The 72089-nt window shown below is 37.2% G+C and overlaps 3 protein-coding genes across 4 annotated transcripts in view; 1 reads left to right on the forward strand and 2 right to left on the reverse strand.

Annotated features, from left to right (window-relative positions):
- Positions 1-6091, forward strand: part of LOC122316652 (ER membrane protein complex subunit 10) — an 8400-nt gene extending 2309 nt beyond the window's left edge. Inside the window, exons 2-8 of the mRNA XM_043133337.1 lie at positions 2530-2592; positions 2686-2781; positions 3370-3417; positions 4378-4449; positions 5202-5260; positions 5555-5645; positions 5739-6091. Coding sequence (XP_042989271.1) covers positions 2530-2592; positions 2686-2781; positions 3370-3417; positions 4378-4449; positions 5202-5260; positions 5555-5645; positions 5739-5885 — 576 coding nt within the window. The 3' untranslated portion in view covers positions 5886-6091. The remainder of the gene's footprint in view (positions 1-2529; positions 2593-2685; positions 2782-3369; positions 3418-4377; positions 4450-5201; positions 5261-5554; positions 5646-5738) is intronic.
- A 3765-nt stretch (positions 6092-9856) lies between these two features.
- On the reverse strand, positions 9857-18304 carry LOC122316015 (calreticulin-3-like). Of its 2 annotated transcripts, XM_043132431.1 has the most exons (14): positions 18110-18304; positions 17184-17291; positions 16517-16709; positions 14375-14633; positions 14063-14119; positions 13914-13961; positions 13648-13734; positions 13499-13556; positions 13338-13405; positions 13132-13224; positions 12992-13048; positions 12800-12895; positions 12253-12285; positions 9857-10217 (listed from the first exon to the last, which is right to left on the reverse strand). In XM_043132431.1, the coding sequence occupies exons 1-14, from the start codon at positions 18249-18251 to the stop codon at positions 10206-10208; spliced, it is 1311 nt and encodes a 436-aa protein (XP_042988365.1). In that variant the 5' UTR covers positions 18252-18304; the 3' UTR covers positions 9857-10205. The 2 variants fall into 2 exon arrangements, with proteins under 2 accessions (XP_042988365.1, XP_042988366.1); XM_043132432.1 differs by lacking the exon at positions 12253-12285.
- A 39576-nt stretch (positions 18305-57880) lies between these two features.
- LOC122317469 (acyl carrier protein 2, mitochondrial-like) lies at positions 57881-64849 on the reverse strand. Its single transcript, XM_043134578.1, has 2 exons — positions 64559-64849; positions 57881-58350 (listed from the first exon to the last, which is right to left on the reverse strand). The coding sequence occupies exons 1-2, from the start codon at positions 64769-64771 to the stop codon at positions 58174-58176; spliced, it is 390 nt and encodes a 129-aa protein (XP_042990512.1). The 5' UTR covers positions 64772-64849; the 3' UTR covers positions 57881-58173.
- Positions 64850-72089: the final 7240 nt, after the last annotated feature.

The following is a 72089-nucleotide window of genomic DNA, read 5'->3' on the forward strand; positions in this document are numbered from 1 at the left end:
AGTAATGTTGAGGAGTTTCCAAAACATCAAAGCAACATTTAAACCATCGATAATTAAAAGATGAAAGCAGAATTTGGCGGTCATACTTTTCATTAGGAGGAAGAACATTTCTACCGGAAAAAAAAAAAAAAAAATTAGGAGGAAGAACATTTTTGTTTTGTTTGTTTTGGTGTTGCCAGGGTAAAAAGTTATAAGGATTTTTTTTGTCCTATCTTTTATGTTTGGATGATTCTTGTCATTGTCACCCTTTAAAAAACCATGTTAAGTCACTTCCATCAAAATGTACTCTCTAGTGCTATCAATTAGATATTATCATGATTAGTGTGGGGTGAAAACACATTGAAATGCTATGATTATAGTTTCGTTTTTGCTTTGAGATTCACTCTTTTTCTTTGGACTATATCTATAAACTTTAATGGAATCAATTTGCATGTTTTTTTAGTATCTTTTTCACCTTCTAGATAGGTGTACCTCCTGTACACTCCCTGGTTACTAGAGTAGCTGCTTTGCGCTTATAAGTAAAGATTTATTACTTATATAAATTAGATGGAAGACAGTTTGTGATCTAGTGGCACATGGGGGATTGGGAGTGTGTAACTTGAGAACTTTTAATAAAGCTCTACTGGGCAAATGGCTATGGAGATATCATTTGGAAGGGGGATCATTGTGGAAGGAAGTTATTGATGCTAGACTTGGAGCTGCTTGGGGTGGTTGGTGCTTCAACGAAGTGAGAGGGGGGCATGGAGTGGGATTATGGAAGTTTATAAGGAGGGGGTGGTCATGCTTTGAAAAACATATTCGTTTTGTAGCAGGAGAGTGCAATCGTATCAGTTTTTGGCGGGATGTGTGGTGTGGAGAGCATGCCTTGGAAAGAGCCTTTCCGGTTCTCTATCATATTGCTACTAATAGGGAGGCTTCAGTAGCGGATATGCAACTACTCTCTCATGGTTCTCATCAGTGGAATATTCTTTTTAATAGGGATTTCCACGATTGGGAAGTATCTATTGTTGCAGATTTTTTCAACCTCTTATTCTCCATGGGGTCTCCTTTGACACAATGTGATCAATTGAAGTGGAGGTCTAATAACCACAATAAATGTACTGTTAGGGGGTACTATCAAATTTTGACGACACAAGATCATCCTTAGTTCCCTTGGAAGAACATTTGGAGGACCTTTGTGCTTTCCAAAGTTGCATTCTTTGTATGGAACGCTGCTCTTGGGAAGATCTTAACCACAGAAAATATGAGGAAGAGGGGTTGTGTAGTTATGGATTGGTGTTATTTATGTAAAAAAAATGGAGAATTTGTGGATCACCTCTTATTGCATTGTGAGGTAACAAGTGAGTTGTGAGATGAGATCTTTCACAGGGTTGAAGTTGCTTGGGTTATGCCTGCGAGGGTGGTGGATTTGTTGGGTTGTTGGAGGGAGATGCAAGGTTGTCATCAAGTGGCAGTTGTGTGGAAGATGATCCCATTGTGTATCATATGGTGTATTTGGTTGGAAAGGAATGCGCGCTGCTTTGAGAACAAGGAACGCACTACGGTGGAGCTAAAGAACTTTTTTCTACATACTTTAATGCTTTGGTTTTTTGCTATTGTACTAAATGGGGACAACGTTCATGATTTCTTGTCTTTAATTTATCGCTCTTAGAATGTATTTAGTTGTTTGATGTATACTTCCTATGTACGCGGGCTGTGCCTATTTCATTTAGATGAATAATATTTATCTCTTACTTATAAAAAAAAAAAAAGAAGAAGATTCTAACCATCGAAGAAAGGTTTTTCTTTGAGATTGCAATACAAATCTGGTTATTCACCAGTTGTTTTTTATCTGGCACTCTTCTTAGTCCTTTGAGTTTTTTCAACAATAAGAGAAGTTCAAGAAGATGTGGTTTTAAATCTAGTATGTTATTACTTTGCACGGTTTCGTAGATACTGAAAACGCCTACCCCACCTAAGAGAACCAGGTAAGTTCAAATGTGGATTAGGTAAGTGGAGACTCTTAACATTCAACAATACTCTAGAAGTGCAGTAGATACAGCTATGTCACTTTCCTTCCTAGATTTTATCATATCCTTTTTCTTTTTTTTGATTGGCACCGGGTGTCGAGGAACAACATCTTAACTAATGCCGGGGGTGCACAAGTCCTCGGCAAGGAGTTTCCTGCAAGTGCACCTCGGCTAATGCAAGGGGAAAATCCCTTAGTTTGATGGCCTCTAGAGATTATTTGCATCCAAGGTGATTTGAACCTTAGACCTAAGGGAGCATACCTCCAAACCCAAGGCCTTTACTACTTGAGCCAACCCCTAGGGGTTTCCTAGATTTTATCATATCTACAACCAGTCGAATATGTTGATTGTTTGAAATTAAAAACTTATTGGTTTCTGAGTGAATTTTCTCTGCAATTAAGTGCACAATTCGGCATGAATAAATTCTCTATTCTCACATGCTGTGTGGCCCTTAATTTTTCGTTGTTATGGGGAAATATAAATGCACTGCTGGACTGATTTGGAGTTTTAACTGTTATAGACACTAACAAAGCTGCGCTTTTCAAGAAATGCTTTTACAGACTTGGAGAAGGAGAAGTTTCAAGTAACCCTTTTCCCTATACCTCTGCTCCCTTGATTTGATTCTTTGCAACTTACAATTCAACAATAAGCTGAGATGTTGTTACTCTTCTTGCAGAATCTACTGAAAGGAGATGACTTTTATAAGATAAGGCTGCCATCCAATGTGTTGAGTCCTCCTGGGAGGGAACATATTATTTCCTCGGTGAAAGCAGTAAGTAGTTCTTTACATAAGGATGCCATGACCCATATAGTTCTTTACATAAGGATTATCCTTCTATTTCATTACATAAGGATCATGCCACAACTCATATTGTTAGTGCTTCTATATCTTGTGTCCAGTGTCTGAGTTGTGCTGTTTAGAATATATTTTTTTTTAATTAAATTTCGGAGCTCTCAGAAATATTTAGTGAATCAGGTTGCCAAAATTTGAAAAGAAATGATTTTAATAAAGGAAACGAATTTAAAATGCCTGCCGGTTGAATTTTTTGTTCATGCTATTATTTAAAATAATGTTTTATCTATATTTACTTAATTATTTTGCCTAAAAGAAACTTGGCAAAAAACAAAAATGTTTTCTAAAAGGAATAACTAGTGTCAAGAAGTTTTCAAATTTTTTGGTGCCCATTTTTCATTCTCGAGTACAAATCTTTATCTGCAATCGAAAATGTAATATATTTTTCTTATGCAAGTCAAGAAAGTTCAATTAATGTCTCAAACCTCTACTTTTTTGTCCTACCAATATCTGTTTATAGTGCTATGAGAGTGAGATACACTAACTCCCCATTTGTGTTAAATGCAGAGATGTCTTCCACGAGAAGGATTGGATGAACATTTTGTTATACACATGGTAATCTCAGTTTTGAGGCCGTGCTAAATTTGTGCTTGCCGCCTATCAATAGAAAAAAGTACTATCTTATTGCTTGCGGCTTGTACTATATAACATGTAATTTCATGCTCGAGTTATTGTTAGCTATCATCTGCTCTATATTGGTGTTGTTAATTGATAAGATTATTCCAGTCTGTTATAGATGTCAACTGCTATGATGGTAGCCAATGCAACAGACTGGAGGAAATTTCCCATGCTTGGCATAAAAATGATTAGTATCAGTAGCAGTGTCAATGATTCTATACTACTTAGTGATTCCACTTGTTTATGTCCCACAATCATAGTCTGTATCTTGCAATGGTAGGAATGTATTTGAAACTATTGAGTACTATGACTCTATTTAGATCTATTTCCTCCTTGTTTCATTTGCCTTGGAAATAAAATGTGTTAAATACTAGCCAATGAAGGCTACCAGTTGGGCTCTGCATTCCAAGTATATGACATTTTGATACCCCTCTCCTCTTTATTTCTTGATCTTTTTTGTTTCTCACATTATGGCCGTGCATAACTAAGGGGATGTTTACTTTTTCTTTGGCCGTCGAACTTATTTCTCATACAAAGTTTGTGTTCTTACCCCCTTTATCGGTTCTTCCACCATCTTTCCTTTTGGCCCGGTTGCTAGTCAATAATTTTTGGAATGGGGCTGGCACAGATGCTTTAAAATGTCTACTAGTTATGGTATGATCATAATTTGACATCCAACCACTGATCATCAGACCATATGATGGACATTTTTCTTATAAGTTCTCAACAGAGCTAGTAGCATTCATGACTTTCTTGAATCATTTTCTAGTTCCTAGAATATTATTAGGTGTTTTCTTTTGTATACTTCCTGTGTACTTGGGCAACTCCAATTTTTATGCTTCAATAAAATTTTATTTAACCTATTAAAGAAAAACCTTTTTTTTTCCTTAAATGCAGGAAGGTGGAAATATCTTAGCCGTTAATTATGGTACCCCCGGGGCATGCTCACATCCCCGTCAACTGAAACTTGTAAGTCGGAATTGATTTTTGTTTGTTGGTGTTTTTACATGATGAACTAAAGCTAGAGTAAGAAAATATTGATTCTTTGCTTTTTTTTTTAATAAATTCTTGTTGTATTGCTTTTGCTTTTATCTCTTGTTTCCTGTAACGCTTATATTTCACTTCTGTTAATTCCAGAACCACAAGTATTTGCAAGAAATTCCTTTGTCTTTTTGGAAACTCTTAGAATGTTTAGAATTTGATGTAAAAGAAATAGTCAACCAGTATTTTAGTACCTGGAACACTAATAGTTGGCTTCAGATTTTGCTTCAGTCCCTTGATAGCACCAATAAAACTTGATATGGAGGAAATAGTTAACTGGCATATTAGGCCCTGGAAGATGATAATTGGTTTCAGATTAAAAAAAGAGATTTTGCTTGAATTGCTTGATATCACCAATAATGGTTAAATTGAATGAAACCCTAACCTTGGATATTTTTCTGTGGAGTATTTGCATACATGTGCTAGTCTTTATACACACATTAGTGCAGTTATTTTAGGTTGAAATGCTACGTTAGCCATCTTTGCGGTGGCAAAATTCTAATTTATTGGGAGATTGGCAAGGCCCTCTTTCAATGACCAGATTTAGAAAATCTGGAGCATGCTCGTTATAAAGAGATATTTAGGATTGATGGGATTAAAAGGAGAGAATGCAGAGAATGTCATCATATTGTTGCAAAAATCATGAACGTTTTTCATCCTTTTTGTCATCTCCATTTCAGCCTGCAAAGTGGTCTTTCAATTCGCACACGGTTTTGAAGAACAGTGAGCAGGCACCAAGGTAACTGTTCTTGGCATTATTACTCTTTGTTTTCCTCATTGTAGGATTAGTTTTGTTTTTCTGGCATGGTATGTTTGCTTCAATTAACTCTTCAAGATGATAATTAGGTGACATCATTATAATCTGTTTTTTCTTAGTTCGTCTGGTCAATTTCTATTTGATTAGGTGATATCAAGGTACTCATCAATTGGTCTAATTTGTTGAGTGCAGGCATTGCTTTGTGATTGAGCTAATCTTCATTTATCTTTTTATATGGTTTGTAAATTATGGTAATATCTGTAATTTGTTGTGTAGAGCTCCTATATTTTCTGAAGATTTACTTGGTGGGGAGACTGGAGAAGGTGAAGCTTTACAGCCACCAGAGCGGTCCTTCTGGGCTAAATATGTGAGTAACAAAGAATGAACTGTTTTCTTTACCTTTTCCCCATGAAGTTCCTTTTAATATAATAATTTGTGCCATTGGATCTGTGTCTATCAGTGGATGTACCTGATCCCTCTTGGACTGATTGTCATGAACGCAATAACCCAAGCAATGAATATGGCAGAGGAGCCAGCTGGTGGCCAACCGTTGCAGCAAGGGACTGCAGTTCAGCGTGGGCCAACTGCTGCTGCCCGGAGAAGATGATGGGTTTGCTTGCCTCTATCCTCTCAGTAACTTATGCAAAATCATCTAGGATAAAGGGAGAGATAAGATAGATTGACCTTTGCTTTGAAACTGTAACACCTTTTTTAAATTATATCGGTATCCTGCTACTGTTCCAATCCAGAAGCACCTGCAAGAAAACGTATTCTGAAGCATTTAGCAAGGCAAAGCCATGACCATTTCCCCAATTGCATTTGAATTCCCTGGCGATTAGATGCAACTTTGAAACACTGTTAAAAGTGAGCATCCAGCATCTCTCTCCCCTTTCAGCTCTTTTAATTGGTATTCTTGGATGAGAACTAAAAGCACTTTGCTCTGGGGTATATTGGCGGGTAGAATTACCTTTCTTGGTACCCACAACACAAATGTGGTTTAACCGAGTCCTATGGAAACCTAGTGGGACAGTTACCATTGATATTACTCTTGTTACCCGACAGCATATGAAAAAAAAAAAAAGTAGCATTGTTGGATTGCTTCTGTAGGTCTTACTCTCGTCTGCAGAAAACAACAATGTTAAAAGTTTTTGAATTATTGAATGAGGTTATCATTATCAAAGTCTCATAGTGAAAATTGGTTATATTTTGCTGTTATCGCCCCCAAAAGTGAAGCTTGTAATAACCCGCCTGTTTTCCAAATTGTTTTTAAGAAGGGAATGATGTGATATATGATCAATCATGCAATTTAGTGCCCAAATCCAATAGATTTCAAAGCTGTTATCTTCACCCAACATGTGGAGGTGGACGAGTAAAAGCAAAACTTTATTAATAGAAAAAGCTATAGTTCAAGTACACATGGATTATACATAAAATGCGCCTAATTACCACTAGACACTAGTGATACAAGCAAAATATGAAAATTGTCTTCACTACAAATAATAGCCCAAGTCCAAGAAAATAGTGTGTTAAAAAAGAGTCTTCAGCTCGTCAAAGGATTGCTCTTGGACTTCAGCACATTTATTATTTCTCTCTATCCACAAATATCACATAATACAATGAGGGATCATTTTTCACATAGCAACAATGTGAACATTATCCCTAATACCTATCTAACACTTGCAAAATATACCTAAATCTTCCAAGTGGTTAAGGATCTCATCTCACAAAAATCGAGCCACCTCATAATGTAACAATAAATGCTCTATGGATTTTCCATTTTTCTTACAAAAGAAGCGTCAGTCCGTAACGATGAGCCTATGTTTTCTCAATATGTCAATAGTGAAAATTCTTCCAAGAGAGGCAATCCAGATAAAGAAAGCAATCTTAAGAGGAATCTTACAATTCCATATACTCTTCAAGGGAACACAATCATCATTCAAAAATCTTGAAAGGGCCTTATAATAGAAATGCATCAAAAATCTTTTACTCCCACTAGGAGTCCAAATCATCTATCCAGCTATCCTCCACCATATTACTAATCTTGAGCCACTCTAAAAAAAATTGACATTCCAATGGATAGAGCCATTGGAACACACCAAGAAGTTAGCCACCGCGACCTCTTTGTCACTAGAAATTTGGTAATATAGAAACATAAGATGAAAAGAAATAATTGGCTTCCACATACTTGTGGTTCAGTCGCTTGCTGTATATGTATAATGATCAATCATTGTTTTTATCAAACACATTACATGTAGTTCTAAGGTCTAGGCTAGAAGTAATTTGAGTTGGTTTCAATGAGTACTTTGTTATATTAACAAATAGACAAAACAACATAAACATAACATCAAATGAGATTTCTTGCTCTTCCTCTTGTGAAGATCTTCTCTAAGAAAGCCATCCATAAAAAAAGGTTGTCTTTCGGGGGCCCTTTGTCTTCCAAATACTCTTTCACTGGAATAAAATTGCATTTTGCATGCGTATACATGAATCAGTAGAAAGAGCAGATGACGAACTTTCTTTTCACCAAGGGGAGCCAAAAATGCTTATCTTCAACTCCCCCTCACAGGAACAATCAAGTAAGTATATTATATTAATATAGAATTCAGAGAATGCATTAACTTCCCAATTTGGGAGGCTCTAAAAAATGTGACATTCTATTGGGGAGTGCCATTGGATTAATCTAGGAGGTCTGCAATTGAGGCTTCCTTCATTCTTGTTATACCATAGAATTCCATATAATTGTCCTTGAGTTCCCTTTCGTCATACAATATGTTATGCCAGAATTTAATTATGGACCCATAACCCACCTAAAAAACTGTATAAATAAAGTATGTAGTCCATCTTCTTCTAATGTGCTTCTAAAGCCCCTTCACATATGGTCTACTCACCTCATTCAAACATGAGCTCAGTAACCTCATGCTCTACCCACTTTGAATTTATGATGGTTCTCCACAAGGCTTCTTGTTCTAGGTGATATCTCCATAGCCATATGCTCAACAAAGCCTTACTAAAAATCTTCAAATTTCAGAAACACATACCTTCTTCTGAAATTGGAGGAACATACTATTGCCCATTTTACTAGATGAAATTTAAGAACATCATTTATCGCTAGGAAATCTTGTTGAAGTTTCTCCATACGGTAAGCCACCTTGGAGGAAAGCGGAAATAATGATAGGAAGTATGTTGGTTAATTGGAGAGGGTACCCTTACTAAGTGTGACTCTACTATCTTTAGATAAGTACATCTTCTTCCAACTAGTGAGTTTCCAGTCCATTTTTTCTTGGCCATCATCCCAAATTGATATCAATTCATATGGAGCACCCAATAAGAGGCCAAGATATTTTTTATTGGCAAACAAGACATATTGCATCCTAGGATGGAGTCATACTTTCCACATTATGAACATGTCCCACCGGATCTACATATGATTTTTCCAAGAACCTTTAATCTAGAAATGGCTTTGAAGTATAGAAGAATAGCCCTTAAGGCTCAACTATGGTCATGGTTGGCCTAAAAAACGATAAATGTCGTTGATGAGTAACAGATGAGATATATGAGAGAATAAGTATTTCTCCCCACTGAGAAGCCAGATAAGAAACCATACTCCACAACACTTAATTATTAAAAAAATAATAATGGGATAGAGGATTACCTTGTTTCAAATCCCGGGAGATGTAATGTTTGATCCATCTATTTCATCCCAAAACCGCATCTCACGAGCATTATAGTAAGAGGCTCCAATTGACTCGATCATAGGCCTCTTCCACATCTAGTTTGGAACGAATATTAGGCTCTTCCGACTTGAGTCTACTATCCAAACATTTATTAGTGACATGAGATAATTTAGGAAAAAAACTATATCCTAGTGTAGAATAGAGAGAAATAAAACTATTAAACATATCCATAATATGATTAATCTTTAGTTTTCCTTTCATCAGATGTTTATTTCTATAAAGATGGTTGTGCAGTTTCAAGACTCCTTGTACCTTAGCTTGAGGCCAAACGGTAGCTAAGCATTTTTTTTTTAATTTTATTAATGAGCAATTTTTAATTTTATTAATGAGTTATTCCTTTCATCAAATCAGGCCGACACACCGATGAAACCAGGCTCCACAAACCCACCAATATACTTGTTGGATTTCTACGTATTGTGTAAAGATCTGTGTTAAACTGATGCTTTTGATTTCTCTTTGGTGGCTTGAATTGGGTTTTCTTTCTGAAGAAAGGGTTGGTTTTTTAATATAAGTAATCGCTTCCTACCTAGTTGACAAAATAAAACTCATAAAGGATCCTTCCAAGAGAGATTGGAGGCAGTAATGGGCTTGTTGACCGATTCACAAGGACTTGGAGATGTGCTTCTATTCGAAGATTTATGCATGCTGGACGCTTCGTTTTTGTTTGTGCCAGTTTAAGTCAGTGTGAAAGGCACACTCTCTACGCCGTTGATATCATAGAATTTGATTTACAAAATAATTCGAATTCTGCCATATCGGTGGACTGCCATCCACCTCGACTGGCAGGCATTTCTTTTGGACAGAATATATAAAGCAGTGAAAGAGAATGTAAATAGGGACATCCTTAACATTGGAAACATCTAAAGTACTGATTATTTAAGAAAACGAGTACGAACATGGTACATAAACCTTACAAACAATCTCCCTTTAAGCTAATTTATCAAAAAAGAAAAGGCATCCCAAAAGTAATTTGTTCGTAGCACCACTAAACATAAATTTTCTTTTTCATCTTGAGATTTATTCTCTCTTTCCCAACTTTGCGTCCATATGCGTATAGAGCCTTGGTCTGGTTTATTTCTGATGAGTATTCTTCACAAGCTGTATTAATACTAAACGCTGCTCGTAGATAGTACCACCACAAGAAAGGTGATGCCGACTCTCAAATCTTCTGTCAACAAAGACTGCTAGAACCCTTAAAGCTCATCCTGCAAGTCAAATAAAACAGCTCATCTGTCAGTCTATGTGATCAATAATATGTTACTGGAATGAATATATTTTTTTAATTTTTTCAAGTTTTTCTTGGAGATAAAGATTTCTTGAAGTGGGTCCATACGCTTCCAAATGCTTTAAGCAACAAAGGTTTTCTATAATTACATTCATCTCAAATGAACTTTCCAATATTCAGGGGATGCTATCTGATGGGATATTTATGTAATAAATCAGAATTCCGTACTTCTTCAAGAAACTAGCAAGAACGATCTGGAGAAATCTTAGCAGTTAATATGCATGGGATTGGGAAGCAGTGAATATATGTAAAGCCAAAGATGAGTTGTTACATAACCTCAACTTATTTCAGTTCAATTCAACTAAACTATACTCCCAATTAAATTGGGTTGGTTCTGGATCTCATTGACTGAGATTGATCAGATGTTTCTTTTATGTTCTATCCTCATAATTTCTACCCAATTTATTCTAGACTCCCTCGACCACTTTTTACACGTTTAACTTAAATTGAATCCCTTGTCTCATTATTGCATAAATCTGTTGCATATTACCAAACCATATTAACCATCTCTTGCTAATCTTTGCCCCCATAGAGCCAATCCACATGATCGAGCAGATGAGTTCATTCCACATCTTGTTTTCCTATCCAGTTTATATTTCTCATTATTCCTACGCTCATTTTATGTATATGTTGTTCATTAACATCCCAACATTCATTATTATTGAGCATAGTAGTTATTACATCAGTATTATAAAATTTTCTCCTTTGAACTTAATAGGTATGATGCAGTCACACTAACACTTCTCCACTTAATCCAACCAAATCTTATCTTTTGAGTAACATCCTCCTCAATATCTCTTGAACACCAAGTTTTACTATCCCTGAATCCCTATTTCCATGTTCATAAAATTGCACTGTATTTACTCAATTTTAGTCATGCTTGACTTAAAACCTCTAGGTTCTAAAATATCCCAAAAACCTCCAACTTAAAGAGTCCTTAAATTGATCTAGGAAGCTTATCGATAACCCATACTTCTCACACTGGTTAGTGGTTACAGCTCTGTCACAGTCCTGGCTAAAGACAATTGATTCTCCAATATTGTTGTTTTGTATCTTAAACAAAGCTACTGTGAAAAAACATGCAGCTCTAGGTATCTCCTTTTTTTCTTGTGTATAAGTATCAAGGCTTCCTTTTCCTTCACTCATTAGGCATTTTTTTGGCACTTCAAGTTGTTTTTTGAAACCTACATTTTTGCCGTTTTTATTCTTCTCAAAGTTTATTTAACTTGACCATCTCAACTCCTCATACAAACCCACTATTTCTACTGTTAATCCTTTACCAAGCTCTTTTAAATTCCCTACACGACTTCCACTTAACAAATTATATATGGAAATGCCTCCATCTTTCTTTAGTCCCTTTTCCATTTCCCTTGATCCATTAATTCAAGTCTCGTGCTTTCCTTTGCCTTGTCTTAAGCAAGTTTATAGATATCCCACTCTTCATTCTTCATCCCCAAACTTGTTGTAGTTCATCATATGCCTTAAATCTAACCTCTTGAATTGCTTTTTGGCTTCCTTCTTTTTCAATTTGTATTCTTTATAACCTTCCTCGTTTCTACATTTACAAAATTTTCTAATATCTCTTTTGAACCTACCCAATGACCCTCTGCATTCTACCACGAAGTCTCCCTAGATGACCTGTGTCCTTTAAATTCTCCAAGAACATCTTTGGCTATACAACTAGCCATTTCATTTTTTACATAAATATTAAATCTTCATCATAAATCCATTATTATAAATAACTTGTCTCACTTTAACACTTAAAACCTGGGTTTCCTAATCTCTCTCTTTCTTCTTTTCCATCTTCTAACATTAGCATCTAGTATCACCTATGACATTTATATTGAAAAGAACAGATGGCATTTGGACATTTTTCAAATAACTTCTGCTCTGTCACAGCAGATACCTTCTCTCTTTTCTTTAATAAAATAAGTAGAGAAGAGAATGATTCTTACATGATAATCATCCATGTAATCACGACGATCATGCTGGATAACAAAACTTTGAAGTTAGAGTCAACATCAAAACATTCAAAAAATTCTTTTTAGTCTGAAAGTAGAGATAATAAACAAGGCACAGTGAAAAAGGAAGATATCAACACAAATCTACTGCTCAGGCCCCATCATAAAATAATATCATAAGAAAGAAGTGTTCCCCATTCCCTGATTAATAGTTCTTTCAAACTTTACTTGGAACGGTAACCAAAAACTCTACAAAGATATTTTTGTTTAAACACAGCCACACAAGAAATCTACTGGCTTTTTTTCCCCTATATTCAGGATGGTTGAATTGCTACAAAGAGGATTTTGATGGGGAACAGCCAGTTCAATACAGAGAAAAATGCATGTGCGCAGGAGACTGAACTTTCTTAAAAACTTAAACGGAGTAGACTAACCCAATCCTATGATTATCTTTTATGAGTTTAATGAAGAAGGGGATGATAAAAACAGAAAAACTAGAGTAAAGCCACCACAGTAAAGTAAAAAGAGTCCAAGCACAAACCCTTCTATATCTGTCTCTATATCTGTCCCGATGACGTCTATCATAACCTCTCTCTCTTCTCCTCCTTTCACCTTCTTCTCTTGCTCTTTGAGCTTCCTGCACAATATTTAATGGCTCAAATCAGTTACAAATAGACTCACTTAAGATTGAGAAATCATAGACACTGCATTAGCTGTATGTATTGCTAAGAACCTCTTCCTCTCGTGCTTTTCTCACTTTCTCAGCTTCCTCAAATGCCTCTTTTTCAACCTGAGTTTTCAGAAAATATATCCAAATAAGATACTATTATTGAACTGGCGTCTAATATGGGAAGCTAAAGAGAAGGAACGCACCTCCCGATTGGCAAATACTTCATCAGCAACTTGTTTTGCATAATCTGGGTCATCACAGATCAAAACATTGTCGTAAACTGACCCAGCCTTTACCTGCATTCCAAAGCATAATTTAACCCACCCGTGATCATATTATGATTAGTTTTTAATTCTTACAATACAGTAATCAGGCCTTCTTACAAAGCAAAATTGGGATTATATCCTACCTGCCAGACTTCAATTCCCACATACTTAATTGGTTTAAGCACATAGAGATCAGGGTCGTCTTCAAACTCTGGATGTGATAAAAGGAAACTACTTCAATTACAGTTCCTTCAGATTTCATGGAAATATATTTTTCATAGGCTGAAATAGATGAAAAAAATACCTGGATTATCAATCCAAGGAGTCTTCCATTTCCCTTTATAATTGGGGTTCTTTATTTTCTGTCAATTCAAAAAGAGCAATTTGATCAGAAGCTGCAAAGAAGAGTAAAGCTTCAAGCTTTTTAAGTAGCTATTAGGCTAATTGTCATACCTTGCGCCTCCATGGTCCTTTATATGCTGGATTAGGTACCTTGGAGGGTTTCCATATTCCATCCTCTTCCTCATCCCAATGATCAGGCTTATAATGGAAAAGAATTGTGAGATGTTTTCATCTTCTTTAATATAATTTTTAATGCTTTATAAAGGCATCACGTCACAAAATAGAAGCAGTCAACATAAAAAGAAATGGAAACAAGAAAAATAGATTAAAATAAAGCAGGCTTGCTTATGCTATGGCTTCTTAAAGTATAAACTAACCTTTTCGGCTTTTGGGTCAGGAATCTCTGCTGGAATTGAATCATATCCCTGCAACAACCAAGTGAAACATTAAGGGAAGCACAAAATTAAGAAGTACAGGTACAAACTGAATAGCCAGTGACATGGAAGAACAGTTCAAATTTAATTACCTCAGGTTTGATCGCATTAGGATCCTCAATATATTCCCTATCATCCCAGTCCGCAGGCTGTGAGTATTGCAAGTGACACATATTTTCAGAAGATAAAAAGAAAATTGCTAGAATTTCAATATATATATCATGACACAAAAGGTGAACCTAGAAATATCCTAGAATGAAAAACTTAAGAAGGAATATTTTCGGGTGATGAGTTGACACCCATCCTTTTCAGAATGAAAATTGAAGATGGATAATAATCACCAAAAGGATTATCAGAGTTGAGTTATTATGAGACTATTTGAGTATCTGAGTTCAAGTAGAAACCTTTTTTGCATTAACATCCTTAAGTTTCCGTGGGGGAAGAATATCCCAATCTGTGTACATGCTTCCAGAATCCCTTTCCCGATTGTCAATCAGGATACTATATGTTGCATCCGGTCTAAGTATAAATGTATAGAAATGGGTGAGTTTGTCTGTCTCACATTCCAAATCCTTCTTGATGGGGTAATTTTGGCCCTGGTAGGAAAGTATCACGTGGAGTTTCTTTGTCTGCGTGCCACATATATCTGGTCCAAACATTAAACTACACAAACAAAACAGGAACGGCAATTACTGCAGTTTAAAACAATAAGACAAAAGGAAAATAAAAAATTATTACTCTAATGGTTGCCACTTTGGGAGCAACCAAATGGTTGAAGAGCACTACTGTTGGTATTTTGGATGTGGCAAAACATCAGGCATAGACTAATTAGATTAGAAGAAAGAAAACTGTATAAGCTTAGAACATGAAAGAAGCACAAAACTGAAAGATTCGAAAATGTGGGAAGAGAAAATCCATATAAAACTATTTTAGATGGCATCTTAAAATCTCCCACAACATTCTCCTTTTGTGAGCTCATCAAAGATATGAACCTCCAACTAGAAATAAACAAATTACTAACGTGCACTCTCAGAAGTAAAGAAAACTCATGCAATATTTCATTTAAATCAAAATCTTCTATTCTTTTTTGAGTGGCTCGACAATAATCACTTGGAAATGTCCCAAGATCTCAGCAAAATATGAGCATTGTACATCGCATATGGTCATGTCCAAACTGGTTGGCTAAACTACTTTCTTGCTGATCTTAGAATTTAGCATCCTTCCATGACAAAATTCTTCATTCTCTTTCCTTTGATAATCAAAACAAGCCCTATTTATAATTTGGTGGACAAAATCGTTTACCTCCACGAGGTAGTATAAGCAAATTTGCAGCTGTCATGATATCGGCAAGGCCCTTAGCTCTACGAAAATAAGCAGAAATGGTATCAGCACCCTTTTTGAGAGAAGCCAATTGAAATTTGGTCTGAAGAAGTCGAGCCTGAGAAACGGAAGCATATGTTGATTCCAGAGAAAGCCAAACTGCACGGGCTGAAGAACAACCAACTACTTGGGCCATTAGAGGTTCAGACAGAGAAGAAATGAGGGTGGACATGACTTGCTGGTCCTGTTGAAACCAGATGGCATAGGCTGGGTTTGGGGTATGATTATCAAGCTCAGGTTTCGGTGCTGGACAGGAACCATCCACATATTGGTAAAGGCGATTGCCATGGAGATAAGGTACCAACTGAGTTTTCCAAAGAAGATAATTATCGGGTGTGAGTTTCACAGCAAGAATGTGAGAAAAATTGGGTTGTGGGAGGGAGGGAGAAATGATAGGAGGAGAATTTGGAGGGATGGAAGATGCTTCAGAATCGGATTCGGCCATGGACGATGAGTCCTTTTAGGCTCTGTATACCATGTTAAAATACTAAGCTCTTTATTATATTTTCTGCATATGGAGCAATTACATGATTGCCTTTTATAGAGGCTGTGCTACAAAGAATCCAGAATGTTCTCAATACAAAAATAAGAGTGATCGGTTTGTACAATGACAGCTAACAAACGAGTGCAATATTCAGGAGTGCATTGTGCATGCTCTGCAGAGTTTGTTACGCAGAGATAAAACTCAAATTCTGCTGCTGTGAGGTATTGTTGCTCACTGTGGGTGCAGGGGTAACTTTGTCCTTAACACAAATCATGAATGATTGCCATTTTATGTGTAAAAGCTTCATATTGTCTCCTACACAGTGCCAGTGATAGCAAAATCACTCACACAGGTCAAAAATTGTCCACTAGACCTTCAGGCAAGACACTTTTCATGAATTTGGTTAGTGGGTAGAGCTGGAGCATTCACAACCTTCCCACTCAATTTCAAAGATTGATGTACATTGAAAGACATGGGGATTAATACGTTTTCTTTGGGGTGCTTAATCCTTTTGCACTGGAACCGGATTACTTCACTCTATTCATTTACATCCAAATCTAATAGATCCACTGTCTTTCACAAAATATATATATATATATATATATTTAAAAAAAAAAAAGAGCTAAAAAAGAAGACAAATTGAAGGTGTAGATTATACTAAATTTGTGCATTAGAAACAAACCTATATGGAGTGTCCCCACCAAATTTCTTTTGATTGACAAATCCAGAGAGCAGCTTTATGTAACCACCACCACATTCAATATCCTGCTCAAATCTTATAGAGTATTGGAGGACCAATGTTCTGTTCTTGTTGCTAAACTCTGGTATCTTTGCAGATATCGCATAATGTTTTGCATCGGGATATGTCTGAATGCCTACAAAAGTTTTATGTATCATTAGAAAACCACTTTAATTGCCATTGCCACCAAGTTTCTCCTTATTAGTGATAACATATTCCTTAAACAGAAAAAATGCAGTTGATATTTTGGTTTCAACCCTGCTTCATCATCAAATTCCAGTGTTGATATTTAGGGAAGAAAAAAATCGCTATAAATTTTTTTGCTGCAGCTAGCAAAGATAACAATTAACATCAAAGTATTTGGAAAATGTGTCTGGTTATAATATGGGGCCTAATGCTCCCCCTTCCACTGTTATAACTGTTATTTTGAGTCTTACTAGGGGGAAGATCTAGTTGGCTGATACCGCATAGACTGATCTATAGCAAAATCATGTAGCAAATGCAGTGAAACATTAGGATATTACTAGTTGAGAAACAAAAGTTCTTTGCATTAAAGTCATGGGATTTCTGGGGTTCATTAGTATTTGTATTTCAACAAACATTATTATACCTTTATCATCAGGATCTCCCGACCACTTTCCAGCTGTATGTTTAAAAGAACCCGCTTTGCCTTCATTACTTTTCCAATCTGATCTAACCCAGCGGCTTTGCCATCCATCTTTGTGCAGCAACAAAACAAACGAAAGAAAGAAAACAGAGTTAGGAATCCAAGTTCAAAGCCAGCAAGAAAGGGAATAAACATCTTTAAAATTGTTCTGAATTGAAAGCAGCTAAGAAAACGGAAGTCATTCTGTTTAGAGCAGGCACAAGTTATTCAGCGAAAAATGTAATTCTTAAACTCTACCACAGACACTATCCTAAGAAAAATCAAGTGTCGGAGACGGAAAATCTACCGAACATAATTGAAAAAATAAACGAAACAGAAGAAAAAACCCAACGCACAAGGCCTACAATTACCACTGTCGTTGGTCTTCTGTACAACCGTGGATAAAAAATTCAACTGAGTTCATCAATCTGAATAATTAGATTCAATATGGATGGGTTGAAAGAAAGGAAAGTATTTTTTTCATTTTTTATCTGTACACGTAGAAAGAAAAAAAAAAAAAAAGGTCAAAGACTGTCAGAGTAACCGTATGAAAGTTAGTTAACTCGGTTCTTTTGATCCATGGCACGTGCCAACAGGCCATGCATGCATGCTAACGACAGTAGTAATATTACTTGTAACACCATGATTTTATTTTTTGTAACACTTGAAATTGAAATGGTAGACATGCAATGAAAATTAAAATTTAATTTTGTTTCACTAATTCATACTTAGGCATGCTGACGGTATTACGTGTAGCATTACTCTTAATAAATGTATTTTTTCGGTCGAAAATCGAGCATAAGAAGTAAAAAAATATGATAAAAGATGATGATGAAGAAAATTAAATATATACCCTTAATGCAAGTAGAGAGTGAAATAGAGAAGTTTACCTTCAAAACGCTCTTCAAAAATGATTTCTGAGTTGGAAATATGTGCCTGAAAGGAAAGGCATAAGGATACAAACAATAGAAGCTTGAGAGCAAAAACTGAAGAAGAAGAAGAAGATGAAGCAGCTAAAGCGTTTTGCTCCATTTTTGGTTCTAATGCTTGGCCACAACCATATGCATTGCTTTAAAAGCTTTTGGGTGGGGAGCTTGGCTAGTTATACAAGCCTTGCTGCTACTTTGCCCTTCATCCTCTATTTAATTACAAGAATGCAATGTTCTTGTTGTGTTTTCAAAGTCCTGCTAAATTTTGATGGGAAATTGACTCTTGGTCGTTGGCCCGTTTCCGAGACTTTTCGCGATGATGGCATCCAATTGGAAGACATGATGGCATCCAATGAGAAGACAATGTAACGTAGCACTGACCAATCCAAGCATTTGGTGACACACTTCTGTCATTTCGGTTCTCTTTCTTTTCCTCTCTCTCTGTAGAAAAAGAGGTAGAACTTAAGAACAAAGAGTGTACATCTCAATAGAATAGAATATGCATGGATTTCATTCATCATTTGAACAAAATTCTCCATATGTGTGATCTTATTGTCCTATGTTTACTTCAAACCATCGTGACCTTAGATAATGATTTTTATTTAAGCAAGAGTGGAAGGGATATTTGGTAACCACGTACCAGTAAACAAGTACAAGTTTAAGGATGTGTCTTATTGATATACATTGTAGATACAGACAACTCCTCCAACTGATTAAGAAAATGATTACTCTAATTACTGTTAAGAGTTTTCAAAGATATATTTTAGAAATTGATTGTCATCATCATTATCACATATTTATAAATAACACTAAAAGGTAATACATATATACATCTATTCATACTCTCATACTAAAATTACTTCTTTAATTTAGGTATCGGAGTTCCTCCTGACAACCCGTGCCGTCTTCTTATTTTATTGTAAATATCCATGTAGTTAGTGATGTAAAACACATTCTTAAAAAAAAGAAATAAATTATCCTAAAAAATATTATTTGGTTGATAAGACAGAGGATGTGTCTTTCGTACTAGTTTGCAGGTAGAATGATTCATGGATTAAATGGATGTTTTCAACATTTAGGGAGGAAAAAAAAAAAAAAAAAAACTCTATATTAAATGCGTGCTCTTCCAAGCCGGCCTAGCTCCAACGAATGGAGGAATAAAAATAAGGTTCAATTGGAAACCTATTTGCACGGCCAAAAAAAAAAAGAAAAAAGAAAAGGAATATCTGAAAATTTGTGAAACGGGGAGGGGCATTATTGGCATATAAAAGAGAAGAGAAAGGGAGCCCAGAAGACTTTGAAGTTGACTCCAGAGTCCAGAATACTTTGAAGTCTTCAAATCGAAATTAAACCCCAAGTCGACGGCAAAGGATCGTGGAAACGCTAAATGAAAACGACATAATACAACAAAGACTTTTACATTTTTCTAGTCTCTAAAAACAGGCCTATGTAAGTCTGTAAATTCTGTTCATTTTCTTACTAAAGAATAGGGTTCACGTATAAAATTTAATTTATTTTTTTATGATAAATCTTTAAAAAAAAAAACTGGAATGTGCAAGATATACACACAGTAAGACTATTATTATTATTATTATTATTATTTGCAAGGCAAAAAATAAAATTGAGTATAATTTGTTTGAAGTGTTGGGTCCCAGGGTTTGGTTTGAATGAATTAAATAAGGGGACATCTCGTGCTAAAAGGTTTGATTTGTTGACCAAAAATAAAAAGACCATGGTTGGTACCATCATATAAAAAAGATTAAAGGAAGAAAGAAGATTGTTTTATTTTATTTTATTTTGTTTTTTAATTTGGAGATTTATGTTCCTATCGCTCTCTCTTATTATTAGAGTATGCTTCAACCACTCATTTTATGATTAATTCCTCAGATGAATGAAAATCAATTGAGTAGATTGGAAACCATCACCATTTTATATCCGAGAAATAGACAAATGGCACCCCTCAATTTGTATTAAAATTAAAATAGAGTTACAAGAAGAGGGTTGATGTATCCTGTACGAAAACTCATTCTAGTTACTACACTGTTCAAACAAAGAGGAGATGTAATAAAAGAAGACAAGTAATATAATTATATAGAGATTTTATATAGTAAACTTACAAACTGATATAATTTTATATGATATTTTTTATCTATTTTACAAATAATAGAAGTTTATGACGTGTCTCACTTCACTCTAATTTTTGTTGACTTTTTCAACCTAGTGGAGAAAATAGAAAAAAAAAAATATGATAAAAAACATATATAAACAATAGACTTGGAGAAGGAGAATAGAGGGATTGGAATAGAAGGGAGGAGCCTTCCTTGGACCCAAAAAAGGGTGGCGGTTTCTTGGGTAGAAAAGTTCTGAGAGAGAAGAAGACAAGAAGGAATACAATAAGTACTATCTAGTATCTAAGTAGAAGTAATGGAAACAATAAAGTTATGAAAATCAAGGTGTGGTGCCCCCAGCCCTCACTTGGAATTTGGCGAAGATTGAAATGCTTGAACATGCAATAAAAAGTTACATACACTTTGTACATCACAGATAATATGCATGCTCTAGGTATCTTAGCAGTATGCAATAATCATATAGTGGAAATTAATAAAAAGGTAAAGAGAAATCTAAGCAATACTGTAGGCAATTGCTAAACACATGGTACAAAAGAAAAAAAAAATTAATCCCCAGACGTGTCCCAAAATACCATCATTCAATAATAAGAGTCTTAAAATATAATCAGAGTAGCAAGTTTTCAAAACACGGGACCAAAAGTCTCTCTCTCTCTCTCTCTCTCTCTCTCTCTCTCTCTCTCATTCTTATTCTTATTCTTCTTCTTCTTCTTCTTCTTCTTCTTCTTCTTCTTCTCTTAGAAATGGCAGGTCACCTAAATCTCCATAGGTTTTTATTATGCAGTTGTCCCACTATCTTGAATCCATCAGGAGACAAAATCAAACAAGTTCCCATCAACTTATACATTTCTGGCGATGGGAGTCCTAACTCCATAATTAGCTCATCCACATAAACAGTAGTAGCTTCCTCGAGAAGTTGTGTTACTTGATGAATACCAAAATTAAGGTTGTGAAGACCCCTCAACATCTCATGAAGAAAGGGAACGATACATTCCAACACAGCTGATGCATATCGTATACGTCCCCAAATGGTGTACTCATCTTCTATCAACACAGCTGTCTAGGTTCATACTTTTGGGTTATTAGGCACATTTGAAACTACTTCTACCATTCCGGAAAAGGAATGATAGTAGTAAAAATGTAACAGTGAGATTTCAAGAAATCTCAATAAGTAATCACAAAACATACTAAAGTTAATCACAAGCATATAAGAGGCATATCATGCAATGCATGGACATGTACTTGACACGTGACGAGACAAGAAACTAGACTTATGCACTTGACCTTTTTCAAAGACATGTAACAGAATACTTTGACTTTTCAGAAAAACATACTTTTTTCCTTATTCTTATCTTGCTTAATCACGTGATCTAGAGCATATATCACATGATTCACATCATGTGATCCAAAGCATAACATATAGGCACGTGGCCTCAATCTTGTGGACACATTAGGGCTCCCTTATGCACCGCGTGGTTCTGCTAGTTACCGCACCACCAACAATTTGTACACCATGGTGCATATGTCTTAAACATGTTCATTTCATAGTAACAAGACATTATTTTATCAAGTTACATGCCTTGGTCATGACACCCACTAGCGTAAGATGCTACCTCGCTCCGGCATCCTTTAAAAAGAATCCAATTGAGGCACGCTGACGATTCTTTGTCGACCTAGGAGGTTACCACTCCATTCTTAAGTGCTTCAGAGTGGATATATGAGTTTCACTAGGACACTTTCCCGTCCTAGCATTTGAGGTTGTGATAAAATTTTTCTTTTTAAAAATCATTACTTTTCATTCTTGGAAAACGTTTTTCCTTGAAAATCACTTTTTCCAAATAGATGTGACATGAGACTTAAGACATACACTCTTAGACTTGACATATGACATGTGAAATGCCATGTATGAAATAACTGTGCATAACATATTCAATCCATGGCATGTTAACATAAAACACATGAGATATTAAATTGCACACATGGAACCATGAATATAAGCCTTGGATGAAACATGTATTTTCAAAATCATGAAAGATCATCACTTTAACATGCTTCAAACTTCATCCGAGATACTTAGAAATCATAATATAATAAAACAAGACATGAAATCATAACATTTGTACATAATCTGAATCATTCAAGGGCGCTAAAATGCTAGCGTATTCACTAAATTATGAGGGCAGTTCTAATTGAGATAGATCCAAAGGGAATGGGCTAGTATCTTTTTTATAAAGTCCAAAATTATGTCTTGGAATGTTTGTAGGCTTAACGAGGCTAATAAGCACTTTTACATATTAAAAAAAAAAAAATTACTTCATGAGTGGAAGGCGAACATGGTATACTTATAGGAGACAAAGCTTAAATTTATTCCAAGAAGAATTGTGTGAAGTATTTGGAGCTGTTCACATGTGGATTGGGTGCAATTGGCATCAAATGGGGTTTTAGGAGGAGTTTTAGGAGGAGTTTTATTCATGTGGGATAGAAGGGTGGTGGAGAAAATGGAGAACTTCATAGGAGAGTTCACAATGGCATGTTCCTTTACAAGTGTCGAAGACAAATTCTTGTAGTCTTTTGCAAGTCTCTACTGACCAAACTTAGACAACACAAGAAGACTATATTGGGAAGAATTAGCTAGAGTACATAGCTAGTGGGGCCTTCCATAGTGCATAGGTGGTGACTTTAATGTCATAAGGTTCCCAAGTGAGTGTTCTTGAAATAGTAGGCTGAGACAATACTTAGAGTGTATGTTTTACTTGAATTTGGTAGACCTTTCTCTCATGGGTGTACATTCACGTGGTCCAATACTCAGATTTGGTCTTAATTGGATAGATTTTTAGTCTCATCGAAATGGAAAATTCATTATTTGGATGTATGTCAAAAGCGGTTGCCCCGTCTTTATTCGGATTACTTTCCTATTTTGCTGGATTGTGGTGGTATCCAAGGAGGGGTTGGTACTTTAATTTGAAAATATGTGGCTGAAAATTGAAGGTTTTGTGGATAGGGTAAAGCAATGGTGGTCCTCATATCAGATACATGGCACCTAATTTCATCTTTGTAGCCTTGCAGGCAAATTAAAAGTGTTAAAAAAAAGATTTAAAGTTTTGGAATACTCAATCCTCCGGTGACATAAGGGAAGGTAATAAACCAAGTTGAAGAAGATACAAGAGTTAGAGGGGATACATGAGGACAAGTTTCTTTCCTCAGAAGAGTTATCTCAGAAGATAGAGTTGGTCTTAGAATTAGAGAGAGTTATCTTATTAGAGGAGATTTCTTGGTATAAAAAATCAAGAGCATTGTGATTGAAGGAATGAGATCGAAGTACGAAGTTCTTTCATAGAGTGGCTAACCCTCATAGGCGAACAAATACCATTGAGATGATGAATATAGATGGTGTGGATTGTAAGAAGGACCTGGTGATTCGTTAACATGTTGCTGATTCTTTTAAACATTTGCTTACAGAGCTAAAGGAGTGGCAGGCAGCCAAAGCTCAATGGACTAGGTTTTGAGTCTATTGAGCTGCAAATGCCTCTTGGTTGAAGAGGCCATTTGAGGAGGTGGAGGTTCACGATGTGGTGAGAAGAATGGTCAAAGACAAGGCATCAGGTCTGGACAGTTTTTCTATGGACTTCTTCCAAACAGGTTGGGATGTAGTGAATGAGGATTTAATGAACATGTTCTAGGAACTGTTCTCGACTGAAAATTTTGAGAAAAATCTCGACGCTACTTTTATAGCACTGATACCTAAGAAGATTGGAGCATCAAAGGTAAAGGATTATCAACCAATTAGTCTTGTCAATGGGGTTTACAAGATCATATCCAAGGTGCTTGTAAATCGCCTTGGGGAGATATTGGGGGGATATTATCACAAAACCCCAAAATGCATTTGTAAGAGGTAAGTAAATCCTCGACTCAATTCTTATCGCCAATGAATACTGGATAGTAAACTAAAATTTGGCACTATAGGGATTTTATGTAAGTTGGATATGGAGAAGGCCTATAACCACATCAACTAGGACTTCCTATTTTAATTACTTAGGCGGTGTGGATTTGGGGAGAAATGGTATTTGTGGACCAAATGTATATATCAATGGTGAAAATTTCAATTTTAGTAAATGGCAGTCCAATTGACTTCTTTAATAGCTCTCAAGGCCTAAGATAAGGGGATCCGTTGTCCCTGCTACTGTTTGTCATTGTTATGGAGGTGCTTAGCAGAATAATCTCAGCATTGGTTAATAATGACTTTGTTGTTAGTTTCTCCGTTGGTGACCCCAATAAGGGTACTACTATCATTTCTCACTTGTTGTTTGCAAATGACACATTAATCTTTTGATAGGCAAACCAAAACCAAATTTGGGCATTGAAGACACTTCTACTTTGTTTTGAAGCAGCGTTAGGTTTGCAAGTGAACTTTGACAAATTAGAGTTGGTGCCAATTGGTAGTGTCAATGACATTTAGCAGTTGGATATCACGCTTGGATGTAAGATTTCATCTCTTCCCATAAATTACCTTGGTCTTACATTGAGGGCTACCTCAAAGGCAAAATCAATATGGGATACAGTGATTGAAAAGATAGAACAGAAATTGGCAGGTTGGAAGAGAATGTACCTATCAAAAGGTGGTGGTAGGACTACCTTGATCGAGAGTACTCTGTCTAATTTACTAGCGTACCTCTTGTCTTTATTCCCTATTCTAGTTAGTGTGGTGACTTGGATTGAGAAACTTCATTTTGATTTCTTATGGAGTGAGTGGAAGATGAATTCAAATTCTATCTGGTCAGTTGGGACAATGTATGCTCCTCAATCTCCTTCGGTGGGTTGGGAATTAGAAATATGAATATTTTCAGGAAATAGTTGTGAAGATATAATATGGAACCAAAAGTCCTATGGAAGTTGGTGATTGATTACAGATATGGAGATTTGTAGGGGATTGGTGTACTAGTGAGGTGAATAAGGCTTTTGGAGTGAGAGTTTGGAAGCACATTAGAAGAAGATGGGGAGGTTTTTACTCGACATACTAGACTGGTGCTTGGAGAGGGCTTGAGAATCAAATTCTGAAGTGACATATGGTATGGAAATAATGCCCTTAAGGATGTATTCCCTTCAATTTTTCAGGTTGCATGTGAAAAAAAAAAGGCTTCAATGGCTAATCTCATGGTGATATTGGGGGATCAAGTCCAATGGAACATTAATTTTAATATGGCAGCTCAAGATTGGAAAATTGGTAGCTTTGAGGACTTTTTCAGCATAGTGTATTCCACGAAACTGAGTAATCAACGAGTTGACATGTTGTGGTGGATACCTGTAGGTAAAGGTACATTCTCGCTCTTTCTATAAGTCTCTCACACACTCGCCAAATCATCAGTTCCCATGGGGAAGGATTTGACGAAATAAGGCACCTCCCAAAGCAGTATTCTTTACGTGGATAACTTCTCTGGGTAAGATTTTGACAACAGATAACTTGAGAAAACATAGGGTGATCATAGCATATTGTTGTTGCATGCACAAGAAATATATTGAGATTGTGGATCATCTCTTACTACATGGTGAGATTGCTAGAGTGTTATGGAATGAAGTGTTTTGCATATTAGAGCTAATTTGGGTTATGCCCGCTATAGTGGTTAAGCTTTTGGCTAGCTGGACAAATCTAGGGTGTATTCCACAAATCAAAGCTGTGTGGAAGATAGTTCCTATATGTATTCTATGGCGCTTATGTGGCAAGAGCATAATGACCAGACATTCAAAGACAAGGAGCACTCACTAGAAGAATTAAGATTTTATTTTACTTTAACTTTATTTGTATGGGCCATAGTTGTAGACTTTAATGGCCTTGTATGAGGACCCAGACTTTTTCCAAGTCTCTGTTTCTTCTTGTCATGGTTATTTTATTTTATTATAGAAAATATTCCCTAAACTTAGTGAATAAGAGGTGAATAGGTTTTAATTAGATAAAGGCCCTTAGTGAATTTTTACCTTTGGACCTTGAGGATTCTTAGATTAAAAGGTTTTGAGGAGATGAGATGAGGAGAAGTCTAATAAAAACTTATATGGGTTTCGGCTAGGCTAGGGTAGGGAGGCCCAAAATATCTTCCAAGCATGTGGTAGGTGCCACATGGCTATTGAGGGACTATTTGGTCATTTGGCTAAAAACCTAGGAAAAAGGCAAGCTAAGACACTTGTCCTACATGCAAGAGGTTCTAGAAGGATGAGTGGAAGATGATGTCACCTAAAACTAGGGTATACATGCCACTTTGTATAGGAAAGGGCAAGATGGACACTTGTCAAGCATGTAGGGAGTGTGAGATGGACTTTTGGAGTTCCAAGGAGATCGTAATTGGGAAGAGGCAAAGGCATGCTCTAGAAGCATATGGAAGTGCAAAGGGAGAGTGAGAGGCTGACGGCATGCATGGAGGAAGGCCAAGGGATTTGTCTTGGGAAGGCAAAATATCACCTAGAGAAGATGAAGGGATTTTCAGCCAAAGCAAGACACACACACACTTCGCCAAGTGGCACTCATGCACACAGTGAAGGATTTCCAAGGGAGATTTGATTTTACCCTTGAACCACCTAGTACATTGAACTTGGACATGAAAGAAAGGACAAATAAGAAAAGTGGGAAAGAGAGGGGCAGATTGGAAGAGGAACACGCCACCCTAGATTTGAGCCATTTGAGTTTCCAATGCAATCTCATCCAAGAGAAGTGGAAGAGCCATTTTTCCCAAGTGGCATGCATGCAAGAACCCTTGTCATTTCAAGAAGGGGAATTGAGGCACTATATAAGTGCTTGACCAAAAAGTTAGAGGGTCTTTTGCTCAAAGTTTCACTTGTTACTCTTAAGGATTTTGGCACACACTAATTCTCTATAGTCTCAACATTTTCTCTTCACTTTCTTGTCACTTTCTTGCCACCCAAACACTACCATTTTATTTCTTCTAAGTCAAGAATCACAAAGAGTTTACACAACACCATTCGGCTAGGAAAGGAGCTCAATGAGGTGAGAAACATTTCCTTCTCTTACACACACACACAAAGCTAAGAGGGGAGATTCTCATTCCCATAAGATTTCTATTCATTTCTTCACATGCACACACACTTTTACTTGGGTAACTAGGGTTTTCTCTTCAAGAAAGAATGAATTCTAGATGCCTATGAGTTTTGGACGAAAGAAACACAAGTGGAAGGGATTAGGGTTTCGGTTTTTGCTTTAAACATGGAAGCTAGGGTTTTATCTTTAGAAAGAAGAAGGAACACGAGTACCCTTAGCACTTTAGGTGTAGAAAACACAAGTTTTAGAAAAGCTTAAGTTTCGGTTTTCATTTGAGGAAAAACTAGGGTTTGAACTTTCAAGGAGTTTCAGCCCCTAGGGTTTTTTTTTTTTTTTTTTTTTTTTGAGAAAAAGATTTCAAAAGCACTTTACACTTGCACTCACTCATATTTTCGGAACTTTGGTGTGATGACCCGCTTTTGAGTGTATTTTCGCTGAAATAATTGTTTTTATTTTAATTAATATATCAGTTATTTATTTTAATTTATTTGCGTTTTGAAATTGGTTTTTAATTTATTTGATGTTGTGTTTTATTTCTTTAAGTTGTTTTGTGGTTTTTAATCTTTTTGGCGGTTTAGTTTTGTTTTCCCGGAGTGAGGATTGGACCTCATCCTTTCCCTACAGCTCTTTTCCTTTTTCTCTTCTTTTTCCTTTTTTTTTTCTTTTTCCTTCTTTCTTTTTTTTCCTTCCTCTTTCTTTTTTCTTTCTTTTCTTTTTTTTTCTTCTCTTCTCTCTCTTCCCGCTCGAGCCCCCCCGGTCTCTCTCTCTCTTCTCTCTCCTCACCCACGCCGGAAACGGTTCCACCCTCGACCCGCTGTCGTCCGGCCGCCGTGGTCGACACCACCCCCACCATCCTCTTCGTCTCCCTCCGGAGCACCACCCCTCCGAACCTCAGCCCCATCCGGCCGGCCGTTTGGCTGGAAAACGCCCAACAAAGCCGCACGGTTTTTCCTCCGTTCCGCCGCCGTCGCTCCACCTCCGGCCACCATTTCTTCACCACTTCATCACCGGTCCCTTGCCGTCCTAACCCACCCATTTTCGGCCTCCAACGACCACCGGAACAGCTCCTACGAGCTAGCTTTCCTTTTTGGGAAATCTGGCCTATTTCCGGCGATTCCGCCGCCACCCACGGCCAACCACCACTTCCAATAGCTTCACAACCATCCCTAGACCATTCCCTATCAATTTCGTGTCCTAGTTTGTCCCCGTTCAAAAGTGGGTTTTTCACAACCCACGGCCACAGTGAATTTTCACTGTGACGTTGCTTTTCCGGCGCCGTTTGCAACGCCGCGTGTTTTCTAAAATCGCCATATAGCGCTGTAAGTATTTTCCAAACCCTATTTTCAGATTTAAATATATATCGCTCATTCAATTTATTTATTGTTGTTGGTTGTTGATTCCAGACTGAGTCCGAGGAGTTTCGGGGGTCGGATGGATGGAGGACGGAGTTGTCTGTTTAATTATTTTATGTTGTTTGATTATTTTATTATGCATTGTTATGGCATTGCATGGTGCATGCACGTGTGTTTGTGGAATTGTGTGAAAAGCCTGTGTATTGGCGTGAGTGGTTTTACGGGTGCGTGTGTATCACGACCCCAAGCCGGGATGGGGTATTATCCCGGTGGAGCTCCTCTGGTCGCTCGGGAGCGGAATAAACTGAGTGATGTCCCCTGAGTTGTCGCTAGACGACGGGAGCGGGGGCTAGGGGTTGCTTGGCTACGAACGCGCCGGGCGCGGAACCGGGCATCGCCCTACGCACCGACTCCGTGGCCCTTCGCTGGTGAGGGCTAGAGGATGCTTGGCTACGCACGCGTGGGGCGCGGAACTGGGCATAGCTTGTTAGGTGTCACACGCGTGGTGGTACTCTGCGGTGTGGCACTGGAGCCAGGGTGTGCGGATGACCCCTAGGGGAGGTCATGGTGCATGCGGTTAAAATTGGATAATGGTTTGAGAGGCCAAATGGGACTTTTGGCGTGGTATTGCGCCAAATGGACTTTTGGCGAGATATTGGGCCAAATGTGACTTTTGGCGTGTTAGTTAGAAAGGTTGTGTGTTTTTGGGCCAAATGAGTTTTTGGCGTGTGTGGAAAACTGTGTCTTTGGGTTTTGTGCATTGGGCATGGTTCATGCATATTGTTTGAGTTCTATATGTGTTATTATCTGGTAGTGTTTGGGTTTTACTTACCTGCGGTACCATTCTTGGTTCCGTAGCTTTTGGTGCAGAGTTAGAGGACGAAGAGGAGGAGGCTGAGCCCGAGGATGCGGCTCCGCCGGGTTGCTGATGCTATGTTTTATATTTGTTTAAAATTGTATTTGTGTTTTTTTAATATTTTATCTATGTACGTTTTAAACAGCTTGTATTACGTTAAGAAAAATTCTGGTACTTAGTTATGACTTTCGTTATCCGCTGCGTGTTCTTTCGTGCACATTTGTTGCTTTTGCACACACTCGGCACCCGTCGATAGGATGGTGACCCGGGTTGTCACCATCCGGACGTCTCGATTTCCCCGTGTTCGGGCGTGGGGATTTGGGGGTGTCACAGGTGGAATCAGAGCGGTTTGGCTCTGGGTAAAACCACATGTCTCGTAGGCAATACCAGAATGCTTTTTAAAGTTGTGTTTTAAAAATTATGTTAAGTACAGTTGTTTTATTTGTTTTAATTGTTTGAGCTTGTTTGTTTGTTTGTATTTATTTAGTTATGTTTTTGCATATTGGTTTCTTTTGTTTCTTGCTGTGTAGTGTTGTTTTTGTTTTGTTGGTTTTATGATGGTTTTATTTGTTTTCTTAAAGGAGGGTCAAGAGTGGTGTTGTGGCAGGAAAATGGGGAGACCAAGGAAAAATACTCAGGAGCCACGGGACAATACCTCCAGGGATGACTCCATAGCTGAAGCAATTCGGCAGATGACGGAGTTTATGCAACAGAGTGCGAGGTCTCAACAGGCAGGGCCTTGGCCACCACAAGGACCTTGGCCACCACAAGGGGGTCCTTGGCCACCATCAGGAGGACCTTATCCACCGTCAGGAGAGCCTTGTCCGCAACAAGGAGGGTTTGGGCCACAACCAGGAGGTCCTTGGCCATATCAGGGAGGGCCTTGGATGTATCCAGGAGGGTCCAGTAGCATGGTGCAAGCCGGATGCACCTATGAGCGCTTTCTGGCGCATAGGACTCCACACTTCACTGGAAATGATGATCCACTTCAGGCTGGAAAATGGATCAAAGATTTGGAGAAAACCTTTGAGGTGTGTGGATGCACTGAGGCGCAACAAGTACTCTACGCCAGCTATCTCTTGCAAGGTACTGCTTCTGATTGGTGGGATACCAAGAGAGTGTTGTTGGAATCTGAACTGGGATCTTTCGCTGCGGTGACCTGGCAGCATTTCAAGAAGGAGTTCAATGACCGCTTCTTTCCTGCATCGGTAAGGAAGCAAAAGGCAAGAGAGTTCTCCAATCTGATCCAAGGGGGCGCGACAGTGGAACTGTACGCCCGGAGGTTCATAGAACTTGAGCGGTTTGCTCCTCACCTTGTCGCCACTGAGGAGATGCGAGCACATCGTTTCCAGGAGGGGCTGCGTCATGACATACGCCGTATGGTGGTCAGCCATCAGATATCCACTTTTCAGGAATTGGTGGATGTGGCTACCCTTGTGGAGCGGGAAAATAATCTGAGTGTGGGTTCCCTTCCAGGGCATAAGAGGCGGAGTTTTTCTGGTGAAAGAAGCAGCTCGGGTTCTCCCCAGAAGTTTGTTCAGCGGACCGGAGCTCGATCTCCTACGTCCTCAGGTGTTCGTATGGGAGGACGGGTGCCTATTTGTGGAGCTTGTAATAGAGCTCATGAGGGCGAGTGTCGGATGAGTAGCGGACCCCAGTGTTACCGGTGCGGCCAAGTGGGACATATCGCTCAGGATTGCTCCGTCAGAGTTCAAGAAAGCCGTGGAGGTAGACACGGTGGAAGAACCAACCCGAGACAACCAGTGCAAGCCCGGGTTTATGCTGTCACACCCGGAGAGGTGGATGACGAGGCACCAGCGACCCATGATGCTGGAGTAATCACAGGTATGGATTAATTTAATTTTTAAGTTGGATTTAATTTTTGGTGCATTTGGTTTCTTCGTTGTTTTTTTTTTTTGGATTTCATGGGTTGTGTGTTTGGTTCAGGAAGAGTCCGTTTGTATGAGTTTTATGCTTGTACTTTGTTTGATTCCGGTGCTTCACGAACTTTTGTGTCTTCCACGTTTGCTCGGGTGTGTAACTTGGTCACGGAACCATTGCCGAAGGCTATGGTAGTGGCTCTACCCGATGGTGAGATGGTGTGGTGTTCCAAGGTTGCTTTGGGATGCCCGTTAAATTTTGAGGGAAGATTCCTGGATGCTGATTTGGTGGTGTTCAAGCTGTTGGGTTTTGATATCATCCTCAGGATGGATTGGCTATACCGATATTCTGCGAGTATTAATTGCAGAAGTCGGATAATTAGCTTTCAGCTTCCAGATGGTAATTGTCTGGAATTTGCGGGGAGTAGATTAAAAGAAAAGCCAATGATTATATCGGCGATTCAGGCAAGACGAGAGATTGCATGGGGAGCGGATGCATTCTTGGTGCAGATGGTGTCCACGCCGTCTGAGAAGAAGTCTTTGGCAGACATCCCAGTTGTGGAAGAATTCCCCGATGTGTTTGTGGATGACTTGCCTGGACCTGTTCGGGAGATGGAGTTTGTTATAGACTTGGAACCTGGAGCGGCTCCTGTACATAAAGCTCCTTATCGCATGGCACCGGCTGAATTGAAAGAGTTGAAGACTCAGTTGCAAGAATTGGTAGAGAAGGGATTTATTCAGCCTAGTACGTCGCCGTGGGGTGCACCAGTTTTATTTGTTAAGAAGAAAGATGGAACCCTCCGTATGTGCATTGACTATCGGGATTTGAACAAGGTGACCATCAAAAATAAATATCCTCTCCCGCGGATAGATGATTTGTTTGACCAGCTTCAAGGAGCAGCCGTGTTCTCTAAGATTGATCTGAGGTCGGGATACTACCAGCTGAGAATCAGAGACCAGGATGTGCCTAAAACTGCTTTCAGGTCGAGGTATGGGCATTATGAATTTAAGGTGATACCGTTTGGGTTAGCTAATGCCCCTGCTGCTTTCATGGATTTAATGAATAGAGTGTTTCAACCTTACCTGGATTCCTTTGTGGTAGTATTTATTGATGATATACTGATTTATTCCCGAGATGTTGAAGAGCATGTATATCATCTTAGTCTGGTACTAGAGAGATTGAGAGAACACCAGCTATACGCCAAGCTCAGTAAGTGTGAATTCTGGTTGGAAGAAGTTAAATTTCTTGGGCATGTAATTTCCCGGGGCGGAGTGGCAGTTGATCCTAGTAAGGTAGAAGCCATATTGTCATGGCAGCGCCCGACAACAGTGCGCGAGGTCAGGAGTTTCTTGGGGCTCGCCGGATACTACCGAAGATTTGTAGAGGGTTTTGCTCGCCTATCCGGACCTCTCACAGCTTTGACTCGGAAGAATACAGAATTTGTTTGGTCAGAGAAATGTGAGAGAAGCTTCCAGGAATTGAAGAACAGGTTGACAACGGCACCAGTGTTAGCACTCCTAGAACCGCATAAGCCATTCGTAGTCTTCAGTGATGCGTCTAAGTTCGGTTTGGGTTGTGTCCTTATGCAGGAAGGACGGGTTGTAGCCAATGCATCTCGTCAGCTAAAGGACCATGAAAAGAATTATCCGACGCACGATCTAGAATTGGCTGCGATTGTTTTTGCCCTTAAGATCTGGCGGCACTTCTTGTATGGGGAAGCTTGCGAGGTATTTACCGATCACAAGAGCTTGAAGCATTTGTTTTCCCAGAAAAATCTGAACATGAGGCAGAGGCGATGGCTGGAGCTAATCAGTGACTATCAGTGTGAGATCAAGTACCACCCGGGGAAGGCTAATATAGTTGCTGATGCTTTGAGCTGAAAGTCACATTTGGAAGATGAAGCCGAGCCGTCAGAATTGGAATCGTTGCTTTGTGGGATGAGAAGGCTCCTTATAGAGAGTTCGCAGTAAGTAGAGATTTTGTCTTCAGTTCTTGATATTCGGGTAACTGATTTTGAAGAATTGAAAACTCTCCAAAGAAAGGATCCGAAGCTGCTGAACATCAGGAAAAGAGTCCGAAAATCTCGAGGGCCGTTGCACTATAGCATGGATAATGATGGGATACTTCGGTTCCGAGATCGTAGAGTGGTCCCAAAGGACTCAGATTTCAAAGAACGGATCATGGCGAAAGCTCATGTGGCCCCGTATTCAGTTCATCCCGGCAGTACAAAGATGTATCGAGATTTGAAGAAAAATTACTGGTGGGATGGAATGAAGAAGGACGTTGCCTTATATGTGGAGAAATGTCACACATGCCGTCAGGTAAAGGCCGAGCATCAGAGACCTGCAGGTATGCTCCAACCCCTCCCTATTCCTGAGTGGAAATGGGATGATATCACGATGGACTTCGTGGTGGGTTTGCCGAGAACGCCTAGCGGGAAGAATTCTGTTTGGGTGATTGTGGACCGGTTAACGAAGAGTGCTCATTTTCTGCCTGTTAATAACACCGACTCTTTGGGTAAGTTGACCCGTTTGTATGTCAAAGAGATAGTGCGACTACACGGCGTACCAAAGAGTATAGTGTCGGATCGAGACCCGAGGTTCACATCGCAGTTCTGGAAGAGTTTGCAGGCAGCTTTGGGTACTAAGTTGAAGTTCAGTACTGCTTATCACACGCAGACAGACGGCAAGTCAGAGTGCACCATTCAGACCCTGGAAGACATGTTACGAGCATGTGTCCTGGAATTCCAAGGAAGTTGGGAAAATCATTTGCCGCTCATCGAGTTTGCCTACAATAACAGCTTCCATGCGACCATTCAGATGGCTCCCTATGAAGCTCTTTATGGGAGAAAGAGTAAGTCGCCCTTGTATTGGGATGAAGTTGGGGAGAGTAGGGTAATTGGACCCGAAATAATTCAAGAAATGCAAAGCCAAGTCCGGATCATCAGAGACAAAATGGCGGTAGCTCAGAGTCGCCAGAAAAGCTACGCTGACACCAGGAGGAGAGAGTTGTCTTTTGAAGTTGGTGATTGGGTTTACCTTAAAGTCTCTCCCATGAGAGGTGTTAAGCGTTTTGGTAAGAAGAGGAAGCTAGATCCGAAGTACGTCGGCCCTTTTCAGATTCTGGAGAGAGTAGGGTCCGTCGCCTATAGAGTTGCTTTGCCAGATTATTTTGGGGATGTTCATGATGTCTTCCACGTATCATCCCTGAAGAAGAGCTTTGGACAGCAAGAGCCACGTTTCGTCGACCCAGCAGGTATTCAGTTGCAACCGGATCTCACTTACGAAGTTGTTCCGTCGCAGATTTTGGATTGGAAGGAGCAACAGTTGAGGTCCAAGACGATACCTTTGGTTACAGTGGCTTGGGGAGATCCGTTAGCACAGGACTTCTCTTGGGAGCGAGCAGCGGACATGAGGGAGCAGTACCCGTATTTGTTCGAATAAGGAAGGTATGTGTCTTAATCTTGATCACAGATGGTTTATGTGCTTTCTTGTGGCTTGTTTTGAGTTGGTGGTTGATCTGCAATTTCGAGGACGAAATTGTTTTTAAGGAGGGGAGGATGTGATGACCCGCTTTTGAGTGTATTTTCGCTGAAATAATTGTTTTTATTTTAATTAATATATCAGTTATTTATTTTAATTTATTTTCATTTTAAAATTGGTTTTTAATTTATTTGATGTTGTGTTTTATTTCTTTAAGTTGTTTTGTGGTTTTTAATCTTTTTGGCGGTTTAGTTTTGTTTTCCCGGAGTGAGGATTGGACCTCATCCTTTCCCTACAGCTCTTTTCCTTTTTCTCTTCTTTTTCCTTTTTCTTTTTCTTTTTCCTTCTTTCTTTTTTTTCCTTCCTCTTTCTTTTTTCTTTCTTTTCTTTTTTTTTCTTCTCTTCTCTCTCTTCCCGCTCGAGCCCCCCCGGTCTCTCTCTCTCTTCTCTCTCCTCACCCACGCCGGAAACGGTTCCACCCTCAACCCGCCGTCGTCCGGCCGCCGTGGTCGACACCACTCCCACCATCCTCTTCGTCTCCCTCCGGCGCACCACCCCTCCGAACCTCAGCCCCATCCGGCCGGCCGTTTGGCCGGAAAACGCCCAACAAAGCCGCACGGTTTTTCCTCCGTTCCGCCGCCGTCGCTCCACCTCCGGCCACCATTTCTTCACCACTTCATCACCGGTCCCTTGCCGTCCTAACCCACCCATTTTCGGCCTCCAACGACCACCGGAACAGCTCCTACGAGCTAGCTTTCCTTTTTGGGAAATCCGGCCTATTTCCGGCGATTCCGCCACCACCCACGGCCAACCACCACTTCCAATAACTTCACAACCATCCCTAAACCATTCCCTATCAATTTCGTGTCCTAGTTTGTCCCCGTTCAAAAGTGGGTTTTTCACAACCCACGGCCACAGTGAATTTTCACTGTGACGTTGCTTTTCCGGCGCCGTTTGCAACGCCGCGTGTTTTCTAAAATCGCCATATAGCGCTGTAAGTATTTTCCAAACCCTATTTTCAGATTTAAATATATATCGCTCATTCAATTTATTTATTGTTGTTGGTTGTTGATTCCGGACTGAGTCCGAGGAGTTTCGGGGGTCGGATGGATGGAGGACGGAGTTTTCTGTTTAATTATTTTATGTTGTTTGATTATTTTATTATGCATTGTTATGGCATTGCATGGTGCATGCACGTGTGTTTGTGGAATTGTGTGAAAAGCCTGTGTATTGGCGTGAGTGGTTTTACGGGTGCGTGTGTATCACGACCCCAAGCCGGGATGGGGTATTATCCCGGTGGAGCTCCTCTGGTCGCTCGGGAGCGGAATAAACTGAGTGATGTCCCCTGAGTTGTCGCTAGACGACGGGAGCGGGGGCTAGGGGTTGCTTGGCTACGAACGTGCCGGGCGCAGAACCGGGCATCGCCCTACGCACCGACTCCGTGGCCCTTCGCTGGTGAGGGCTAGAGGATGCTTGGCTACGCACGCGTGGGGCGCGGAACTGGGCATCGCTTGTTAGGTGTCACACGTGTGGTGGTACTCTGCGGTGTGGCACTGGAGCCAGGGTGTGCGGATGACCCCTAGGGGAGGTCATGGTGCATGCGGTTAAAATTGGATAATGGTTTGAGAGGCCAAATGGGACTTTTGGCGTGGTATTGGGCCAAATGGACTTTTGGCGAGATATTGGGCCAAATGTGACTTTTGGCGTGTTAGTTAGAAATGTTATGTGTTTTTGGTCCAAATGGGTTTTTGGCGCGTGTGAAAAACTGTGTCTTTGGGTTTTGTGCATTGGGCATGGTTCATGCATATTGTTTGAGTTCTATATGTGTTATTATCTGGTAGTGTTTGGGTTTTACTTACCTGCGGTACCATTCTTGGTTCCGTAGCTTTTGGTGCAGAGTTAGAGGACGAAGAGGAGGAGGCTGAGCCCGAGGATGCGGCTCCGCCGGGTTGCTGATGCTATGTTTTATATTTGTTTAAAACTGTATTTGTGTTTTTGTAATATTTTATCTATGTACGTTTTAAACAGCTTGTATTACGTTAAGAAAAATTCTGGTACTTAGTTATGACTTTCGTTATCCGCTGCGTGTTCTTTCGTGCACATTTGTTGCCTTTGCACACACTCGGCACCCGTCGATAGGATGGTGACCCGGGTTGTCACCATCCGGACGTCTCGATTTCCCCGTGTTCGGGCGTGGGGATTTGGGGGCGTCACATTTGGGTTTTTGTGTATGAGTTTCAAATAAGACTATACTATATTTTCAGATTTTGCTACTTTAAATCGTTGGATTTTTGTAAGTATACACTGAACTTGCTCTTAGTTAACACTTGCATATATTTGTGTAGATTCTTTTAGTGTTGTTGTTATTTTGGATTGTTATTCTTGTTTGCTTGCTTGAATAATTTTACATAAACTTGGAATATGAATATGAAATGATTAATGCAACTCGGTTTATGATGAAATAATGGTGATAAAATGTTATGCATGATTCGGTTTCGAGAATAATGACATTTAGGTTTGAAATTTCTTGATGATTTGGTTCTACCATAGTTTGTCTCGGATCACAATTTATTTGAACCGAGACCGACTGGTCCAAAGTTTGGTCTGGTCTTATCTGGACCGAATGGTTTGGTCCAATTGGTTTCTTCAATCTGGACTTATCGACTTACACCCCTGTGTCATCGTCTAATTTTCGGTTGTATAGAGAGAAAATATTACACACTGGTGCATAAATCAATAACAAGGGTAATATTTAACATTAGTTTTGATAATCTTTATTTATTATATGCTAGAACTTTGGAAATTCCAATCATAACTAGATGCTAGATGCAACTCATCCGATATTGTTGCTATTCTTCACATGCCATGCATACATATTGAAGAAATATATCTATTCTATAATAATAATCAGTTATCTAGTTGCTATAATAATGAATAGTACGTTTATTGTCCGTCCATGTCTCATGTGTGTTTATTTTTTACCCTTTTATTTTATTTTGTTTACAGTTCGTATAAAAGTCTGGTTATTAGATTTAATTTGTGTTTTTCGAGAGTGGTGGGTTGTGTCAGTTTATTTTATTTGTTTTATATGTATTTTTCAATTCTGATTGGTGGGTTATGTCAGTGCAAAAGTCAGTATTTTATTTGTGTTTCCCGATTCTATGTGAGTGGTGGGTTGTGACAGTGGTTTATTTTCTCTGATTTCCGCCGATTGTATTAGTACAAAAGTTTAGATGTTGTGTTCCTCTGTCAGTTGGTCAGTGCATGCGTATAGATAATACCAGTTAGTCAGACATGCGTATAGGTAATTGTGGCGGCTAACATCTTTAACATTTTAAATATTTAAGAAAGAACTGTAAAAAGAAATAAAAAATCATAAAAAATATTAAAAAATTATCCTTACTCAAGATAAAAAAAAAAAAAAAATTGTGCTCACTACAAAAGAAGGAAAAAAAAAAAACATGCATGTCTCATTTGAAAAAATCACAAATATTTAAAAATCAAAATCTAAAAAACAAATAAAAAATACAAAAATCATAAAAAAATATTCTTAATCAGTGGATAAAAAAATCAATCAAAATCTGAAAAACAAATAAAAAATCTCTCGTTCTGCTTGCTTATGGTCCTGTTATTGTGTCAGTGTGTTAGTTTGCCAGAATTTTATTTATCTAATAATCCAAATTGCACTTTCCTACAAAGTTAACAAAAATACATGTCAAAGTTTTTTTTTAAGAAGAATACATGTCAGTGGGTTAAAAAAAAAACTGTACTTATTACTGCAGAAAAAAATTTTAAAAATGAAAAAGAAATCATACATGTTAATAAAAAACCGTGCTCATTACTGAACAAATATATATATATATATATATATATATATATCCATGCATGATTTTGCCAATTTTTTCCCATATCTAGTTTGGAAGTTTTTTCTTTTCCTATGTCTGGTTAGATTGATTTTGCAATGATTTGATTGGGTTTGCAATGGTCTGATAGGTGATAGGACATATTGGGAGGATAGTTCAGGAGCACATTGCACCTTTTAAGGGTCATTGAAGGTTATTTTCGTTTACCTGCTTGTTTTGTTAGGTGATTTTTTTTAGACTTGAACATTTCATTCTTGGGTTATTTTCCTTACCCTACTAGCTTTTCTTTCTAATTTTTTCTATTTTTTATTGTAGTGTTTATGGTTTTCTGTTGGTTTTTATTGGTGATTTCTTTTCAGGTCTTCTTGGTTTGAGACTTTCAAAGTTCTACATTTCTAGTTTTTTTCTTTGTAAGTGTATCTTGTGGTTTACTTTGTTATATTTCATTTGTTGTTCAAATTTATGTTGTTTTCTGATTTGGTTCATGTTGTATATACGAAGGTGCAAAATATGGAAAGGCCTAAAAAGATAATATGTTGTGTTGTATTTGTTTTCTTAATTCTTTCCATTTTTTGGTGTAATTTATTTTATTATCTTCCTCTTTTTGATTCCTTTCATTAGCTTTTGTGAAGATTTATATTGTTTTTTAACTTAGTTGATGTTGTATTTAAGGATACTATTATGTTCAAACAGACTATACAATATAAAAATGTACATTATATATTCAAAGATCTAAAAATAAAATGTATTCCAATAATAATGTATTATTTTTTTGTTAGCTATCTTGACAATGAATAGGTAGGTTTATACAGTTTTCTGGCTTAGTTAATGTTGTATTTAAGGATACTAATGTCTCCAAACAGACTATATAATATAAGAATATAAAATATATATTCAAATATATAAAAATAAAAATGTGTTCCAATAATAATGTATTCTTTTTTTGTTAGCTATCTTGATAGTGCATAGATTAGTTGCTACTACTTTTCTTTTTTAAAAGAAAAGAATGGTGTGATGTTGTGTCAGTGATATATCTAAGGCTATAAGCAAAAAGAGAATTAGAAGTACATTCTAGGGTGATAATAATATATATGGACTATATTTCTCATTACTCTTATACTATTGTAAATAAGGAAGTTTACATTATCAAATATCAATGACTTATAATTTTCCTATTTATGATTAAGAGAAACCCTATACATAAAGAGCAAAAAAAATCTATCCTAATGTGAAAATGAAAATATGTCATGTGGAAATTAAAAACTTATAAAAAAATTAGAAAAAAATGGAACAACAGTTAAATTTGAAAAAAAAAATCAAAAAACACAAAAAACTATCTTGCCAAGCTTATTTTTATGCAATCATTAATTGAGTTGTTATATAACAACAGTTAAATTTGAGATGGAGTGAGTAGCACGTGTCAACTTAAATGAAACAAATGGAATACAAATGACAATATCGAATATTTTTCTATCTACTCTTAATAATTATGCTTTATAAGAAAGTTTCTCTATAGGTGCAAAATATCTTTTATTTATAATTTTGTACCATCATGGTTTGAATACAATAAAAAATTAAAGAAGACCATAATATATTTTCAACCACATGAACTAATTACAGTCAAATAAGATGAACTGATCACAATCAAACCAAATGAGTAATCACAGTCAAACCAGATCACAAAGAAAAGTAGTGTGATATTGTGTCAGTGATATATCTACGGCTACAAGTAAAAAGAGAATTAGAAGTATATCCTATGGTGAGAATAATATATATGAACTGTATTTCTCATTACTCTTATAAATAAGGAAGTTTACATTATAAAATATCAATGACTATTATAATATTTTTTTTATTTATAATTAAGAGAAACGCTATATATAAAGAGTAGAAAAAATAAATCCTAATGTGAAAATAAAAAATTTTCATGTGAAAATTAAAAACTTATTAAAAAAAAAAAGAAAAAAATGGAACAACAGTTAAATTTGAAAAAAACTATCCTACCAATGCTTATTTTCAGGCAATCATTAACTGAGTTATCATATAACAACAGTTAAATTTGAGAGAGAGTGAGTAGCAAATGGAATGGAATGCAAATGACAATATCGAATATTTTTCTGTCTACTCTTAAGAACTATGGTTTATAAGCAAGTTTCTCTATAGGTGGAGAACATCTTTCATTGATAATTTTGTACAATCACGGTTTCGATACATTGAAAACATAAAGAAGACTATGATATATTTTCAACCACACGAAGTAATCATAGTCAAACCAGATGAAGTAATCACAGTCAAACCAGATCACACAACATGCTCAATTTATAGGAGGAGTCACCCATAAACCTACAACTCTAGAAATTAAATAAATATTTATATAATTCCAAGAGTAAAAAAGTAATAAGAAGAAGCCAAACATATCTGAGACTCAGGCTTGTGTTCTTCGATCCTTTGATACATATCCGTGGCTGATTTCGAAATTGTCGATTTTTTGGATGAGAAATCCTAACCCTACAAAAAAACAAACTAACAAGTTTCAAAACAAAAAAGATCAAATATGTATATGATGCATGGACCATGTGGAGTGTTAAATCCAATAAATGTTTACATGAAAAAAAATGGTTGTTGCAAAAGCCATAACCCAAAAAAATTTTCATTAGGTACAACTGTTGGAAATGATTGGAAAATATAGGCATTCTAACAATGGAATAATTGTCAAAGTGAGAGGCCACAATTTGGATAACAGTTGGGTCGTTCCATATAATCCGTATTTGCTTGCAACATTTGACTGCCACATTAATGTTGTGATTTTTTCTACGATAAAAGTAGTCAAATTTTTTTATAAGTATATTTACAAAGGCATGATCGTATTGTTTTCAATTTGATTTCTGAACAAAAACAATCAACAAGTTGATGAAATCCAACAATTCCAATTAGCCCGATGGATTGCTCTGCCTGAAACTAGTTGGAGAATATATGACTTTATTGTTAATGAAACATACCCAATAGTGTATAGCTTACATTTATATCTTGAGGATCAACACTAAGTGACTTTTCAAGCAAATGAAGACTTAATCAATGTTCTCAACTCTAATTAGTCTGCAAAATTGATGATAATAGAATTCATTGCATTAAACCGATTGCATGAGAATGTCAGGATATTTTTGTACAAGAAATTCTCAGAATTCTATATTTGGAGCCAAAAATGCAACGAGTGGACTTGTCGGAAAAAGAAAACCGTTATAGGTTGAATTATTATAGCAAATCCATTTGAATGTGAGAGGTATTATCTACGGATATTGCAAAATCATGTAAGAGGAGCTTTTTTATTTGAAGATCTTAGGACAGTTGATGGTGTTGTGGATCCAATTCCCATGAGGTAGCAACTATACATGGTTTGCTACAAAGAGACAATAGTTTAGAAGATTGTTTACATGAAACATCTCTGTGTCAAATGTCGTCTAGTTTGAGATGGCTATTTGCAATTATATTGGTTTATTGTAATCCAACCAATCCGAGAGAGCTTTGGGAAGGATTTGAGTAAGATATGTAAGTTGATTTTAGGTCAACTGAAGATTCTATGTTGAATGTAACAATGTAAGTTTTCCGCTCAATCTCTTTTACACTTGAATTAATGGGGAAAGACATTAATTTGTTCCATCTTCTTGATGACGACATTTGTTTTGATAAAGATCAATTTGAATGTAGGAAAATCAATGATGAATTGGTTGTTGAAATTTTAAAAGAATATATTGCTGCATTAGAAGCCCTTAATAGTGAAAACAACATGTCTATAATTCAGTGTTGGAAAAGAATTTTTCAAATGGAATTGCTACATTCTTTGTTGATGGCCCTAGTGGGATAGGGAAAACATTCCTGTACAAGGCACTTCTTGCTGCAATAAGATCAAGAAGATTAGTAGCACTTGCAACTGCTTCGTCTGGTGTTACAACATCTATTCTTCCTAAAGATCGAACATCACACTTACGCATTAAGATTCCACTAGATACTGATGAACATAACACTTGTTGTGTAAGTAAACAAAGTGCCCTGACAAAGCTACTACGTGTAGCAAGGTTAATTATATGGGATGAGGCCCCTATGTCAAGAAAACAACACATTGAAACATTATATAAAATGCACTGAGATATCAATTATTCAGAGTTAGCATTCGGTGGAAAAGTTGTTGTTTTCGGTGGAAAGCAAGTTGACGTTAGTTTGGTTTCTTCCTATTTGTGGGCCTTTGGCCTACATTGATTGAGTTTCGTTTGACTAAAAATATGCTAGCAAGATTGGATCCAGTTTTTTCAGAGTATGTGTTAGAATTAGGCAACAAAATGCCACACCAATCACAGTTCAGGAAACCATAAAAATTCCTGATGGCATGCTTATTTCCTATGAAGATGATTCTACTTCTTTGGATCATTAAATAGAACTGTTTTCTATGATATTCATAAATATTCAATAAATATTTTAGTTATGATGAATTGCGTCATATTAACACCAAAGAATATTTATGTTGATGAAGTAAATGCATTACTAATTTATAGGTTTCTTAGTGAGCTTAGGCGATATTATAACTTTGATGAAACACTAGATGCAGATGAAGAATCAGTTATGGATGATTTTTTAAATACTCTAACCCCAAATAGACTTCCTCTTCATAAATTGTTACTAAAGAAAAATTGTCCCAGCATGCTGCTCAGAAACATTAATCATTCAGAAAGATTATGTAACGGAACACATCTAATTTGTCGGGCTTTTAATTGAAATGTCATAGATATAGAAATAGCAGTTGGTCACCATAGCGGAAAAGAGTCTTTATTCTAAGGATTCCATTTTTACCAAATGTTGACGAAAATAATGGTTTCCCATTCAAATGAACTCAGTTTCCTATCAGATTAAGTTTTGTAATGACTATAAATAAGTCACAAGGGCAGATATTGAATTTTGTTGGGATATATTTACCTCAACCTATTTTCTCATATGGGCAATTATATGTGGCTTTATCAAGGGCTAAGATTGTATCTACATAATCCTTACTACATCTAGTATTGACTGAACTATTTGAAAAGAACTGAATAAAGAATATTGTGTATACGGAATTATTAAGATTAGCATGTTCAGATTAATGATATACGGGTAATGATTCAATTATATAATTTAACTACTTAAACAAAATTGTGCATTTAATGCAATTATCTTTTTGTATATTTAGTATTGTGTTCTTTAATTTTTTTTTGTAATTTTGTATTATGTTTACTATACTTATACAATTAATTTCTTTGTATATGAATAGCTTTAAAGATGCGTACGGTTTATACATCGATAAAAGATATCACTCAAAGTACATGGAATTGAAAAATCAAAATGATCCTGGCAGACAAGTCACCCAAACGAACAAACCAATGCTTATTGATGGGCCCCAAGGCGGACCAAGTCTTACGGATCAATTACAAGATTAAGAGCTACAAAGATCAAGGGAGCAATGCAAGAATTGGTACAATTCAATTGGGATGAAGCTAGCAAGAGCCCGACACTCATGATGGGTTTGAAAGTAGAAGAACTAGTTTTGATTCACTTGATCTAAGCTATGGAAGACACGATTTGGGCCTATTGTTATTGAAGGCCTTGGACTTATTCATTTCATTAAAAGAGCTTATTTTGTTAGTCTAGAATAAGTGGGCTTGAGAATGTCAGCCCACACATATATCTTATTTTTAATGAACTAGGATTTTTGGGAAGGCCTTGTATTTTGGCCAAGAGCATATTTGGAAAGCTATTATTTTATTTGAACTAGGGTTTTATATGTTACTGTAGCGCGATACTATTCACGCTATAGTACCGCGGCACTATTCCTTTAAGATTTTGGGGATTGTTTATTTAAACCACTTATAACCTCATTTGAGGAGGTAAGACATTTTTTATTGAATTTTCATTGTGAGTGAATTTTCTCCTCTTGTTCTTAATTGAACTCTTGAACTTATCAAAGGTAAATCACAACCTTTGTGACATTCCTCCTTGTAATTTGGGTTTTTGAGACGGAATTTCATTGGATCTAGATTTTAATCTAATCTAGGTTCTTGAAACGAGATCTCAACGAGTCTAAATTCTCCATTCATAGACTCGAGTTTGGCGTTCTTGGGTTTGTTTTTCCAATATTGTTGTTGGGTTTCAAAGCGAGTCGATTGGAGTTCATATCACTTACCAGTGAAGTATCAAAATCTAACATTGATTGATCTAGAGGTATAGTATTTATTTCTATCTATTGTCTTCTGTTTTTGTTTTGTTTTGTATTGAAAACTGAGAAAATATTTTGTTATTTTTGCATCTTGTCTATTAAGTTTTGTTTTGTTTTGTTTTTTACTATTGATTTGTTGTGTCTTTTGATGTTGGATTTTTTTTTAAAATCTTTTCATATTATATAAATGTCGATGATGTTCCATTCATTTAGTTCTCTTCCTGTAACATATTTTAAAAAATCTTATTTTTTCAAAACGCAAAAACAATTTAAAATCAAACAAAATTGTTATACTCAATTATTCATTAATTTTTTTTTTGTAAATTATTCATTACAATTTTTTATACAATATAAAAAAATCGACTGCAAGTTACGATATTTGATAGAGATATTGACTCACAAGATGATACTTCGCACATTTTCCAGTCATATTCCATCAACAATGCATATGTGAGGCCATTGGATCCAAAGTATAGAATTGAAACACATAAATATCAATGGATCTTAAATTCTAAAATGATAATTAAGGAAGTTCCAAATGATGAAGAATAATTGAAGTCACCAAAGTATCAACGCATTCTACCGTTCAATGAATTAGACACTTATAAAGATTCAATCGAAGAAATAAGTAATTTACTCTTTATTTTAGAATATTTAATTATCAATATATTAAAAATTTAAATCTTGTTTGTCAGATGTTTTAGCTGTTGCAATCCATATCAATCCATGTAGAGAGATAACTTCAGTGTATGGACCAACAACTATTCAAGAAATATATGTTATTGGTTGATGGTAAAAATATTTTTTGGGTTGTTCACTCTTTTACAATTATGTTTCAGTCTTAGTTTCTTATATATTCTATTAATTCTTTTTTTATTCCAATTTTGTCACTTAAGCTTCATATGTTTAACTAAGTGGGGTCGATTTGTACAAGATGAATGCAAAAAAATCTTGAAAATAATTGGGACAAAACCAGTTATACTTGGAACAAGGATAAGAGTTGGTTCTTATAATGATATTTTTAATAATTAACAATCTTATATTTTCTTTTATATTGTATATGCTTACATTAATCATGATCTCTATTTTCAATGAAGAATTATCTCTTTCATCATGTCTAAAGAGTATATTTACGATCAATCATATTGTCCTGAGGCAACTTCATTGCAAGAGTGGTAATAGTCATAAATAAAATATTATTTGTTTCATGCCACTTGAATATTGAAATCTCTATATTTTTCTTTCTTATGTTGCATTTGTTTTTGTGAATTTTAAGGGGAGTGATTAATGATTCATTACTTGAGAATATTATTGCAAAATGCTTGAAATACCCATTTGCATCTTTGTCTTTTGTTGGTATTCAGGAATAATTAAGAATTGTGATGTTGGTGAGTTGATCAAAAGTTTGCAACCTATGACGGTAAAATCCTATTTTTAGTAACAAATTCAAATATTTATATAATCACTTCGTTTAAAAAATTGTTTCTAATATAATGTAGAAAGCAAATTTTTTTTATAAAGGTAAAGATAATTGTGATTGACTTGCGCTAGATATTTTTTTTACATGTCATGTATTGACTATAATAAAGGAACTGGGCATAATTACAATGATAACTTTCTTTGTTAGCATTGCAAACACTAAAACATTTTTCAATCACAATATGTATCTTTCAAATTATTTGTTTGATAATTTATATGACAAATTTAATGTATAATTTTTATTAATTCTAACTTAAAATGATATTTCCATCAAATTTATAGTTATTGAGCATATGTTGAACTTGACGATGGTACATGATGATTGTCTGCTGTTATGTTTAATGAAATTATAGAAGAAACATTCAGTTATTCGGTAGTGGTAATAGTCACAAATAAGATATTATTTGTCTCATGCCACTTGAATATTGAAATCTCCATATTTTTTTTTTCTTATGTTGCATTTGTTTCTGTGAATTTTAATGGCGGTGGTTAATGATTCATTACTTGAGAGTATTATTGCAAAATGCTTGAAATACCCATTTGCATCTTTGTCTTTTGTTGGTATTCAGGAATAATTAAGAATTGTGATGTTGGTGAGTTGATCAAAAGTTTGCAACCTATGGCGGTAAAATCCTATTTTTAGTAACAAATTCAAATATTTATATAATCACTTCGTTTAAAAAATTGTTTCTAATATAATGTAGAAAGCAAATTTTTTTATAAAGGTAAAGATAATTGTGACGCCCCCAAATCCCCACGCACGGACACGGAGAAATCGAGACGTCCGGATGGTGACAACCCGGGTTACCATCCTATCGACGGGTGCCAAGTGTGTGCAAAGACAACATATGTGCACAAAGAAACACGCAGTGGATAAGCAAGTCAATAATTAAGTACCAGAATTTTTCTTATTTAATACAAAGCTATTCCAAAACGTATATAAATAAAATATTATAAAAACACAAATACAGTTTTTTTAAACAAATATAAAACATAGCTTCAGCAACCCGGCGGAGCCGCATCCTCGGGCTTAGCCTCCTCCTCCTCCTCCTCGAACTCTGCACCAAAAGCTACGAAACCAAAAATGGTACCGCAGGTAAGTAAAACCCAAACACCACCAGATAAAAACACATAGAACTCAAACAACATGGATGCAAGAAAAACCAATGCACATGCCCTGCAAAACCACATTTTTGCACGCACGCCAAAAACCCATTGGCCCAATAAAAACATATTCTTAAAACCAAGCCTCGCCATTATCCCAGATAATGGCCCAAACCACAATTTTCCCAGAAAATGGATCAAAAGCCTCAAAACCAAAACTCGCAATTTTCCCAGAAAATGGCCCGCATCCGATAACCATAAAAACACACCGGTTATGCATGCACCATGATCTCCCCTAGGGATCATCCGCACACCCTGGCTATGTGCCACACCGCAGGTAAGGACCGCGCATGTGACACCTAACGAGCGATGCCTAGACTCGCGCCCAGCGCGTACCTGGCCAGGCCATCCTCTAGCCCTCGCCAGCGAAGGGCCACGGAGTCGGTGAGTAGAGCGATGCCCAGACTCGCGCCTCGCGCGTACCTGGCCGGGCCATCCTCTAGCCCCGCTCCCGTCATCGCCCAGCGACAACTCATGGGACGTCACTCAGTATTATCCACTCCCGAGTGACCAGAGGAGCTCCACCGAGATAATAACCCATCTTGGCTTGGGCTCGTGAGACACACGCATCCGAAAATCCAATCACGCCAACAAAACAGGGTTTCTCAAATAAAATAAAATACACGTGCATGCACCATGCAAATGCAATTATCAATGCACAAAACAAACAACCAACCCTAAAACAATAAATCAAGCAACTCCGTCCTCCATCCATCCGACCCCCGAACTCCTCGGACTCAGTCTGGAATCAACCAACCAGCAGATTAATTAATTGAAAGAGCAATATATATTTAAATCTGAAAATAGGGTTTGGAAAATACTTACAGCGCTATATGGTAATTTTAGAAAACACGCGGCGTTGCAAACGGCGCCGGAAAAGCAACGTCACAGTGAAAATTCACTGTGGCCGTGGGTTGTGAAAAACCCACTTTTGAACGGGGACAAACTAGGGCTTGGGATTGATAGGGAATGGTCTAGAGATGGTTGTGAAACTATTGGAAGTGGTGGTTGGCCGTGGGTGGCGGCGGAATCGCCGGAAAGAGGTCGGATTTCCCAAAAAGGAAAGCTAGCTCGTAGGAGCTGTTCCGGTAGTCGTTGGAGGCCGGAAATAGGTGGGTTAGGACGGCAAGGGACCGGTGATGAAGTGGTGAAGAAATGGTGGCCGGAGGTGGAGTGACGGCGGCGGATCGGGGCAAAAGCCGTGCGGCTTTGTTGGGCGTTTTCCGGCCAAACGGCCGGCCGGATGGGGCTGAGGTTCGGTGAGGTGGTGCGTCGGAGGGAGACGAACCAAACGGTGGGGGTGGTGTCGCCCACGGTGGCCGGACGGCGATGGGTCGACGGTGAGAAGCTTCCGGCGTGAGGGAGAGAGAAGAGAGAGAGAGGCCGGGGGGGGCTCGAGCGGGAGAAAGAAAAGAAAAAAAAAAGAAAAGAAAGAAAAAAGAAAAAGGAAGGAAAAAGAAAGAAGGAAAAGAAAAAAAAGAAAAAGGAAAAAGAAGAGAAAAAGGAAAAGAGATGTAGGGAAAAGATGAGGTCCAATCCTCATTCCGGGAAACAAAACTAAACCGCCAAAAAGAGATTAAAACTCACAAAACAACTAAAAGAAATACAACACAACATCAAATAAATTAAAAATAATTTTAAAACGCAAATAAATTAAAATAAATAACTAAAATATTAATTAAAATAAAAACAACTATTTCAGTGAAAATACACTCAAAAGCGGGTCATCACATCCTCCCCTCCTTAAAAACAATTTCGTCCTCGAAATTGCAGATCAACCACCAACTTAAAGCAAGCCACAAGTAAGCACAAAAACCAACTGTGATCAAGATTAAGATACATACCTTCTCTATTCGAACAAGTACGGGTACTGCTCCCTCATGTTCGCTGCTCGCTCCCAAGAGAAGTCTTGAGCTAACGGATCTCCCCAAGCCACTTTAACCAAAGGTATCGTCTTGGACCTCAACTGTTGCTCCTTCCAATCCAAAATCTACGACGGAACAACTTCATAAGTGAGATCCGGTTGCAACTGAATACCCGCTGGGTCGACGAAGCGTGGTTCTTGCCGTCCAAAGCTCTTCTTCAGGGATGATACGTGGAAGACATCATGAACATCCCCAAAATAAACTGGCAAAGCAACTCTATAGGCGACGGACCCTACTCTCTCCAGAATCTGAAAAGGGCCGACGTACCTCGGATCTAGCTTCCTCTTCTTACCAAAACGCTTAACACCTCTCATGGGAGAGACTTTAAGGTAAACCCAATCACCAACTTCAAACGACAACTCTCTCCTCCTGGTATCAGCGTAACTCTTCTGGCGACTCTGAGCTGCCGCCATTTTATCTCTGATGATCCGGACTTGGCTTTGCATCTCTTGAATTATTTCGGGTCCAATTACCCTATTCTCCCCAACTTCATCCCAACACAAGGGCGACCTGCACTTTCTCCCATAAAGAGTTTCATAGGGAGCCATCTGAATGGTCGCATGGAAGCTGTTATTGTATGCAAACTCGATGAGCAGCAAATGGTTTTCCCAACTTCCTTGGAATTCCATGACACATGCCCGCAACATGTCTTCCAGGGTCTGAATGGTGCGTTCTGACTGGCCATCTGTCTGCGGGTGATAAGCAGTACTGAACTTCAACTTAGTACCCAAAGCTGCCTGCAAACTCTTCCAGAACTGCGACGTAAACCTCGGGTCTCGATCCGACACTATACTCTTTGGTACGCCGTGTAGCCGCACTATCTCTTTGACATACAAACGAGTCAACTTACCTAAAGAGTCGGTGTTATTAACAAGCCGAAAATGAGCACTCTTCGTTAACCGGTCCACAATCACCCAAACAGAATTCTTCCCACTAGGCGTTCTCGGCAAACCCACTACGAAATCCATCGTGATGTCATCCCACTTCCACTCAGGAATACGGAGGGGTTGGAGCATACCTGCAGGTCTCTGATGCTCGGCCTTCACCTGACGGCATGTGTGGCATTTCTCCACATATAAGGCAACGTCATTCTTCATTCCATCCCACCAGTAATTTTTCTTCAAGTCCCGATACATCTTTGTACTGCCGGGATGAACTGAATAAGGGGCCGCATGAGCTTCTGCCATGATCCGTTCTTTGAAATCTGAGTCCTTAGGGACCACTCTGCGATCTCGGAACCGAAGTATCCCATCACTATCCATGCTATAGTGCAATGGCCCTCGAGATTTTCTGACTCTCTTCCTGATGTTCAGCAGCTTCGGATCCTTTCTTTGGAGAGTTTTCAATTCTTCAAAATCAGTTACCCGAATATCGAGAACTGAAGACAAAATCTCCACTTGCTGCGAACTCTCTATAAGGAGCCTTCTCATCCCACAAAGCAACGATTCCAATTCTGACGGCTCGGCTTCATCTTCCAAGTGTGACTTCCGGCTCAAAGCATCAGCAACTATATTAGCCTTTCCCGGATGGTACTTGATCTCACACTGATAGTCACTGATTAGCTCCAGCCATCGCCTCTGCCTCATATTCAAATTTTTCTGGAAAAACAAATGCTTCAAACTCTTGTGATCAGTAAATACCTCGCAAGCTTCCCCATACAAGAAGTGCCGCCAGATCTTAAGGGCAAAAACAATCGCAGCCAATTCTAGATCGTGCGTCGGATAATTCTTCTCATGGTCCTTTAGCTGACGAGATGCATAGGCTACAACCCGTCCTTCCTGCATAAGGACACAACCCAAACCGAACTTAGACGCATCACCGAAGACTACGAATGGCTTATGCAGTTCTGGAAGTGCTAACACTGGTGCCGTCGTCAACCTGTTCTTTAATTCCTGGAAGCTTCTCTCACATTTCTCTGACCAAACAAATTCTGTATTCTTCCGAGTCAAAGCTGTGAGAGGTCCAGATAGGCGAGCAAAACCCTCTACAAATCTTCGGTAATACCCCGCCAGCCCTAAGAAACTCCGAATCTCGCGCACTGTAGTCGGGCCCTGCCATGACAAAATGGCTTCTACCTTACTAGGATCAACTGCCACTCCGTCTCGGGAAATTACGTGCCCAAGGAATTTAACTTCTTCCAACCAGAATTCACACTTGCTGAGCTTGGCGTATAGCTGGTGTTCTCTCAATCTCTCAAGTACCAGACTAAGATGATACACATGCTCTTCAACATCTCGGGAATAAATCAGTATATCATCAATGAACACTACCACAAAGGAATCCAAATAAGGTCGAAACACTCGATTCATCAAATCCATGAAAGCTGCAGGGGCATTAGCTAACCCAAACGGCATGACCTTAAATTCATAATGCCCATACCTCGACCTGAAAGCAGTTTTAGGCACATCCTGGTCTCTGATTCTCAGCTGGTAGTATCCCGACCTCAGATCAATCTTAGAGAACACAGCTGCTCCTTGAAGCTGGTCAAACAAATCATCAATCCGCGGGAGAGGGTATTTATTTTTGATGGTCACCTTGTTCAATTCCCGATAGTCAATGCACATACGGAGGGTTCCATCTTTTTTTTTAACAAATAAAACTGGTGCACCCCACGGTGACGTACTAGGCTGAATAAATCCCTTCTCTACCAGTTCTTGCAACTGAGTCTTCAACTCTTTCAATTCAGCCGGGGCCATGCGATAAGGAGCTTTATGCACAGGAGCCGCTCCAGGTTCCAAGTCTATAACAAACTCCATCTCTCGCACAGGGGGTAGTCCGGGCAAGTCATCCACAAACACATCGGGGAATTCTTCCACAACTGGAATGTCTGCCAAGGACTTCTTCTCAGACGGCGTGGACACCATCTGAACCAAGAATGCATCCGCTCCCCATGCAATCTCTCTCCTTGCCTGAATCGCCGATATAATCATCGGCTTTTCTTTTAATCTACTCCCCGCAAATTCCAGACAATCACCATCTGGAAGCTGAAAGCTAATTATCCGACTTCTGCAATTAATACTCGCAGAATATCGGTATAGCCAATCCATCCCGAGGATGATATCAAAACCCAACAGCTTGAACACCACCAAATCAACATCCAGGAATCTTCCCTCAAAATTTAACGGGCATCCCAAAGCAACCTTGGAACACCACACCATCTCACCATCGGGTAGAGCCACTACCATAGACTTCAGCAACGGTTCTGTGACCAAATCACACACCCGTGCAAACGTGGAAGACAAACGATTGTGAAGCACCGGAATCAAACAAAGTACAAGCATAAAACTCATACAAACGGACTCTTCCTGAACCAAACACACAACCCATGAAATCCAAAAAGCAAAGAATAAACCAAAAACACCGAAAGAAATAAATCCAACTTAAAATTAAATTAATCCATACCTGTGATTACTCCAGCATCATGGGTCGCTGGTGCCTCATCATCCGCCTCTCCGGGTGTGACAGCATAAACCCGGGCTTGCACTGTTTGTCTCGGGTTTGTTCTTCCACCGCGTCTACCTCTACGGCTTCCTTGAACTGCTCTTGGACATTCTCGGGCAAAGTGACCCTGCTGGCCACAATTATAACATCGAGCCCCACCAGAAGGGCATTCACCCACATGGGCTCTATTACAAACTCCGCATACAGGCACACGTCCTCCCATGCGAACACTTGAGGATGCTTGCGGTCGAGTCCCGGTCTGCTGAACAAATTTCTGAGGCGAACCCGAGCTGCTTCCTTCACCAGAAAAACTCCGCCTCTTATGCCCTCGAGGGGAGCCCATACTCAGATTATTTTCTCGTTCCACCAGAGTGGCCACATCCACTAATTCCTGAAAAGTGGATATCCGATGGCTGACCACCATATGACGTATATCAGGGCGCAGTCCCTCCTGAAAACGATCAGCTCGCATCTCCTCTGTGGCGATAAGGTGAGGAGCAAATCGCTCAAGCTCGATGAACCTCCGAGCGTATTGTTCCACTGTCGCGCCCCCTTGGACCAGATTGGAGAACTCTCTTGCCTTTTGCTTCCTTACCGATGCGGGAAAGAAGCGGTCATTGAACTCCTTCTTGAAACGCTGCCAGGTCACCGCAGCGAAAGATCCCAGTTCAGATTCCAACAACACCCTCTTGGTATCCCACCAATCAGAAGCGGTACCTTGCAAGAGATAGCTGGCGTAGAGTACTTGTTGCGCCTCAGTGCATCCACACACCTCAAAGGTTTTCTCCAGATTTTTGATCCATTTTCCAGCCTGAAGTGGATCCTCATTTCCAGTGAAGTGTGGAGTCCTATGTGCCAGGAAGCGCTCATAGGTGCATCCGGCTTGCACCATGCTACTGGACCCTCCAGGATACATCCAAGGCCCTCCCTGATATGGCCAAGGACCTCCTGGTTGTGGCCAAAACCCTCCTTATTGCGGACAAGGCTCTCCTGACGGTGGATAAGGTCCTCCTGATGGTGGCCAAGGACCCCCTTGTTGTGGCCAAGGTCCTTGTTGTGGCCAAGGCCCTGTCTGTTGAGACCTCGCACTCTGCTGCATAAATTCCGTCATCTGTCGTATTGCTTCGGCTAGGGAGTCATCCCTGGAGGTATTGTTCCGTGGTTCCTGGGTAGATTTCCTTGGTCTCCCCATATTCCTGCCACAACACCACTCTTGACCCTCCTTTAAGAAAACAAATAAAACCATCATAAAACCAATAAAAACAAAACCACACCACACAGCAAGAAACAAAAGAAACCAGCTTGTAAAAACATACCCAAATAAATACAACCAAACAAACAAGCTCAAACAAATAAAACAAATAAAACAACTGTACTTAACATAATTTTTTTTTTTAAAACACAACCTTAAAAAGCATTCTGGTACTGCCTACGGGACATGTGGTTTTACCCAGAGCCAAACCGCTTTGATACCACCTGTGACGCCCCCAAATCCCCACGCACGGACACGGGGAAATCGAGACGTCCGGATGGTGACAATAATTGTGGTTGACTTGTGCCAGATATTTTTTTTACATGTCATATATTGACTGTAATAAAGGAACTGGGCATAATTACAACGATAACTTTCTTTGTTAGCATTGCAAACACTAAAAAATTTTTCAATCACAGTATGTATCTTTCAAATTATTTGTTTGATAATTTATATGACAAATTTAATGTATAATTTTTATTAATTTTAACTTAAAATGATATTTCCATCAAATTTATAGTTATTGAGCATATGTTGAACTCGACGATGGTACATGATGATTGTCTGCTATTATGTTTAATGAAATTGTAGAAGAAACATTCAGTTATTCAGCAGTGGTAATAGTTACAAATAAGATATTATTTGTCTCATGCCACTTGAATATTGAAATCTCCATATTTTTTTTTCTTATGTTTCATTTGTTTTTGTGAATTTTAATGGCGGTGGTTAATGATTCATTACTTGAGAGTATTATTACAAAATGCTTGAAATACCCATCTGCATCTTTGTCTTCTGTTGGTATTCGGGGAATAATTAAGAATTGTGATGTTGCTAACTTAATCAAAAGTTTGCAACCCATGGCGGTAAAATCCTGTTCTTAGTAACAAATTCAAATAGTTATTCAATCACTTTATTTAAAAAAGTTATTTCTAATATAATATAGAAAGCAAATTTTTTTATAAAAGTAAAGATAATTGTGGTTAACTTGCGCTAGATATTTTTTTTACATGTCATGTATAGACTGTAATAAAGGAACTGGCATAATTACAATGATAACTTTCTTTGTTAGCATTGCAAACACTAAAACATTTTCCAATCACAGTATGTATCTTTCAAATTATTTGTTTGTTAATTTATATGACAAATTTAATGTATAATTTTTATTAATTCTAACTTAAAATGATATTTCCATCAAATTTATAGTTATTGAGCATATGTTGAACTCGACAATGGTACATGATGATTGTCTGCTGTTATGTTTAGTGAAATTGTAGAAGAAACATTCAGTTATTCGGCAGTGGTAATAGTCACAAATAAGATATTATTTGTCTCATGCCACTTGAATATTGAAATCTCCATATTTTTTTTTCTTATGTTTCATTTGTTTTTGTGAATTTTAATGGCAGTGGTTAATGATTCATTACTTGAGAGTATTATTACAAAATGCTTGAAATACCCATCTGCATCTTTGTCTTCTGCTGCTATTCGGGGAATAATTAAGAATTGTGATGTTGCTAATTTGATCAAAAGTTTGCAACCCATGGCGGTAAAATCCTGTTCTTAGTAACAAATTCAAATAGTTATTCAATCACTTTATTTAAAAAAATTGTTTCTAATATAATATAGAAAGTAAATTTTTTTATAAAGGTAAATATAATTGTGATTGACTTGCGCCAGATATTTTTTTACATGTCATGTATTGGCTGTAATAAAGGAACTTGGCATAATTACAATAATAGCTTCATTTCTTATCATTGCAAACACCAAAACATTTCTCAACCACAATATGTATATTTCAAATTATTTGTTTGATAATTTATGTGACAGATTTAATGTATAATTTTTATTAATTCTAACTTAAAATGATATTTCTATCAAATTTATAGTTGTTGAACATATGTTGAACTAGATGATGGTATAGGATGACTGTTTGTTGTTATGTTTAGTGAAGTTATAGAAGAAACATTTGGTTATTTGGCAGTTGAGCTTATGAATCATACTGGCAATGTATGTTTTCTTATTTTTTATATTGCTTTATTGTCGCAAGTGAAAAAGTCTATTTTAGAATTTTTGACATATTTACTACATTATCTATAAGTACATTGAGGTTTATATTAAAAATAAAACTATTAAAAGCAAATTATAACAAAATCATTTAAATTTATTTTTATATACTTGTATGTTATGTCAATTTTATTTTTATTTATAACATGCATATAATTTAATTAAAAACATTGCATTAGAAGATTTATGTTAATTTACAAGACATCAACTTCCATGATATAAGTTCTTTAAGTTTTTATTAATTATACAAGGCTATTAAAAATTTATTTTGTAGGAACATTTGTCATATATATAAAATGTTGTGGCATAAGCTTTACAGAAAGAGTGGATGATTGAACTTTTAGTAGATCCTAACTGACTCAACCAACAACAGCACAAGAATTTCAATGTTGTCTCCATTGATCCTTTACAAGATGACATAAAATGGTGGACTATAGTAAAAACATCAAATAACTCATATTTTAAACTAATGTTTTTGTTGGATTTGTATTAAACTTATCGCAGGCAATTTTGCTAAAACTAACGATGTTATAAATATATATTGGACTATGTTATATTTTAAACTAATGTTTTTATCTTATAATCTATGCAAGCATATAATTATTATACTTTACTTAACTATCATTACCTTTAAATATTTTCTAGAATTCATATTTTTTTCCCATATGCCTTAAATTATTAATTGAAGTAAACTTTTTTATGAAATATATATTATTTTTTTAAAACTTTTTGCATGTTGCTCCTGTCCTAATATGTGTGTATATATATAATCCTTCTTAAACTACAAATCAATATGCAATCATTCCGAAACTAATAATTTTAACAAACTCTCAAAATATTAAAATTACAAATATTACCCATTCATTTTTCCTTAAAAAGAAAAAAGTACACCTAAAATTCTTTAAGAGAAAATGACAAATATCCTTATTAAATTTAAAACATTAAGTTTCTTAAAGTGAAGTAAATAATAATAATAATAATAATAATAATAATAATAATAATAATTTTAAAATAATTAAAAAAGGAATTTTTTTTATTACAATTTCCATTTTTTTATTTTTTACTTCTTTGAAAAGAAATTCATGTTCTATTATTTTAGTTTTTGTCTTGAAAAGTTACTTTTCAATTTTCACTTTTTTAAGTTTTTGGATAATTATATAGTAGTTTTTATCAAGCGTATTTATGTCGAGATTACTGAATATAATTTTATCTATTTCACCATCTTATTTTTAAGGCAATTGATTGTCAGGTCCTAGTCTTTAGAGCAAAATTTTTTATTTTTTTATTGCCCGGGTGTTTAGGAATAACGTCTAGACTAATCTCAAAGGTGCACAAGCTCTGGCAAGAGGTTTCCTGCAAGTGCAAATTTTTAAAGCAAAGATAAATACTTCCAAACAAATTCAGAGTTTTTCTTCTTGCCTTCAAAACTAAGAGCGGAAGATAGAAGCTTGAAGATATGAAGCTAAGCATTATGGTATTCTACTAATTTATCCATATTGAGACAAGTATAAATGTGAGAGCAAGAGCATTTCAGACATAATAACTTCCAAGTTCATGAGATTCAAAATAAACTAACCAACATCTCTTTTATTTAAATGATACATATGAAGGCAATTTTAATTGGTTGTTTCGCTCAAAACACTCGGTTTCCATTAACTGGAGTAACAGCATTGAAGTTGTCACATGCTCAAAGAATACTCCTTACATAGGATTCAAAAGAGCTGTAAAACTGAGTAGCATTTCCGGGGGGAAAAGAAAGCATAAAGAAATTGAAAGGTTCAAATGTTCAAGATTTCTACTACCTAATTAGTCACAGATGAGAAAAAACATATGAAAATCATAAGGCATCATACTTCCTCTCTACTTTGCCTGAGGATGGGAAGCAATGAAGTCAACCGCAAGATTGATGGAATTGATCTTGTCCGCTTCATTATCAGGAATCTCAAATCCAAACTCCTCTTCAAGTGCCATAACGATCTCCACAGTATCTAAACTATCCAACCCAAGATCACTCTGAAAATTGGCATTTGGTGTGACCTGCCAAAACAGAAAAACCATAACATGAGCAGCAAATAAACTTAAAAGATTTAAAAAATCCAGACTGAAAGTTATTTAAAAAATAAACAAACAGTTCTTGGCACGTTTGGTAACCTATATCAATACTTTTTTGTTTTGTTTTTTCTAGAAAACAAAATTACAATTTTCTTTTACCAAACTAAGCCCCAGTGGCATGGGTATCTCCACCTAGCAAGAAGGGGAATCAACCCCTAATCCATAAGGGGGGGAGGTCGTGGAGGAGGCACTCCCACCTCTGAACAAGGTGGTGGGGATCCACCTCCACACTTCTTGTTTTGTTTCCTAAATAATATTTTTTTTTAAGAATTTCCTCACTTAAACAGATTACCCAAACACTGAGTATTATATAAGAAACAAAAACTCTACAAAACACTCTTTATAGCAAAAAATAAAAAAATACTTCTTGAAAACAGTAACAAATGAAGCCTAAGCTCCATTGGCATGTAATATATTCTCGAGAAATGTTTTCCGAATCATGCAGTGTTTGGGATGGCTGAGACATGATAATAAAAGCATAAAGCTTTTCATGATCAATAAATGTGCAAATCATTTACTACACCAATGGTGCATATAACTCTCTCTCTCTCTCTCTCTCTCTCTCTCTCTCTCTCTCTCTCTCTCTCTCTCTCTCTCTCTCTCTCTCTCTCTCTCACACACACACACTCACAAATCCATTTTCTCTTTCTCCCTTTTCCACCAATTTTTCTACTGTAGGCCTCCACACTGAGTGGCTGACACTGGACATAGGTCAAGATCCCTCAGGATCCAAGTCTTCTCTCTCAAGATACCTCACCCTTGTTTCTTCTCTTGACTATTTCTCTTATTCTCAAAAGTTTTTCGTGCTAGATAAGCAGTGAAACATAATTTCCATTGTATTCATAGTTCCAGCCCAACAACTAAAAAAAAAAAAAAAAGCTTATTTTCCTCAAAATAAGGGCACCTCAACAGTAAAGGCTAATGCATGTATGTTAAACACATTACACCATTTAAGAGGAGAGAATGTGTCATTCAGTCCAACGACAATCACCCCCCCCCCCCCTCCTTTTCTCTCTCCCTTTCCCCAAAACCAAAACATCCCACCAATTCTATTTTTCAACGTTCTTGGAGGAATTCTTGACATATTAAAATTGTGCTAGTTAATTGGGGGAGCCCACAAACTATGCAACATCCTTCCTGGCAAGTGAGGATTCATCCATAATTGGCAATTTGTCCAGCCCCACAACTGTGTTCTGATGTCTCTGAGTATGCCCCCATGCAACATATTTTTTTATGGGTAAAATAAAGTAAAGAGGCATAGCCCAAGTATACAGGAACCCATGCAACATATTCTCCCTAGCAGAAACTAAAGATGAAAAGCAGAAGAAGTAAGTTTCTACCTTACTGATCTAAAGTTGGCCACCAACAACGAACTGATAAAATTTTACAAATTAAACTATCATATCCTTTTTTTTTTTTTGATAATTCATAAGAGATTTTATTACCAAGAATAGGCACAGCCCAAGTACATAGGAAGTATACAAAGGAAATACCTACTACACTCTAGAAGCAGGAAAACGACTAAAACAGATTCAGTACATTATCATCATCCCTTACAACAATCCTAGCCCACAAACTATCATATTCTGCTCCTACTGGTTACCATTTTGGACTAATTGGCAAGGATGAGCATAGAATGGTCTCAACACAGGACTCCATTCAATAAAGCATTGTTCCCTGTTCCCTTTAATTGGAATCAACTCCATGCTATTGGAGGTTTAGTTAGACTATGAGCTGAAACTTAAGTTGATATACTAAAAGAGATGAAGCTCATTTTTTTTTTTTTTTTGATAAGTAAACGATTTTATTAATAATGATAGGCGTAGCCCAAGTACACAAGAAGATATACAAAGGTATGCCCTATCTATATGAGGAAGCAATAGAGACAAGAAAGTCATGAAAATCGAGGCCATTAAAGTCTACAGCTATGGCCCATGTAAATAAAGCTCTAGTAAAAAACGCTCTTATTTCCTCTATTGAATGCTCCTTGCCTTCAAATGTCCAGTCATTGAGCTCCTACGACAAACAATATAGATTATAGATAGGGACCATCTTCCACACAGCTATGATTTGTTCACATAATGGAGATGAAGCCAAAATTCTCTATTAAATTTTTTTTTTGATAAGTAAACGGTAGTATTAATAATAATAGGCATAGCCCAAGTACACAAGATGGTATACAAGAGATAAGACCAAAATTCTGTATTAAATTAGTCACATAATGGAATTTGGAGTGTGTTTTATCAGATATGAAGACAATTAAAATTTTAAGAAGTTCACTTATTAGCAGTGTAAAACCTTGTTAAAAAAGTATAGGTTTTCATACACGTACCAAGCTTGTTTATCATTCGCAAGCCAGTTACGGAAATAAACCAACTTGTGCACATCAGGGGAAGCTAGAAATATGAAATTTATCTTTGGAAGATTAAACAGCCAACATCAAGTATTCGAGAGAATATACATATTAAAAAATGGGACCAAGCAAATTGTGAGAGAATTAACAGCCAAAGACAGCTAATGATACTACTTGTTTTCCAAGGCATCAGCACCTTGCCTTAGGACATAGTAATTAAATCAAGACAATAACAAATAGATCCATGCCTAAATGGTAGTTAATATATAGGATCTCATGGTTAAATCCAAATAGATAAATGCTATTTTACCATTACTTGAACTCACTCAAGTTAACTAAGCTTTAATGTCACAACATATTTAAGAAATAAAGGCCAAAAAATCTATAAAAAATGAATTGTACATGAGGTTCCAGTTCCTTTTTATTAAGCCAAGTACTTGAAAAGTTTATTAAAAAACAGAAGTATACAAGAGAAAGTACAGGCAAAACACATGACCCAAGTACACAATAAATATAAAAGAAGGATCCCTAACTGGAAAGTTAGAATCCCAATACAATATATAACAAGATAATATGGAAGGTATCCATTCTACAATGATAATTGCATGAAAGAGTTTTAAACTAGGAATTATAAATACAAGAGGGAGGTCTTCTACATAAAAAAAAAATGAGATTAAGACAAACTGCATGTTGGGCAATTCATGGTTGGCACCTCACAAAAAAAAAAAAAGAAAAAAAAAGTATAGCAAGAACATACAGTCATCATAAAGCCCCACAATAAGCACATGTCACCATGTCTCCTATACCAAATATAGAATTCACAAGTCTGGTCATTTGCAGATTTAGCCACAAATGTTTAACATTCAATGGAACACCATAAATGCACACTCAGATTGAATCCTCGAATATGAGACAAGTCGTTGCAATATTTAAAAAGCTCCACTACGCTAGTTACAAACAAAATAAGCAAAAATCAGAGTGCTATGTGGAATTGTGGATACTCCCAAAAGTAGAAAACCATGGAGGGTTCTGTAATAAAACCATAGAGTAAAATTTGCCTACGTATTTTGTGTTCTCTTTTTCTGCTACCTTCTAATGTCGCTAAAAACATTCAAAAAATAAAAAAAGACTGCAGTGAAACTTTCTATGGAAGTGAGTTAGGAGAAGAGGTCAAACTCCACCTAGTTAGATGGGACAAGATGTTGAGAGAGAGGCCCCTTGTAGTGGCAGTAATAGATTCCGAATCTGGATGTTCGTGAGATGAGTGGTGCTCTAATAAAGTCCATGGGCCTTATTGGGTTGGAAGAACATAAGAAAAGGTTGTGATTAGTTTTCTAAACTTACTCATGGTGGGAGATGGAACAGGGGTGAGATTATGGCATGGTGTGTGGTGTGGAGATAAATCTTTTAAGGAAGCTTTACCGAATATTTACAATGTTGCTTGTGTTGTTGATTCTTCTAGGGTGGAAAATTGGGAGCTATATAGTGATTTCCCCCATGAAATGTAATCTTTATCAAAGAGGCTCATGAGTTGTTGCATTCTTTTAATCTATTGTATTCCAATTGCTAGGGTATGGCTCAAATAGTAAGGGCCTTGATCCCTCAAGGTCTAAGGTTTGAAACCTTGGGTGCAAAAAATTTTTAGGGACCATCGGATTAGGGGGATTTCCCTTTAAATTACCTAAGGTGCACTTGTGAAAAACTCCTTGTTGAGGGCCTATGCACCCTTGAGATTGCTTGGGACTTTGTTTATAGACACCTGGTGCCAATTAAGAAGAAAAAGATCTATTGTATTCCACCAGTTGGAAACAAGGAGGTGAAGCTAAACTTCCTTGGACCCCTTCCAAGAAAGGGATGTTCACGTTCCTTCCTTATACAACGTAGAAAAAAGGTTACTATAATGAGGAATAAGAAAATTGTAATCAAAATGACATATAAGGGTAGGTGCAGAAAATGACCTATAAACTATAGGCAGTTTAGGTACCACGTCTCATTGGTACAAGGTGGTATGCTGCCTCTAGGTACAAGGATCAAACCCTTGGGTGTAAAAAAGTTTTAGGGACCATGTCCCCTAGGTGAAAAAGCCGTTGATTTACCTGAACAGTGTGATGAGGATGCATTACATGTGTCTGGGGTTTAACTGGGTAAAAGACATGTTGCATTTGCTTGGTTTGAATATCATAACAATAATCCCTTTCCTTAGAAGAGTATTTGGTGGATTGAGTTCCCCTTTGAGAGCCATGTGTTCTGTTTGGATAGTCTCTGCGGCGAAGATTTTCACCATAGATTACCAGATTACATACAAAAAATGTATATCATCTTTTACTCAACTGCTATCTTGCTTTGTGGAGTGACTTTTTCAACCTGGCTGGTCTGGCTTAGGTAATGTCTAGAAGAATAGTGGACATCTTTTGCTCTTGGAGAGGGTTAAGCAGCAGCCAGGAAATTGTAGCAGCGTCGAAGATGGTTCTTACTTGCGACATATGGATTATTTGGATAGAATTAAACATAGAAACTTTGAGAACATGAACAAATGCTGGACGTGCTCCAAAATTTCTTTCTCAATACACTCTTCCTTTGGACAGCTTCTTTAGATTTAGGCTTATATTTTATGACTTTCTTGTATCTTTTTCTCTTCCTAGATAGATTTCTCTCATGTACATCTTGTGTACTCAGGTAACTGGGTGGCGCCTTTTGCGCTTTCCATTAAAATTTTATTACTTTAAAAAATTGTAAATAAAGTTTAGGCTTATACAGAACAGTTGGTGTTTCTCTTGTATACGATCCGAACACATGGGCTATGCCTATTGCTATCAATAAAATTTCTTGCTTACCTATATAAAAGAAAAAAACAGCCCAACCTTTTAGAAGAACATTTGTAATGTCGAAATTCAATGTCATGCAATATAAAAGTCATCGTATGAGAAATCTAAAGGGTTGAATATTCTGCAATGATCCAGTTTTGCACATGAAAGAATTTCCCAACATCTACCAAAAAAAACCCAACTTCCCACAGCCAACCTAAAAATTATGAGATTTGACAGTGCATTTTATACTATTAGCTGTGTGAATATTCCTTAATCAAGCAAACAATTATACTACTAGCTGTGTGGAAATTCCATTGGTGAGCTCTCTTCTTGATAGCAAACCATGAGATCAATAAAAACATTTACTTGTCTTTTTCCAACTGAACACAACTCAAATCACCTATGAAGAAAAGAGTGTGTCTTGAAAATCACTACCAAGACAAATAAATTATTCTCACTGACTTTCATTTTCTCAATTATTCTCAGCAACCAAAAATAGGGAATAAATCTCAAAATTCCTAGAAAAAACAAAAATTGAAACTTTAATATTTCAATTTCTCATTTTCTTTCTTAATAATCAAACGGAGCACATATAAAAATCCATAAATGTAGTTGCGAACAACAACCTGACATTCATCACACACTTCCTTCTCGTTTCACGACAATCAAACAGCTACCTACCAAATAAAAGATTTAGGGTTTATCTCGGAACATTTTTTTACCTCGAAAGTCATATATTCACACATTCAAAGCGTGACCTGCTCACATTTCTTTAATTCCCCCCCAATCCAAACAGCCCACGACACGTAAAGGTTTTCTTAGTAACCAACAATAGCATGTAGTAAGAGTGTTACATTGAAAATAACGGCTCAAAACATTAAAAGTAACAACTTGTTACATCAAAGTTTATAAAGGAGGAAACGAATTATATCCTAGCAGCAACAAATCAAACACTCGGAAGAACACATTATACCTTGGAAGGATCGACCTTCTGAAAGTTCTTAACAACGGAGATGACCCGATCCGCGACCTCGGATTTGTCGAGGAAGGAGCCCCTAACGTCCTCCGAGAAGAAACGGCGTCTTATCGCGCTGAAGGAGAGCGCGTAGCTAGGATTTCTGGGCACGGCCTGAACCTGCACCCTCAGCCTAAGGTGCTTTAGCAAAGCGCTCCCCACCGCCGCCATTGGAAGCTCTTTCGGCAGGGTTTCTGCTCTCTCACTCTTCAAGCTGTGAAGTAAAAGTGTGACCGCTGAGGAGGAGGGAGGGAGAAGGTATTTTGCTTGTACTGTGTAAATACGACGTCGTGTGTTCGGACCCAGTAGTGGGAGTCACATAGTTTGAATCCGATTTTTGATTGGAAACGGGTCAGCCCAATCTACAATTTTTCGGTAGTGGGGCTCATTAGTATTCAATTATCTTATTATTTAATATTTTTTTTTTTTTCATTATTATTTACAAATTACTTGATATCACCTCAATAACCCAAACGTGCCATTAAAATTTTTATAAAAATATATCCACATACAGCTTTAAAATGGTTGACAAAATAGGTTGAGGAGTAATTATTTATTTATTTATTTATTTTAAAGGCTAAATCTAGTTAATTTTGACTGAGGAATTCTCATTTTTATTCTAAAGTATGTATTTCTCAGTTATATTTGTTGACGTAACACATTTTAACACATTTAAGATGTACCACATCAGAAATGTGACTTGAGAATAATAGATTTTCAAATAAAGAATAGCATTCTTCAAATTTAATAGGAGCCAAAGCATATAGAATCGTTTTATCTGAAAAAATGGAGAAGTTATTACTCATTTAAGCATATAGAATGCTGGTAGGTTTTAATAAATAGTTTACTAAAATCTTTTTAACTTGAATGATCACTACTTTAAATTAATTAACCGGATGGTGACTTCAAAATGTTCATTATAGTGGCTCAGTTGCTAAACTGTTCAAAACATGGACTTGTTCTTGTCTTCCAGACTCCTACATGCAAATAATATTATTTGGATCCTGCTACTATGTTACCGAAGTTTGACCGTTGGGTGTGTTCCTTAGTGCAAATTGGAATTTTTTTTTTTCCTTTTAAACATTTTGTAAACATCTTTAAACATTTTTTTTATATAAAAAATATTAATATCTTAATAATCACTTTCTTAATCATTAAACAAAAAATAAAAAATAAAAAATAAAATATATTAACGATCAAATTGAGAGATCAAACTCAAACAACATAGTATCATTTTTTATGTTATTTTGATAAATCATGAGAGCGAAATGGTATGTGCGCCTTGCACGCTGCCCGCTTTCTTAAAAGGAAAAATAAAGAGGTACAATCTGTAAACTGATGCATACTCCTTTTAAGCCTGGGTTCCAACTTGTGTTGGAGGTCATTTTGATTTTCGATTTTGAGTCCAATTCCAACTCGGAATTGGAGCGGACTTCAACTCTGACCGGAGTTAACAAGGTCGGAGCGTTGAAGACACATAGATGCAAAATACAAACATAACATAATGTTAGGAAAACACATAGAAACAAACAACTTGTCCCGTCTAGTCCCCCCAAGAAATCACAGGACCAAATAGAAACTAGTCAGTAAATCATATAGTTCAAGAATTTTCTCGAGAACCAAACGGAATTCAAATGAGAGAGAGAGAGAGAGAGAGAGAGAGAGAGAGAGAGAGAGAGAGAGAGAGAGAGGAACCTAGGACCACTAATAATGGCACAAGTAAAGCACAAGCACAACCTCCAAAACTACTACACCAATATTTAGCCCAATCTCCTCGAATTCTCTTAACCATATATTACATGCATATCAATCACATGACTCATACATTCAAAACAAACTTACCCTTAATTTATCAAACAAACAAATAGCTTACATTTTTCTTGACATGTCAACGGGACATGCTCAACAACCAAACAGCCACTATTAAGTCCTCTTTGCCCTCCAAAACTAAACTTGAGATTCCCTACATGTAGAAGCAGCCCACACTAACTTCCAACATGTCAAAACAACCCACACTTACTTTTGACATATCAAAACAAAAACCTACACTTCAAGTCCACCTGTTCCTCAATTAGCCCTCACGTCTATAAAAAATACAATCTAAGGACCCTCCAAACCTCAACCAACCAGGAATTAAAAAAATTTCTCATTGTTTTTACAAACAAACAGTGACAATAAGAGTTTCCCTCAAACCAATTACAAAAGCCATAAAATTTAAATGATAGTCATTGGATGAAAATTCATTAAGTACCTTACCTAGTATCAGAGTGATGGTTGGTCAGGTTTCGTGAGTGAAAGAACGTTGCCTAGGAACTAATTTGATGCGCTGTGATGAAGAACACGTCAAATTGAGTTTGTATGGTGGGGGCATTACATGGCAGAGGGAACAAAAGGAATCTGACCAAGCAGGAGAGAAATTATCGGCTTTAGTGGTGCGAAATAGAGATAGAGGTTTTCAGCATTCTCATGGTGTAGCGACTTTGGTAGTGATAATGTGTAGTGGGGGTGGTTAGTGGTGCGAAATAGAGACAGAGGTTTTCAACATTCTCATGGTGTAGCGACATTTTGTGTACAACAAAGAAAATCATATCTAGGGAAATGGATAAATAAAGAGAGAGAAAGGAAGAGAGAGATACTTACTAGTGTGGCAATGTGCAGAAGTGCACGACAATAGTGATAAGCTAGCTACAAAACAGAGAGATAAGCGAGAGAGAGAGAGAGAGAGAGAGGGGTAACTAGAGAGGGAACAAGCATTGTAGAGAAACAGACACAGAGGGGGACCTATGGAAACTCACCTACATAGCCGAGCTAGTGGTGCAAAAACTTGGACTGTGACGACGACGTTTATTTGCAGTGACCAGCAAATCTAAATGTAGAGAGAGAAAACAGTGGTGGGAGAAAGAACATATGAATGAGAAAATCTCAAAGTGGGCATGAGAGTGTTTGAATGGAGAGAGTGTGTAATAAACCCTATTGACTTGGGTCTGATCCAAGTTAATTAGTGGAATTGGAGAAGTACTTCCATAATGGGCCTAGCTGATGGGCTTATGTTATGTAGTCCTTTAATATTTTAGCCTGTATTCATAGATGGGCCTTGAGTATATTCCTTGGTTCGTTAATGTTATAGTCTTCTTTGTTTAGTTGGTATTTCATAACTAGCCTTCGGCCTTTTGTTTGTTAGTCTATGGCCTTATGACAAGTTGCTAGTCTTTGTTATCATGCCTAACAATATATGTAGTGAAAGGAGTGTAATGTAGTGATATTCTAGAAATTTCTATAAACATTGGCCACTATGGAGGAAGGATTGCCTTGAATAATCCAATAGATCAATACAATCGTATCACTTAGCTTGTCTCAATCTTCTCTATTTTACATTTCTTTCTGCCAATTCTATTTGTTCTTTTGCATCACATCCAGCATCATAACAATTGGCATCAGAGACCAACGATCCTTCATGACGGACATGAAAAATTCAAGTAGTATCAAGAAAATTTGCTGCTGAATAAATCCATGGAAGATATTCTTGCAGCAATCCTACAACTCAACGGTTTAGTAGAACAAACACATGAAATTACAAGATTTTCTAACAACAATTAAAGGAATCTTTCGTTCTGTTGCAAGACCAGGAGGTCCAGGTTCGTATAATGCAAGATGACAAAGAATATTCAATGATGGTTGAAGAAAAGGTGGTGGTGTCCATGGAAATTTATTTTTATTTTTTATAGGAAAAGTATTTCATTAATTCCATCAACACATTACAAATGCATATAAGTCCAAAGGACTTGTTGAATACAACATGGAGCTAAGTCCCACCATACATTAATGGTTTTGACATTTCTAGAAAATCTTACTAGTTTGTGAGCAACTTCATCACCTGCTCTATTGTTGTGATGAATAGAACACATCAGGATCCTCTCCATTTGCTGCTGAATATCTGTTATTATATTCCCAAGAATTGAACTGGAGCATGTAGATTTTGTGATTTCTTGGACCATTAAGAGTCACTTTCAATATGTAGTTCTTGAAGTCCTAGAGGAATGCTGAATTGTAGGCTTCTTAGAATTACAATCAGTTCAATCTCGAACTAATCAATTACGACTTGTTCTTTCTTGCTAACTGACATAAAAACTTTACCATTATTGTCTCTAAGAATCAATCCCACCCCTACACTATTTCCTTCGTGGAAGATTGCACCATCCACATTGAGTTTAACCACACCCTAGGGAGGTGGCTGCCATTGAGTCAGTCTTTTAACATTGCTTGGATTGACACCCTTCACAGACTCGAAAGACTTATGCATAGAGAGAGCTTGGTTGATCACATCTTCAATAGCCCTATGGTTTCCCTAAACAATCCATTGGTTCCTTTAAGTCCAGTAGCCCCAAGCGATGATATATTAAAAAAAAAAAAAACCTCCAACTCATCTTGTTTGCTGTTACTCTACACTTGAAACACAACATCCAAGAACTGTTGATATGTATCGGAGGTTTGTAGAGCAAGAAACTATTTCTTCCACATATCCCTTAGCAATGGACACTGGTAAAGAGCATGTAAAGTGTCCTTTATAGCTGTTGAACAAAACTGGCAAGACTCTTCTTCTATAGCACATCTTCTTTTCAAGTTAGATTTAGTAGGTAGACCATCTATACATGCCCTCCAAGCAAAAATTTTAACTTTATGTGATATCTTCAGTTTCCAAATATCCTTCTAGAGCTGTTTTTGCTTGCTTGCATTAGAGCTTTCCCCCTCTCCTCTTGTTGCACACAAGCTCCTGAAAAGCCTATAGGCACTTCTCACACTGAAAATCACATTCCTCTCCATTTCCCAAATCAATTTATCTTCATGGTTTCCTGAGCTTATAATAATCTTTGAAACTTCATCAGCACCTATAGGTGGAAGTACCCTTCTAACTTTCAAAACATCCCACCATCCATTGTTTGAATCAATTAGTGTCTCCGGAGACTTTGGCCTCATACTCTCTAGGCATCCCATTGTCTACCTGTTTAAGGTCTCTAAAGCCAGAAATCCAACTATCATTTCGTATATTTATACATCTTCCATTTCCAACCCTCCATCGACAACCTTGAGACAATTGGTCCTTAACTGACCAGATACCCCTTCAAACATAGGATGGATTGTATCCTAGCTTTGAATCACTAAATTTGATGTGAGGAAACTATTGAGATTTGTAAACCTTATGAAGTAAACTGTCCTCATTTTGCATAAGCCTCCACCCTTGTTTAGCTAGGAGAGCATCATTGAAAGTTCTAACCTAGTCCACCATCACCTTTAGGAGCACACATCCTCCTCCAACTCACACGATGGATTTTCTTTTCTTCCTTTTTCTGACCCCAATAGAACTTCGCCATCATATGTTCAAGTTCATTACAAAGAGAGCTAGGCAATTTGAAGCAACTCATAGCATATGTAGGGATAGAAAGAGCAATAGCCTTGATAAGAATGTTTTTTTTCCACCTTGAGATAGTGGCTTCTTCTTCCAATTCTGCAGGTTCTACCATACTCTGTGCTTGATATTAGAAAAAGCTCTATTTTGTCTTTTCCAATTATAGGGGGAAGGCCTAAGTATTTGTCATAATTCTGGAAATTTTGAATGCCCCAAAAAGGCAGCTTTTGTTGCCTTTCTGGTGACACATTTTTTACTAAAGACCATTGAGGTTTTTCCTCTATTGATCTTCTGGCCTGAAACTCTTTCATATGTTTCCAGAATCCTTTGTACAGCCACATTCTCTTGGAGTAAAGCCTTGCAAAAAAGCACACTATCATATGTAAATAGAAAATGGTTCACCATAGGAGCTCCTTGATAGACCTTGATGCCACTAACTTGCTTGCTTATACCAGCTTGGTTCAAAAGTGTGACTAGACCTTCAGTTCCCAGCAAGAACAAATAGGGAGACAAAGGGCCTCCATGTCTTAAACCTTGAGAAGGATGTATAGGACCCATAGCTTCACCATTGATGAGAATTGAAAATGAGACAAACTTGACACAAAACATAATCAGCTCAATCCACTTATTTGCAAAGCCCATTTGCTGCATAACATCTTCCAAGTACTTCCATTCTAGCCTATCATAGGCTTTGCTCATATCCAGTTTAAGAGACATGAAACCCTTTTATTTCTAAAAAAATGCACCATTTCATAAGCCATTAAACTATTATTAGAAATGACCCTACTAGGTACAAAAGCACTTTGAGAATTTGAAATAATAGCAAGTAGTATCATTTTTGGATAGAACTTTAGAAATTAATTTGTAAATAACATTACAAAGACTAATATGTATGTATTCAATCACTTTTTCAGGGCTCCTTGTCTTAGGAATCAGAGTTATAAAAGTGGGGTTTATAAAAGAAGGGAACTGACCATCATTGAGTGCCTGCAAGATAGCCTTTGTAACTAGGGGTATAATCGGTCCGGTTTTGGACAAAATCTAGAACTGAACAGGTAGGCACCAGTTTTGTATTTTTCAAAACCGATTACGCACCGGGTTTTCTCCTAAACTGGTATTCTGGATTTACCGGTTTTCGATTTTAATAAAATATAAATTTGTCATAAAAACTCTATTTAAAAAAAAAACTGATTTAAAAAATTCTGTTTTATTAAAAATCTATTACCATTTACAAAAATTTGTTTTACAAAAAAAATCTGCTATGTAAAAAAATTCTGCTATAAAAAATCAGTTTTATAAAAAAAAAAATATGTTATGTCAAAAAATTTTGATATAAAAAATCTATTTTATAAAAAAAATCTGCTATATAAAAAACTGCTATAAAACAAAAATTAAAATAAAAAATCTAGTGTAAAAAAAAAAATCTGCTATAAGCCTATATTAGACGATTATTATTAGTATATATATATTAATATTAGTTATAACTATATAATATATTAGACAATATAATAGTATTAATATTAGACTATTAGTATAGCTATATATTAGTATTAGTTTTGGTGATTTAGTATAACTATATTAGTATAACTATAGTCTATATTAGAATATTAGTATTAGTATATATGTGATTATTTTTTATTTGATTAAAAGTTATATATAATATAAAACATATTATATATAATATTAATATATAAACAGTACCGGTCCGGTCCAAAACTAACTGGAACTGAAACCAGATCGGTTTTGGCCGGTTTTTCATTTATGGAAACCGGTTCCGAACCGAACCGGTCCAAAACCAACACAACCGGTCCGGCCTATTCCGATATGGGCTGGTTTTCCAGTTTGCCAGTTTTTTTTTACACCCCTATTTGTAACAGATCTCCCCACAATATACCAATATTTTTGGTAAAAAATAAGTGCCATACCATTGCGACTAGGGGCCTTAGTAGGATTCATTTGATGTAGAGCAGCTTCCACTTTAGCCTCAATGAATTGTTTGGTAAGTTCCTAATTCATGGCAGTTGTGACCCTTCCACTTAGAGATGTTAAGAACTCTATATTTGTTGGTTTGAACAGTTGAAGTGA

Source organism: Carya illinoinensis, chromosome 7, assembly GCF_018687715.1.
Source record: "Carya illinoinensis cultivar Pawnee chromosome 7, C.illinoinensisPawnee_v1, whole genome shotgun sequence".
NCBI classification, from domain to species: domain Eukaryota; kingdom Viridiplantae; phylum Streptophyta; class Magnoliopsida; order Fagales; family Juglandaceae; genus Carya; species Carya illinoinensis.

Coding starts and splice junctions, on each gene's coding strand:
- LOC122316015 (XM_043132431.1), bottom strand. CDS start 18,251: ATGGAGCAAAACGCTTTAGCTGCTTCATCTTCTTCTTCTTCTTCAGTT. Junction 17,292..18,109: donor TTTTGAAGAGCGTTTTGAAG/GTAAACTTCTCT, acceptor TGCTGCACAAAG/ATGGATGGCAAAGCCGCTGG. Junction 13,225..13,337: donor TGGGAATTGAAGTCTGGCAG/GTAGGATATAAT, acceptor TTTGGAATGCAG/GTAAAGGCTGGGTCAGTTTA.
- LOC122317469 (XM_043134578.1), bottom strand. CDS start 64,771: ATGGCGGCGGTGGGGAGCGCTTTGCTAAAGCACCTTAGGCTGAGGGTG. Junction 58,351..64,558: donor AGAAGGTCGATCCTTCCAAG/GTATAATGTGTT, acceptor CTGTTTTGGCAG/GTCACACCAAATGCCAATTT.